The 64950-nt window shown below is 33.8% G+C and overlaps 1 protein-coding gene across 3 annotated transcripts; it reads right to left on the bottom strand.

Moving 5' to 3' along the window:
- Positions 1–22613: 22613 nt before the first annotated feature.
- On the bottom strand, positions 22614–50963 carry LOC143226580 (maltase A2-like). 3 transcript variants are annotated; one of them, XM_076457734.1, is made up of 11 exons: positions 50824–50963; positions 46160–46646; positions 40752–40931; positions 38779–38939; positions 38252–38377; positions 34505–34627; positions 32092–32207; positions 29140–29335; positions 25315–25488; positions 24840–24962; positions 22614–23903 (listed from the first exon to the last, which is right to left on the bottom strand). In XM_076457734.1, the coding sequence occupies exons 2-11, from the start codon at positions 46626–46628 to the stop codon at positions 23535–23537; spliced, it is 2037 nt and encodes a 678-aa protein (XP_076313849.1). In that variant the 5' UTR covers positions 46629–46646; positions 50824–50963; the 3' UTR covers positions 22614–23534. The 3 variants fall into 3 exon arrangements, with proteins under 3 accessions (XP_076313849.1, XP_076313852.1, XP_076313851.1); XM_076457737.1 differs by having other exon boundaries at positions 50697–50855; XM_076457736.1 differs by lacking the exon at positions 50824–50963 and adding an exon at positions 47064–47321.
- Between the last annotated feature and the right edge of the window lie 13987 nt (positions 50964–64950).

Raw genomic sequence — 64950 nt, 5'->3', positions numbered from 1 at the left:
TAGCAGGCCTTGAGCACATTCAAATGCACGTTTTAACTTTATAATTATCTTCTCCGAATGCGCAGAGTAATTTGTTTGCCTTGTCACGTTTCAGATGTACTCGGGTCAGTCTCCACTTCATTAATCTTGAGCAGAAGGAAAAGTAGTCCCCTCTTCATTAGATGTACTTTTCTTTATGACGTTTTTTTCTTCTGGTAATTTTACCTATAGTAAAATAGCTTAGAAAATTCCCTAAGAGATAATAAGGATTACCTTTAACAGGTTTTTCTATACTGTTGAAGATAAAAACTCTTACTACTCATGGTCAACTTCTAGCGAAACTCCCTTATAAAAAAAACAAAAACCACAAATTCACGACCTTCAGATCCCCTTAGCACTAGCATACAATGCATACCAAAGTGTGTTTTGTACACTATTCTGAGTTGCTGACCAATCAAAAATCGCTTCCTCCGCCTCTGTTAATTGAATTAAAAAGTTGAATGTAATAATATTTGTGTAAGAAAATCCTAAAATAAGCAAGACGTACATACATTTACATGAATAAGAAACCCAACTTTAGCCTCAAAACGTTGTTTCAGTTGTAGTGTGTGTTTTCGTTGTCTTTATCTTCCTATGTTTAGAGGTACTAATATTTTAATTAGTGTTCATTATTATTTATAGGTTCTTCGGAAGTCATTTGTTGTATGACATTTTTTAACAGGCATTGTGACGTAGAACCATAAAATACTTCATTCATGTTAATATTATTTTAATAGGTATCTATAATGTAAGAACTACTAATTAGGTTGAATTTATTATTCAAATTAGGTATTATTAAAAGATATGAAAGTAAATTCACATTACCTATAATGTTCAAAATTTGAACTCAAAAATCTAGTAAATTCGGTATATATCGAGAGGCGAGGATATATTATGACAATCAACAAAATATTGTCATCATTCAACAGGCTGGACTTAGCTTGAATTTTATCAAATAATTTAAACAAATCAGTCAAAAGAAAGAACAACAAGAACTGCTATAATTGCGATTATATTGATGAAGATAAAGTAGAACTTTGATGTACTTAAATTCCAACTATTCAAGATGAAGGCTACACAATTAAAAATCAAGTTGAAAGGAAATGTAAATATAACGAAAATATTAAAAGAGGGTCTAAAAGAAAGAGAAAACTAAACTAATGCTAAGAAAGAGAATAGATAAAAATTACAGTTGATCAGAAACTAGAAGAAGGGAGTTTAAGAGAATAAGTGAAAGAAAGAAATGTATGATTTAAATAAGAATTAAAGTTAACATTAAATGTGACTGAAGACAAGACTGATTAAGCTGTTAGGAATGTACAAAGGGATTATTACAAGATGGAAGATAGGGCAACGAACATCCAAGTTTGTTTTGTTTTTAATTTCGCGCAAAGCTAGACGAGGTTTATCTGCGCTAGCCATCCCTAACTTAGCAGTGTAAGGCTAGAGGGAAGACAGCTATTCATCACCACCCACCGCCAACCCTTGGGCTACTCTTTTACCAACGAATAGTGGGATTGACTGTCACATTATAAAGCCCCCATGGCTGAAAGGGCGAGCATGTTTTGTGCGACCGGGATTCGAATCCGCAACTCTCAGATTACGAGTCGAACGCCTTAACCCACCTGGCCGTGACGGGCCGAACATCCAAGAAGAGAAGGGTTGTAGTAACAAAATTAAAGCATTATAAAAATGTTGTATTGACAGAACTGAAGAAAAGAAAGAATCAATGAGATAAAGAACAACATCAATGACAGAAGAAAACATCTGGAAGACAAGTAATTAAATGCAGGATTTAAATTAGCCATGCTTCTTTCTGCATCAGCTCAAGACTTCCAACCTAAAATAGCTTTAAATATGAAATATGGAATAGTGGAATCTGTTTGATCTATATTTATTACTGCTAGTGTTGTCTCATCTGGTACTGCAGGACCTAAATGACTACACTAACCATAACACTACAAAACTCAATTCCAAAATTTAGCTGGTCAGTACAATGTCAGCCAGTTTAGAAACCATTGGACTACAATGAAAGCCATACCAGGCTAAATTTTATATAACTTGCATTACAAAATGAATGTGTGGAACAATGAAGAAGCCTTTATGTTGCTGCCCCATTAAAAAAGACAGCTTTGACAACAATAAGTAATCTTCTAGTTGAGAGCCTTAACAACTATCAAGCATAAACAGCTGCCTTATCTGATAGGTTTGTAACACCTCATCAGAAGGAAGTACCCAGAGTAAAATTTCAAGAGAGAGTACGAAAAAAGAACAGATATTATGTTAACTTGCAAAAGATTTAGAAATACTTGCCCAATTATCTTACCTAGACATTCTTCAGGAGTTGATGGGTTTGTTGGGCAGTGACCAATTTATAAATGTCGTAACAGACGAGAATATGAGAATTAAAATGAAGCACACTAGGTGTATATATTTTATGGAACTAGAACTCATTGAAGTCGCATATAAACAAAACAAAACACTATCTATAAGCCATGGAATCGTCAGATCGAGCAGTATTTGAAATATATACTTCAAAAGACGATAGACTAAGAGAACTAAAATAAGTTATACAATTAGGTACATAGAATGTTGGAAAATAACCATAAAACAACAGATATTTCACGTGTAACTTGTTTACCAGGAATTGCAGTCAAATTGCTTGTATAGTATATAAAAACTCTTCCCAGATAAACCAGAAAGATGGATCTTTTAAAGATGTGAGAAACCTGGCCACTATAGCCGAGAATGTGAGGAATTAGTATCTGTTAATACACCATAGAGACAATATCCCAAGGAAGAGTCCTCTAGCCCAAACAAATCAAAGCAAAAAAAAAAAGAGCTAGTAAAACACTGGAAAAATGAAGTAACTGAATTTAAAGCGTAAAATTCAGCTGAGAAAACTTCATCTGACCCAAAGAAGATAAAGTTTTCATTATTCAAAAAAATCAATCCAGGATTTATTGAAGTGAAGCCTTGCAGTATGTTGATGGAGACTGGTTCTACAGCTACGGTGGTTTGATCTGCTTTAGCATTGAAATCTGGGAAATTGATTCCAGATATGAATAAACAAGGTAAATTGGTGAAAAAAAAAAACTAAAAAAATATGAAAACACTTCTTTTGGCTTGGAAGCTCATAATTTGTAAATAACTGGTGTAAATCCCATGAACTATGCTATGAACCAAAAGGTCCATGCAAGAAACAGATGGGCAGCTACAGCATTACTGTGTTGGAGGACCAGCTGAGAGAGGTTCAGTGGATGTGCTTGGTATAACTATGATAATATATTTAATGAAATGACTTGAAACATATTCTGTCCCTTATCAAAAACAGAAATGTTTTACCAAGGAAACCCGTCAACAACTTTTTTCAAGGTATGGTGTGCCTATGAAACTTTATATCAGTCTTGTTTGCAGTAATATGTTAGATCCTTGGAATCAGAAAGGCCAGGTCAACAGTTCTTCATCCATTTTCTAATGGAATAGTGGCGAAATACAGCCATACACCAGCTTTAAACTTTATATGGATTAATATCGGATAAATGAAATCAAGAACTTCCACTGTTACTTATGAGTTATCAAACAATAGTACGTGGAGCTATCAGAACATACCATCATTACTGATGTTTGAGAGAGAGCCTAAAGTGCCAATGGACCTCCTGTACTCTTATTTTGAAAATATCCACTCGGGAGACTCTTACACAGAATATGCAGAAAGACTATGAAGCACCATCAACTTCCTATATGACTTAGTCCGAGAAAAGCTTAGGTCAACTTGTGATAACTTGCTAATAAGACTGAATAAATTCAAGACAACATAGCATAGCTGTACAATCTCGATTGCGAGAAAGAGCACACTCCAATATTAAGCATGTGCTAGCAAAAGCCATATGTTATACTAAAAACATTCAACGATGTGGTTTAAAAAGTCAAAGTAATCAGCGATCCTAGCCAAATGTCATACACCATGATCATCTTTGAAAGTACATCAGTGAAAGAATAACCAACTGGTTAACTCCATAGAAGAACTTGTTAGTAGAAACTCAAGATGGGGAGAAGCTTAGGATTTCTGTCGAAACTACTTCCAAAGAGTAATCAGAGATGGAACCATCCGTGGATTCACTTGATCACCTATTTAAAACGAACTCCTTCAGCGATAGGACAACATAGAGATAAAACGCTATCCGATCTGTACACCATGGGCCTTGAAAGAAAAAATGGTCAAAAGTATTCGTGAATGGACAATTTAATGTAGTGTTAGTTTTTGTATCGTGATTGTTTACGATACTTCACAGTTAAGAAAGATTTGTTTTTGTCTGTAGCTAAGCACAAAGCTACAAAATGAGTGTTGTATAAAACAGAAATTCATGTGAAATAACAACAGAAAATTCTCTCTTACTATAAACAAAAATCTTAGTTTATAAAATACTTGAACAAACTAAAAACGATAATCATATTTACTAAAGAATCATACAAGTATTACGTACGAAACTGAAATTCACAAGTTAACATAAACACGTTGTCATTCGTAATATCAACCCACGTAAGTAAGGTTGTCTTGTTTTAAACAACTAACATATTCACTTAAAACATGAATACCTAATTTTGTATTTAAAGAATAAAACTTGCAGGGAATATGTCTCAGCTTTACTTTATTTTAAACTGACACAATTTATGACAAATAATACTTTTAGCAAAGGTGATACTAAAATTACTTACAAAATAAAATAAATGTCAGTAAATAAGATTGGTACAATTGATAGCCTTAACTGTAGTTACGTATTTTAAACACTAAGCGTATTAAACTGTCATCTACTAAACAGTTTAGGAAATGTGTACAAAATATACACTATCATTATTACATCCTTGACAGTCAGTTTTTTTCTCAAGGTATAGTGTGCCTATGAAACTTCATATCAACCTTGTTTCCAGTAATATGTTAAATCCTTGGAATCAGAAAGGCCGGGTCAGGAGTTAAGCTAACGAGGCCTAAGCAACTTTCCGTTTAATAGAGTGGTGATGATGGTTTATTTGGAATGTTTGAATAACAGCCCCTTTGTATAAGTCAAGGTAAACAGTTTTATTAAAAAGCTTTGGTAAGAAAGAGCTCTTCTGATTTTTTTTAACGAGTACAACAACTATGGCCACTTTTAACATGGTTTGTGGATAAGTCGTTTATCAGAAACAAAGACGAGAAAACGCTTTTAATGACCGTTGTCATTTGTCAATGAAAATGTGATTATAAAAAGAAAACTCTTTAGTAAAAACAGGAATAAGCTGTTTCAGTTCAAAATAGTATAATCTTATATTTTCCTACGTGATTAACGACGTTAATTGTTCACTTAGGCTGATGAAACTGTCAATTTGTTTGATTATTTAATGAACTTGGATTTAAACAAAATAAGCTTCAACTACAAGAGAGTCTGTGAAATAATTATTTACGTCTATAAGTGACTGGACGTTTCTTAATTATCAGTACTCCTAAGTACAAAAAAGAGTAAAGATATCCAATGTGTCCAATATCTTATTACTTTTCATCATTTCCATAACTATAGCATCAACAACTACACAGCAGATAACAGATACTTTTGAATTAACTACTACAGTGAACATCTCGATAACTAGTAATCTTATAGCCAATCTAAATTAAGGCCATCTTTATTAAAAAGCCAAGAAAGATAACTAAGCCTATCCAACGTACTACATTTCAATCTATTTTTATAAATTTATTTTTAAAAATATTTTACGAATTCAAGAGGAGGATTTTAAAGTTTTAATTTACAAACAGTTAAAAAATCAAGTGAATCCAGTTGTTTTTCTAACTCACTCAAAGAATTACCAGGAAATATTTCGAGTAATTTTTCAACTAAAATTCAACGGGTAATCTACACGATTTCTCTATGCTGTACCTATAGGCCAGTAATCTTCGAGTCTGATATAAGACTAAAAGTTTTGATTTTATTTAACTGTTATTAAAACTTTTTTAACTTAATGGAAACACTAATATCATCAGCAACAGTTTTGAAAGAAAACTGCTTATATCAAGGAAGGAAGAGGAGACATCCCATAATAAAAATAGAGCAAAGTACATTTAGACTATTGTATAGATCTATGATTCACGTACAACTTCAAATCGTGCCCACTACTGTTTAACTTCGAGATTCAGAAACGACTTCATGTCCTTCCCGGCACTTTAAGTGGCTGGGATTCATATACGATTTCCTCTCCTGCCCGGTAATGCATAAGTCTAGGGTTCGTTTACAATTTCACGTCCTATTCGTTATTCTATAACTCTGGATACAACTTCCTGTGTATATTTTTTTATTATTTTGCCAATAACTCTGAAAAATACTATAGTTATTATAAGTGTGGTCGGTCACCGCTAATGTATATCAACTGGATCACGTTATTTTGAAACTCGACGAACTATTGCTTAGCTCACAGGTCTAAAAAAATTTCTACTTTCGATAAATTATTTACACACTCTTAGTAACTGTTGATATAGATCTTTCTAGAACTTAAAGTACCGCTCGGTGTGCCCACCCAGTAGCACAGCGGAAAGTCTGAAAATTTATAACGCTAAAAACATAACACTACTAATAATTAACTTTACTTTTAACAATAAAAAATGTTTCCAGACAGTGATATATTTACTACATTTCTCTTGCGGTTCATCCCAGTTTCTTTGAATCTACACCAAAGTATTTCTTTAATATATTACAAATACTTTATTTATTCGACCAGGTACAGCGTAGTTTATTTTCTGTTCATGTTTTTCTTTCTTTTTTTTTAATTTCGCGCAAAGCTACACGAGAGCTATCTGTGCTAGTCGTCCCTAATTTAGCAGTGTAAGACTAGAGGGAAGGCGACTAGTCAACACCACCCACCACCAACTCTTGGGCTACTCTTTTACCAACGAATAGTGGGATTTACTTTAATATTTAAGTTTATAACGCCCCCACGGCTGAAAAGGCGAATATGGTTGTTGCGACCGGGCTTCGAAACCGCGACGCTCAGATTACCAGACGCCTTAACCCATATGGCCATCCCTTCATGTTTTTTTAAGAGCCAGTCCATAAACTATTTCCTTTATTGTATTTTGAATAAGGTTAACTTCTGTGTAATAGAAGTATTTATATCGTCAGCATAAGATGATAGAATAAGTCTTTGATGATAACTGTAACTTCATATGGATATTAAGGAACTAATTTTATTTCTTAAATTATAAGCAAAAGATTCTATTAATAGCGTAAATAAAAATCCACTTATTGGATCTCCTTATCTTACACCTATCTTAAAAAAAATAGCTAAAGCTGAAACTGACCCACGAACTACATAAACTATAGTATTTTTATACATTGCGTCCAGTGTCTTTACAATATGCCCACTATAACCAAATTTTCCAAATTTCTTGTTTTAATAATTATAATTTATGCGTTAAAACGCTTTTCAAGACAGATAAACATATTTTTAGACACACGTCATGACCACTGGTGTTTTCTTTAATACATTTAACAGTATAATTACTGCATATGTTTCTTTATTTTGAATGACGCGCAAAGCTACACGACGGCTATCTATTCTAGCTGTTCATTTAGCAGTGAAAGACTAAAGCGATGTCATCTAGTCATCACTACCCATCGCCAACTCTTGGGTTACTTTTTTTATCAACAAGTAATTGGATTGACCGTCATGTTATAACGCCCGCACGACTAAAAGGGCGAAGGTGTTTGGTGAGACGTGGATTCGTAACTGCGACTCACAGATTGTTAGTCGAGCGCCCCCTAGCCGTACTTACTGTATTAAAATTCCTTTGGCGTTCTTCTTCATTATCAATTCATTTGATCCATTACGTGTGTGTGTGTGTGTGTGTGTATGTGTTTGACAACACCTGGCTGACTCAGTCACCGTAATTTTTAGTATGACAACTAGAAAGTGTCCGACAGTGAACATCGGCTATCTAGCCTTGTCCAAAAAAAGAGAATAAAAAATCGTCTGAAAGAGGGCGCATTTCTGTTTTTTATACGCTTTTTGCTCGCATTATTTTATGAAAAGGAAGGCCCCCATATTTCCCCTCTTTTACAAACTTTTGAGTTTGAATTTAAATATATATATATATTATACACTTAATCAGTTAGCTGAGTGGATTATTGCCTTCCACTTGACAGGGTATGCAATTAACATCTAATGAGGTCATTAGGGATTTCATAACAAAGTATTTGTTAGCTGTGTTTTGAATTTTGCGCAAAGCTATACAAGGGCTATCTGCACTAGCCGTCCCTAATTTAGCAGTGTAAGACGAGAGGGAAAGCAGTTAGTCATCACCACCCACCGCCAACTCTTGGGCTACACTTTTACCAACGAATAGTGGGAATGACCGTAACATTATAACGCCCCCACGGCTGAAAGGGCGACCACGTTTGGTGCGACCTGGATTCGAACCCGCGATCCTCGGATTACGAGTCGAATGTCTTAACACACTTGGCCATGCTGGGCTAGAATAACTTAAAGGGTTAGTTTGACAACTAGTTACATGGAATGAAGGACAAAAAAAAAAAGTCAACACACGTTCCAAGTGTCACTTACAAGGATATATTGCTGGTAAATACAGATACAAACATGCTAGGAAGTCGGCAAAAGGAAATTATTATGAATAAGGAAAACATGGCCATTACATCCAATATCATTGGGATGAACAGTTCTTAATACACGAATGAGAAAACATCCTAAAGTTGAAGCTTTAAGCCTAACAAGAGCAATGAAACAATAAAGAGCCGACCAAATAATGAAAAACATCAGTTGAAAATGCCCCAAACAGTATTTGTAATATCTTAATTAGATTGTTGCTTTCTAGAGAAACTCTTCATTATTTAATGATAATGTACTATTTATTTAGTAATGTGAGGCAGCTAGTGAACTAACCAATGAGCTAGTTAGCAGTGATGTTACGCAAGTTTACTTGTCAATTTGACATACATTAGTTTTGAATCTTCGACGGCTGTTTGGTGTGACAGGGATTTGAACAACCTACCTTTTGATTGCCAGTCTAGCGCTCCAACCACCTGTCCACACCAATAACAAAGGAAAGAAGAAAGAGGGGAACATTTTCTAATATTATTGTCATATAACTTTTTGCTTCCATAGCAGTTACTCTCACCTAAAATATTTAAAAAAGAACGCGTAATGATTTACCTTCAGTGTTGCTTACAAACGACAAATGCCTGTCTTTTGTTTTACGGGAGGTACAGTTTCCTTCCCTAAAGATTTTACACTTTTTACTCAATTACCTAAAATAATGTTAAAATAACGAAGATGTCGCTTCAAAAAAGTTTTAGTTTGTTTGTTTTGAAATTTCGCACAAAGCTACTCGAGGGCTATCTGTGCTAGCCGCCCCTAATTTAGCAGTGTAAGACTAGAGGGAAGGCAGCTAGTCATCACCACCCACCGTCAACTCTTGGGCTACTCTTTTACCAACGAATAGTGGGATTGACCGTCACATTATAACGCCCCCACAGCTGAAAGGGCGAGCATGTTTGGCGCGACGGGGATGCGAACCCCAGATTAGGAGTTGCACGCCTTAACACGCTTGGCCATGCCGGGCCATTCAAAAAAAGTAGACTTAGACTAAAAGTGTTTCATGCTTCTATGTGTTTTTGCTTGTAAACCAAATATTTAAACAGATACAATTCTTCGACCCTTTGAGATTTATTTCGCCCAAATTCCTGTGATGGGTCCAGCATAGATAGCCCATTTTTATAGCTTTGTGCTCAACATTAAATAAATAAATAAACACAGTTCTGTAACTTTTATGTTTACTTTTTTTTCTGTATTTTCTTTCATGGGATAATTTCCCCGAAATAGGACCGACGGCCGCCTGGAGGAGTCACCAATTTTAAATAGTCGCATCGCTATACGTGCTGCTGTCAATCACTAGACATTAAAATAGCGTTACATAAGGGATGCTTAACTTTGAATTTCATAAGCCGTCGTGACATCAGTGAAACGTTAATATGCCTTAAATCACAAGAAGAATTATGTAATCTGTAGGTTACAACACAGTATGACATATTACGTTGCTAAGCAAGAAATAAAAATTATTGTTAGTCTTAATTTTGCCTTTATTTACTCTTGAAGCTGTGCACCTGCAGAAGTACATCTACTATTTACCACCAGTAAACTGTACTCAGACAACAAAGCGATGTTTTTGTGCTTTTTTTTTGCAGTTGTTTCACGATCATGATATCGTATTTAGAATCAAGTAAATTTTATTTTTTCACGAGTTTCCATATCATCACCATTATAGGATAACATACAGTAAAATACACGTCCATACGTATGTATATAAAACATCGATATTATTCTATTTGAATCTGTATGATTTAGGTATAATTTAGTTTATGCACATACATGGTTCCTTCTTTGTATATTTACCTTGACTACATGAGATTTTGAAAGGTTTACAGTCCTTTGTAAAATTGTTTGTTTTGAATTTTGCACAAAACTACACCAGGGCTATCTGCGCTAGCCATTCCTAATTTAGCAGTGTAAAACTGGAGGAAAGGCAGCTAGTCATCACCACCCACCGCCTTTGCTCTTTCAAAAAACGAATAGAGGGATTGACTGTAACATTATAATGCTACCACGGCAGAAATAGCTAGCATTTGTATGCGACAGGGATTCGAACCCGCAACCCTCAGAGTAGGAGTTGAGTGCCTTAACCACTTGGCAGTGCCGGCTGATCCCTTTTGTAAGATTTTCAGACATTTCTCTCTACGATTCCTGTATAAAATACCAGTTACCCTATACAAGGAACTTGTTTGTTTGTTTTTGGAATTTCGCACAAAGCAACTCGAGGGCTATCTGTGCTAGCCGTCCCTAATTTAGCAGTGTAAGACTAAAGGGAAGGCAGCTAGTCATCACCACCCACCGCCAACTCTTGGGCTACTCTTTTACCAACGAATAGTGGGATTGACCGTCACATTATAACGCCCCCAAGGTTGGGGGGGGCGAGCATGTTTGGCGCGAACCCACGACCCTCGGATTACGAGTCGCACGCCTTACGCGCTAGGGCCCAGGGGTTCCCAACCTTTTGGCACTCGTGACCCCTTACCTAAAAGTTTGAAACCCATGTGACCCCCTACTTAGGGCTTACTATCAGCAGCTTAATTTTTCTTTTATTTTCTGTGAAGGAGAGGGAAAGAAACATCTAAAAAAATATTTAAAAATTCTGTAATTATTTATTAGCAAATTAAATCACATTGGTCCAACCTGAATTCACAAAAAGAACATATATTTCTTAAAATAATATTAACATAGGTTTGAACAGCTATCCAACCCAGCCAGTGAGATGCCTGATGTTGCATTTCAGCAGCAAGCTTTGAAATTCATGGCCGAGCGTTTGTTAGAGTCACTATCATGTCATTTCCAACATCCAATCTGTTACTATTCTTTGTTTTTATTATGACAAGAGTGGAAAATCCTGCCTCACACAAGTAGGTAGAAGCAAATGGAACAAGGACACGTAAAGCTATCATGCTGACTTTGGAGTATGACTGATACATAGCGCACCAGAACTGAGTCACTGATTTCACCTTGAAGAGATCACGAGCTGAAGAGTCGTTCCTTAGATCCAGAAATTCATCTTGGATATCATCTGGGATGCTGGATACATCAAGTTCAGTACAAAATGGGTTCCTTACCAGGGCCTCCTGTTCCTGTGATAGCTCAGGGAAGTAACGCTCGACTTCCTTTTCTAGAGACTGAAGATGTTCGGTAATCTCATCCTTGAGGAACTGATCCAGTTGGATCTGAGACTCATCCGTGACTCCACAAAGTTTTTGAAACATAGCGATGCTTCCAAGATTGGTTTTCCGACGCCAGTTCTGCAGTTTGGAAACAAAGGCCTGAAGACTATCTTGAAAAAGGAAAACATGTGTTTCCCTTTCTTGAAGCTTCAAATTGAGCTTGTTCAGCTGGTAAATAATGTCGGCTAGGTACGCAACCCTTTTATTCCATGCTTCGCCTTCGAAGTGAGCGACAAGATCTTTCCTTTCTTGAATCTCCAGGAATAGCTTTATTTCATCTTTCATTTCAAAGACACGATTAATAACGTTTCCTTTCGACAACAAACGTACTGCTGTGTAGAAGAGAAGGACTTCGTGGTCAGCATTCATGTCTTTGCATAGTTCTTTGAATAGGCGAGTGTTGAGTGCTTGAGTCTTCACATAATTTACAATTTTGATTACAGATTCAAGCACTTCCTGCAGAGAGGCAGGGAGAGTCTTACTGGCGAGAGCATATCGGTGAATCATGCAGTGGATGCCCTTTGCTTGAGGTGCTAGCTTCTTCACTCTCGACTGGAATCCTGATTTCGATCCCAGCATAGCCGGTGCCCCATCCGTACAAACCCCACACACGTTTTCCCATTGAAGATCTTCGTCTTGAAAAAAAGTTGAAACTTTTCCCATGACATCATCAGCTTTTGTTGTGATTTCAAGTGTACTGCAGAATAAGAATTCGTCTTTGTCACCTGAATTAATATATCTCACGAAGACAAGCAACTGAGAACATGAACTTACATCTGTTGACTCGTCGAGCTGAAAGGAGAACAAAGGGGAACCCTTGATTTCAGTCAAAACCTGTTCCTTCACATCCATAGACATTTTAGAAATGCGCCTCTGTATAGTATTATTTGACAGGGATACTTGCTGCATCTTCTTAGCACTGGCTTCTCCAAGAATAAGATTTACTGCTTTCATCATGCAGGGTTTAAGAAGTGTTTCTCCAATCGTGTGAGGCTTTTTTTGTTTAGCAATTTCGAATGCAATCTCATATGAAGCTTCCACTACGACTGCACTCTGCTGCTGAAACGACCCACTTCTATCGATTCTTTGGCTTTTAAGACACCGTTCATGCCGTTTGAAGAAATCCAAACCCTTCTTTGCGTGTTTGACTCCCCTGCCCAGGCTTTGCGACCCCCTTGGGGGTCGCGACCCACCGGTTGTGAACCCCTGGCGGCTAGGCCATGCCAGGCCTACAAGGAACTAAACATCTTTATCATTCATTGTCCTCAGTGAAATTTTTATGTATTCGAAAATATTTCTTTCCGCGTCTTCGACTTCCGTTCAAAAAATATGAATTACGAATTAAGTTTTAATTTACTTTTCAAACATGATGAGTTGTTCCTAAACTGTATATATAGAGGCACTAAACACATACAGAATTAGAAGAAACGTGTATAATAATCTTAAGTCAGGTCCCCTACACTTTTAACAAACTTCTTTGTCAGATTTAGAATTAAAGCACCATATTTATACAATGTTATATTAATGTTGTAATTTTACTAACTTAAGGTGCTAAAATTCGAGTTCAATAACCACAGTGGACAGAACGCAGATGACCCATCGTGTATCTTTGCACAACAACCAATTTTCATGTTATTGTTGCAAGAAGCGCCATCTGTTACAAAATAAAACAACGTGAAGCTGATAATTACCAGGAGAGTGTGAGTGTATGTTTTCATACAGCAAAGCCACATCGAGCTATCTGCTGAGTCCACCGAGGGAAATCGATCCCCAGATTTTAGCGTTGTAAATCCATAGACGCACCACTGTACTAGCGTACAACCCGGTAGAGTGAAACAACCTGAAAGCAAATGGCTGAAGACCATTGTATATTATATTAACGGAACTCTAATTCTAGACTTAAGCTAGCTTTACAACATACAGTAGTTAGTGGATGCAGAAGCCTTTCGGAAATGGTAGTGCCATCTATTCAAAAACCTACAGTAATTTACTTGAGTAAAAAAAATCATATTTAACAACTTGATAATCCTTCTGGTTAAAGCTTTCTTGAAATACCTTTGGTTAACTTCTTATGTTTGTTACTAAATAAATGGTTTCTTATGTTTTATTTAAAACAAAAAATTTCTTACAACCCTGTATACTGTACTTTTTTAACCAAGAGTTATGGCGTCGAAAAATAAATATGTGAACGAGGGTAAAGAAATTAAATAAAATTGAAAATATCTTATTTATTTACACGTCACGTTGCACAACGGAGTTTAGGAGTCAAGACAAAAAATAAGAATGAAGAGAAAACATGGGTAAAAAATACTCAGATGCCAAGTAGGCTTAGGTCAAGGTTAGCTCTTCATTATTAGAAGAGTGACGCAAAGAAAGTTGTAATCGTAAATCCATGTAAGTTTTAAGTTCATGAGATCTAACACAACGCAAATATAAGCATTTAAGTACAAATAAAACTGTGTTCCTCGTATCTAAAATGATAACGCGGATTTTTTTTTTTTAAGTTGTCAAACTTGTTAATACGTATACTTAAAATAAATAACTCTACTTGGTAAGCCTAAAACATAAAACTGTTTCTGTTCACTATTCATATTCGTCCCACTCTACGACCATTTTAACACTGAAGCTTGTTTGTTTGTTTTTGACTTTCGTACAAAGCTACTCGAGGGTTATCTGCAACAGCCATCCATAATTTAGCAGTGTAAAACTAGAGAAAAGACAGCTTAATCATCCTCACCCACCGCCAACTTTTGGGCTATTCTTTTACCAACGCATAGTGGGATTGACCATAACGGCTGAGAGGACGAACATGTTTGATGTGACGGGGATTCGAACTCGCGATCGTCATATCACGAATCAAACGGCAAAACCACCTGGCTAAACACTGAAACACCGTTAAATGCATACTTTCCTTGTAATCTCCATTTTTTTTTTTAAATATGTGCTTTTAATTCCTTCCTGGCTTGTTGAATCTGATTGATTTTTTGTTATTCGTGTCTCACGCCCATTTCTGTTTGTGGAAGATTTTAATTATTATAAAAAATACCGTTTAAAATGTACAAGCAATGAACTAGAAAACGGGCCGTTTACCTAAACGTTTTTGAACAACTGATTATTTTATACGTGCGTAAAAAAAAAAGTGAAGATACGCAAGACCGTAGGAGAGCGTTAGGCCATGGTTTGACCACTTTTTATGGCGCATGTATCTACAACTTATGTGTTAAAACTTGCTTCTTTTAATTCAGTGCATTGCTTTTTGTGTATGCATTATATATAGTTAAAATCCCTCACGGTTCAAGCTCATTTCATTAAATTTTCAAAACTTTTATGGGGGCATATCACCCAGACCTCTTATGGAACATCTACGTTTCCAAAATTCTGAATACATTTTGTGGTCAATAGGTCTTTAAACATTTTGATTCACAGCTGTAGCACCATAATATGTCACGTTCGACCCTAATAGAAAATGTATTTATAATAATTACTACTTACTGGTATGTGTGGGCGTGTGTGTTTGTTTTAACAAGAGAGTGTATGTCAGTTATTTCATTAAGTGATTACTGCATAATTCTATTTAAGTACATTATACATAATTAACTCTTATTTTTGTTTCAAACTTTTAAAAGAAAATACGGCATTCAGTATCTCAATTTCTGAGACATTGTCTGCGACTTTCGAAGAGGTAAATAAACTCGCACACCCTTTTACAAAATGAATATATAAATGTATCTCATTCAACTGTGAAATCTAATTTAACATACCAGTCCTTTTAGACCGTACTAGGCTGATCCGGGAAAATGTCTCACCCGAGCAAAATATTATAAAATACATTATGGGTTTCCTTAAGAGTTGATCACGAGTCTCCTGCACAGTATTGATATTACGGCCTCATCCTTTCTTAAACTTTCTACAGCCTTCGAAAATGGCGGATACTTGTAGCCACCCAATGCTCTCAAACAATTATTCCAAGCTTTGCAGAGCTGGCGCAGTCTCTGATTTCAAAAGTGTCTTAAAATAAACTTATCATTACTGTTAGATCAAAACTGACCGTTGTCAATTATTTTAAATCTTCATCTAATATTTTACTACAAAGTTTCTATACATTAGATAAAAATTAATATAATAATGAAATCTTATACACTTAAGTAGATCGATCTTTCATTTTGTTCTAAGCTGACTGGTACGGTCTAACCATTTGCTGCACATCTGATGCAGTATGGTATAATTGTATGCTAACCTATCAGATACTGAAAATACGCAGTGTTTTGTACGACATTGTAATTAACTTGTATAGATAACGATAATGTTTTTTCATTGATAATTACATTTTAGTGTCACGCAGTTTAATTAGCTTAAATAAATGTCTATCACAGACCTCAAATACGAGTTTCTTAGTTTTATGAACTTACAATTGACATGTATTTTGTATGCGTGTTTCGTGATAGACAGTCTCAAAGTTCTGAAATTCTAAATATTAGTAATAGGTAATTCATTCATTTAGCCTTAGGATGATTATTACTTGCGTGTAATTTATGAAACATTAAGTGTCCTACAACATTGTCTGAAAGAAGCTATGAACAGTTTAGAAGTGTATTCCATTCTTTTGGAACTATAGTTTTTGAAGTGTAGAAAATAACAACATCAGTATTTCCGTGTACTCCATATGTGGAAGACCATTTGGTAGCTTTTGTAAATCTTAAAAATTATTATCAAGATTGCATGTGTGTGAAGTAAAGTTAAACAGTATCAAACTTTGACAATTCGATGACTTTTCTGAACCTCTATATCTTTAACCAGGACAGTGTCTTTCAATGAGCCGGTCTTAGCAAGCTGCATTTTGATGACATCACTATTTCCAAAAGCTAACGTTAGATCGCGGGTTGTCACAAAAGCTGTCAATTCGCATGTTCTAGTTTGATATCATTAACAATAATAACTAGTTTTGATGTCTCGGTTGGTAGCTATAAAGCCTTGAAGGTATCCACTGTTTCATTAGCACAAGAAAAGACAGAAGGGAGATAGAGTTGAAGAAAATAATGTATGTCCTAATACAGACTCAGTACTTCAATGAGCTTACTCACGTAATGCCATATTTTCTGGCTCATTGCAATTTTATTACTATGGAAGATGGGTCCATACACACCATTTTTGCTAGACATGTTTAAGGGCAAGGGATCTGTTGGTTCCTCTCGGGTGTCCCATCCTCGTAGCCAAACTAAAACTATTAAATAAAAAAATTAAAGCTAGACCTTATCACTCATTTATAAAACTTTCACAACAATTACTCAAATTTATTGCCTCCACTATATCCAAAGGTAACCCATTCTATACACCAAACACTCAACTGAAAAATAAAACAAGTCTAAGCTGAAGATGGCTTCTATTTGCATTAATCTGTATTTATATCTCCTAGTTCTATAATTCTCGCTGCTAAGTATTACAAATGTTGATGTATCAACATTATCAATACCTTTTAAAATCTTAATTACTTCAATCAGATCCCCTTTAACTCTTATTTTTCAAAAGAAAAATATTAAGGACTTTAATTACTCTTATGACAAAAACTCCTCTATAGAGTTCCATTGTACTGAGCCTCCTCTGAACCCTTTCCAAAAATTCAATGTATTCCTAAAGTAAGGGGACAGACACAATACTCCAAATGTTGCCTAACCAGCGACCTATACAATGAAATTATAACCTCATTAGATTTGTATCAATATTTCTGCAGACACAGCCTAAAATTCTATTTGCCCTACCACAAGTACATTGCTTTGATGCCTTAAGAAACTACTCAACTATTAAACCTATATCCTTCTCTTCCACAGTGCTCTAATGGTTATTCCCATCAAAAGTTTACTTATAATTCAAAGTGAAACCCACGTACAATATCTTGCATTTATTGTAATTAAAAACCTTCTGCCATTTAACTGCCCAACTCACTAACTGATCTAAATCCTTTTATAAAACAGCAGCACCCTCTTCACAGCCAGCAACATACAAGACCATAATATCATCAGTAAATTGAAGTAATATATTGATACCTTCATCTATGTCATTAATGTAAATCAAGAATAGCAGTGGTCCTAAGACTGAGCCTCGAGGTACACTACTTGCAACATTAATCCAATCTAACTGAACTCCATTTATAACAACCCTCTGCTTTCTTCCATCCAGCCACTCTTCTATCCAGTTAGTTAACTTATCCCCCACACAAAGTTTTTTAAAAGCCACATGTGTCACTTTTTCAAATTCATTCCAAAAGTCCAGATACAAATTCACACCTCACATACACATGCATTAACATTTTCAAAAAATGTCAACAGGTTTGTAAGGCACGATTTTCCCTTATTGAAAACCATGATGACTATCAGATACAATTCTAAACTTTATTAAATGACTTTGCAATGTACACTTTATCAAACTTTCCAAAACTTTTCCCACAACTCATCTAAGACTAATAGACCTATATTACTGTGACAACTTCTATTACCTCCCTTGCATATAAGAGTAAGATACCTAATTTTCAAGCTGTTTTTCTTATAGCAAAGCCATATTGAGCTATCTGCTGTGTCTAAGGAGAATCAAATCCTTAATTTTAGTATTGTAAATCTGAAAACTTGCTGCATTCCCAGCAGGGAGTAACTTCCAATCTACTGGTACTTGCCTACTATTCAAGGCATCAACATTATCAATACAACCAAGTTGTCTTTCCTAAAGATATGCTATCCATCTATTATCATTATTCCTTATTTCCATTTACAGTAAAATGAAACCTAATACAGCATCTCTTGTTGCATCCCTTCAAAAGTTATTTATAAATTTGAAATTAAAATACTATTCCTCATTTCCATTTACAGCAAAATATGAAACCTAATACAGCAATAACTTGTACCTAAGTGCTGCCCAATTTTGACCCCCTCAACTACTTCCATCTCAGAAGTTAACAGTAAATATAAAATAGTATTATTTCTAGTAGATTCCTTGACCCATTGGTGAAGAAATCCATCTTGGACAGTTTCCAGAAATGTTTCTCCCTTGTGGTTTGACTCTAGCATTTCCCATTCAGTATGTCTGAAGTTAAAACCACCCATAATTATGACTTCAATAACAGCTGAAATCTTAATCACATAATGACATTTCTCACTAACTTGAGTTTAATCTGGTGGTCTCTTAACAAAATCTTACTAAGAGCTTTTTCCCCTCAATATCCACTAACAGATATCACTGGTTTACAAAGAAATTGAGGCAAGCACAAAAATAGCTGTTTTAACCTAATTTGGGGGTGCTGAATTCAGATGTGAAATCCGTTTTTACTCATCACCTCTAGTTTTTTAGATATGCATACTGTACATTTTGTACACATACTGTACATAAAGGCGTATATGCATTCAGGGTTAATTTCTAATATTGTGTGACTTATGTCTTCTTTTTTAGTTATTATGCAATAAATGTAAGTGATAGCATTACATTATATATATATATATATATATATATAGCTATATATCAAGACGGATTTTGGCAGTTAAGCGTAGCCAAAAACGTCTCAATCAACAGCCAGTAGTGCACTGGCAGTCAGCGTAGGAGGTTGGTGTCCCTCGACAATTGTGTTACACAATCTTTTGGGTATATATTTGTATTACAATTTCCAACGACGCACATAATTTTGCCTTACATATGATTTAATTTTACTTTGTTTTTTTCAGATTCTCCAATGGCTTCAAGCTCGTCAAAACACCGAGGATGCCTCAACAAGGCCAATTCTTTCTGCTACGTGTGTGGGGACTTCACGACAGTTGCACAGCGTCGAACCATCACTTCCCTCCTCAGAACTGCCTACTTTCATTATTTTGACTGTAAAATTGGTGATCAGGACAAATCTTGGGCTCCACATATCTGTTGTAAACCCTGCTACAATGGACTAACTGCTTGGTTTAATGGCAAGAAAGCGGCTTTCAACTTTGCAGTCCCGATGGTTTGGAGAGAGCCACGAAGTCATGCAGATGATTGTTATTTTTGTCTAACAAATATAACTGGTTTCAATGCATCTTCTAGAAAAAAGATCAAATATCCCAACCTTCCATCTGCTATGAGACCCGTTCCCCATTCAGATGATCTTCCTGTCCCAACACCTCCAGTAAATAAGGATCTTTCCTCATCAGATGAAGAAATGCCTCCAAGGGAAGATTCTGCCAAGTCAATCTCTTCCGAAGATATTGACTCTTCTTATTCAGGAACAAGTGGCAACGAGCCACACTGGATCACGCAAGAAGACCTGAATGACCTTGCTCGTGATTTGTATCTGTCAAAACAGCAGTCAGAGCTCTTGGCTTCTCGGCTTAAACAGTGGAACCTAGTCCAGGAAGATGTAAGGATCACCAGTTCCAGGAATCGGAACAAAGACCTTGCTTCATTTTTCGACATGGAAAACAAGTTGTGCTACTGCACAAATGTACCTGGCTTGTTCACTTTCCTTGGTTTGCCACATAATCCTTCAGACTGGCGTCTTTTCATAGACTCTTCCAAGCGAAGTCTCAAGGCTGTGCTTCTGCACAACGGGAATAAATATCCCAGCATTCCCACTCGCACTCTGTCCATCTAAAGGAGTCCTATGACAATATGGAGCTTCTTTTAGAAGCTGTTAAGTACAACCAGTACCAGTGGAGTCTGTGTGGGGACCTCAAGGTCATTGGTCTTCTTATGGGTATGCAAGCGGGCTTCACAAAGTACTGTTGCTTTCTCTGTCTCTGGAATAGTCGAGCTGTATCCCAGCATTACAAGCAGAAAGACTGGGGTCTAGAAGCACCTTAGTTCCTGGCAGAACACAGCGTCAAGGAGAATCCTCTGGTTGACATGAAGAAGGTGCTTCTTCCTCCTCTTCACATCAAGCTTGGTTTGATGAAGAATTTCGTGAAGGCCATGGACAAAAATGGTGCTGCCTTCCAACACTTGTCTACTGTGTTCCCAGGTCTCAGTGCTGCTAAGCTCAAAGAGGGCATTTTTGTCGGACCTCAAATCCGAGAAGTGCTGAAGGATACTGATTTTTAGGAGCTTCTTACCTTAAAGGAACTGAGAGCATGGGAAGCATTTAAGTCAGTCTGTAGTGGCTTCCTTGGCAACACACACGCACCAAATTAACAAGCCTGTATTGAGAAGTTGCTAAAGACTTATGAGGATATGGGATGCGAATGTCACTCAAAATTCATTTTCTCCATTCCCACCTCAACTTCTTCCCTCCAAACCTTGGAGCAGTGAGTGATGAGCACGGAGAAAGATTCCACCAAGACATTACAAAGATGGAGAGCAACTACCAAGGCAAGTGGAACCCCAGCATGATGGGAGACTTCTGCTGGATGCTCTTGCGTGACATCCCGGAGGCAAAATACACCAGATCATCTAAGAAAACACACTTCTAACTGTCTGCGGTACTATGAATTGTGTACATTGTGTCATCCAAGTATATTTATTCCGTCAATGTTCTTTATCTATCCTGTTTTATCTGTAATAAGCTGCTGCAACTGTTGAAATAAGCACGTATATACTCTGTATATACTAAAATGAGACTATTTAAAAGCCAGAAAACTAGAGGTGATAGAGCAAAACTGTTTATAAATTTGAATTCAGCACACCCAAATTAGTAAAAAACACCTATTCACATTCTTGCCTCAGACAAAAAATATTTTTTTGTAAACCAGTGTATTCAAATGGATTCAATTCCCTTCTTATTATCTTCAATATTCAACAGGATATAACTCACTTTCTATATAGAACCACTCCCCCCCCCTCTTTATTACTCTCTTCCTACTAAATAACCTATAACTATGCATTTCAAAGAAATTCGTTTTAAAAGTAATCTACATTTATCCACGTTTCAGTTATTCCAATTACATTAAATTCTATTCCTACCAATGCCCTAAAGTTTATTCTTATAGCTACTTTTATGCTGATTTCCTGTACCAAAAACTTTCCATTTAGTTTATCTCTGCCTTTACCACTGTCTAGTCCTAGTTTAAAACTTCCCTTACAGCTAAGTTAAGACTCTGTAAACATTCCAGACCCTTTCCTACTTAAATCATCCATTTACAAATGTTCCCTCCTCCCACTGAACAGATTCCAAAAGTCTAACCAGATAGTTTATTCATCACTCCATTTCAAGCTTTTTTGTCCCTACATGATGCCCCTGTTCCAAGCCCTCATTACATATAGTGACTACAGTTTGTCTAAAGTTACACACAAAACTACACAAAGGGTAGTCTGTATTCTGTCTGCCACAAATATCAAAACCCAGTTTTTGACAGTGTAAATCAAAGACATAAATACAACTGTGACCATGAGGGAATGCCTGTATAGAATGAGTTATGAACAACTAACACTTAAATACAACTACACTAATTTATTGCAAGCCCATGAGTGTTTATTAAAGGCCTCTTAATATATCAATAGATCCCCAAGAAACACATGGATGACAATTTAATGAGAAGAAACACAGAATACACTCAAGCTCCATGAAAATGTAGAAAAGGTATTTCCATGAAATTCAACAGATTCAACCTATGTGTGAAATAGAACTATTACCTAGTGTTAAAGGCAACAATTAATCATGCACTGTACAGGTCTTAAACACAGTAAGGATTTATTCAGATGTGCTTCATCTGGGTTCATATTCATGAACTAAAACATTTAGTGCAATGAGAAGTTTGCAAATTTTATATCGCAAAGATAACAGACACCATGACACACATGGGAGTTACTTTTTTTTGTCTTTTTTTAGGGAGAAGGGGTCCCTCTGAGGAGTAATGAGAAACTTTGTTTATTCAGCATATTTATATGCATTTACAAGTTTTTATTCATTTCACAATTTCACACTCCTCATTACACTTAATCATCAATTCTAATAAATGTCAGATTTGCCAGCAGCTTCACTTAAAATCTGCAGATACCTACCACATAGATAAATATACAAAAATATCACTATTGCAATAGCCTTCATGGATACTGGGCATAGTAATTCTCACTCAGATCAGACAGACCCAAGTGGTCTTGCCAACATCCCAAGTGCTGACACAGTGTGATCGGGGTCAACCTGTTGCCATCTACCAGTAATAATGTTAGCAGGTTGTTAAAGAGATTAGCTTTGTCTTGCAGAGTGTATGGGAGCATGGAGTGCACATACCTGCAAGTCTGTATCATGGCTTACACTGACCTCACAAATATTAAACCCATTAAATCTACTTGTAGGAACTAGCCTATTCTATTGACTGTAATGGCAAAACTTTAAAGGGTCCTGTCATCCCCAGACTTAGAATTTTTATCTCAAACCTAATAGATAAAACAGTCAGTTTATTTTAGTATAAGTTATCAAATAACTAGAAAAAAACTGTTTAACACATCTTTGCCTTTTCCACAATAGAAAATCAAACCCCACATTTTATCATTGCAAGTCCTGAACCCACTAACCCACAAAAGGCAGAGTTGGGGACATGAAGCAAAGGTAACAGATAATGAATGAACACAATTAACAAAATATTTTTTGTGCAATATTTATTTTCCATTATATTACTAGCTACTCGTAAAACAACAAAAAAAGAGCAAAAGCACTAGCACAAAAACAAAAAATAAAGACTTGAAGAACTAACAGCTAAATATGTAAGCAAATTCTCTATTTTTGAACATCTTTTGATCTATTTGTACAACATGTAATCCTAAACCAACCGGTTATTCAAATTTGGGAACAATGTTAAGAACAGCAGCATGCTTTGGGCCTAAAGGTACACTGTTTAGTTGAATTTTAGTGTGGCCAGAACTTGTAAGTGCACCAGACTTCACGTTACCACTGTGAAGCTCCACTTCCGCTGTGTCTGGGAGATGCTTGTTCGTACCTTTGAAATTCACAGTGGTGGAGTTATCTCCCATGTTCATCACCACCAGGTACCCAGGAACTCCTTTCTTTACTCGAATCATCGAGAAAATATTATCTGTTATAACTGGAAACTCCATGAGTCCAAACTTTATAGCCTTTTCTCCTCGAAGTTTATTAAGTTTTGTGAAAATTTTCAGATGAGAGTAATCCTCCTTCTCTTCCTCCTGGAACATTTTTGTGTACGTTTACAAATTTATTATAGCCTCCACCATTTCAAATACTAAAGACTGATGTACTTACTAGATAACTGATAAATAAACCAAATTACTTCCAAATTAAACTCTCTACCTCTCTACACTTTAAAAAATTGTTTTGTTTAGAACATTGTACAAAATTACACAAGAGCTGTGTCAGACATTCCTAATTTAGCAATGAAAGACAAAAGGGAAAGTGGTAAGTCCAGACCCTCAATTCTTGGGACTACTGTTTTACCAACAAACAGTAGTACTGACCTTTGTATCATATCATCTCTCATAGCTAAAAGAACATGTTTGGAAAGACTAGAATTCAAGCCTGAGTTAAGCTCTAGCCATTTGGCCAAGATATTTTAAATACACAGGCTGTAAAAATGTTTACAAGAAAGAAAACTAAGAAAACGATAAACAAGTTATTTTTAACTTAACACCTCTACCTTCCTGTTCCGAGGCTATTTTTGAAATTCTGAAAAGCAAAGCTCAACCTGTGATCATTAATTAATTGAAACTTGTAGAATTTCAGCCTTAGGTCCAGTTGCTTTAAAAACATTGTTTTGGTTCTTTAAACAAGCATTACTCACTCCCAATGGTTTGTATTCCTAATAAAATCTGCCAAAATTTTTACAGAAATTATTTCAATTTTTAATCACCATTTATGAGAAACTACTGAACTTTTACAACAGCATTTGTTTTACTACAATTCTTATAAACTAACACATGAATGGAGCATAAATTAATTGAAATTAACTGTATTTTAACCAAAACTACTGAAGACTTCATATTTTCTTCAAGAAAAGAACTGCACTAAAAAGCTCTAAAAGTCAACATATTTAGACTAAATCCAAAAGAAACAATGCCCCCGCTATATATATAAAGTGGTTTATTATGCAATAAATGAAGGCTTACCTCAACATTCACAGATGTATAATTGAGACCCATAGGTAATGAAGTAGATGAGGTATTGGTAAAACCAGCAAATGGTTCTTTTGACCATTGCATTGGACTGGGACCAACCTTTCGTGTACCACTCTACAAGGAGAAGACAGAAGAGACAAAATATTAATTCTAACACCCGATTTCTATAAAAACGAAAAGTTTTCTTCCATATATTGTATTAGAGATCTTTAATAAAAATAATACTGCATATACGTAATAAAATACACTTACATGTAAATATAGAATACAAACTCTACAGTCTTCTTTATATATTAGATTTACAACTGTGTACCTAAATAAATTTAGCTTTTACAGGACATAGCTGGTTTTCTTATTCATCTTTTATAGCACAGAGTGAAAAACAGGCAAAACTATAGATGCTTCACTGTTTCTGACACAAATTATTTTACACAACAACCAATGCATGTCATCTTTGAAACTGCACCTTTTTGGTTGTTTTAGAGAAGTCTGCAAATCTGTCTGGTGAATCTGCCATGCCCAACTCATCCCCAAAGAAAGTTATAGGAGTCCCTTTGGCTAGCATAGTCACCATGTGGATACCATCTAACAGATCATGTCCAATTCTACTGGCCAAACGTGGCGAGTCCAAAGTCCCCAGCTGTCAAGCAGACAAAATAATTTAATACAATATCTTCATAAAAATTAAGTTTGCCAGTGATTTTATGTCTTCATAATATGAAAAGTGAAAAGGAATAATTTGTGAAATTTAAAAAAATTATCCAAAAAGTACAGAAATTAACTTTTGTCACTTATGGAAACTGAACAGTACGCCAATGTTACAATTTTAAGTTTTACTTTAATAAAACATACAAGTTGTTTGTTTCTTTATTTTTTCTCACAGAAGTTTTCACTTATCATTAACTATTTATAAACATGAAATATCTAGACAAAATAATAATTCTTAATTAGAGCCAAAGGAATAAGCCACAGCAAATTACATAAAACAAGGAAAAGAATATTTTCTTAAACAAAGCCTAGTGACAATGTAGTTGAATATGCTGCAGTAACAATGTCTAAATTTCCTCAAAAGAAGAACAGGAAAAACATCTATATACTCTAGTGCAGGGGTTCCCAACCTTCTGGCACTCGCAACATGAAAATGTAATTGATGAAATAAAATTAATGTTATCCCAAGCTACTTCTAACAAGGCTACGCAACTCCCCTGCCAAGGCTTCGCAACCCCCCTTGGGGGTCGCCACCCACCGGTTGGGAACCCCTGCTCTATTGTGTCTGAAACAAAAGAAGTTCAGTCTGTTCTGATTAACTGAATGTGGATGTTCACGAAAGTTGGTCTATTGAACTGGTCCCCCCAGACCAGAGAAATAATGATGATTACAATTTAATATTTTTGTCATCTTTCAAAATTTATAGTGCACACTGGAGAGATTTGCAATATCTGATAAAAGTTAAGAAAAACAATCCTTATGCTCCAAATAAATATATATATTTATTTAAAGCAGCGTTTCACTTTTACATCTTCAGAGTTAACACGTGTATCTTCACAAAATAAAACAGACCATTAGCAACATTATATGTGGGGTGTGTTAATAAAGTATTTGTACTTAAGTATTTTCAAGTTGATGAAATCAGTCCAACTCAGACAAGACAGAGTGCAAGGTGATGTTCATGTGACAAATCAAAATAATTTTTCAGCTATAACATTTACATACTATATTTGCATAACCTCTAAAACCTCCTAAATCTATATATAAAAAATGATGTTTCTGGTATGTTTTCTACTCCAAAACAAACTGTTGGAATATCAGTAATGAAGATTAAATATGAAAGAATGATAACTGATGATTACATAATTTGTCACTGCCAGCTTTTGACCACATTTTAAATTTGAAATATGCCACTATGAGTTAATACCACTACCATGCAGCATTAGTCATACTTGGCTCTCAAAAAATACAAAAATGTGTGCCTGTTCCTCATTATCATTGGACATGGATCATTTTTAGTAGGATAATGAGGAATAATATTCCATGTCCACCAAGTTTCATCAAAATCCATTCATTTTTGATTGAGTTACAGAGCAAGCACATTACAAAAAATCAGTCCATGTTAACAGAGAGGGACTTTTTGGATTTTTCTGACCTTAACCTTTCACAAAACTAATCACTTCCGAGTTGGATCACAATCCCAATGTATACCAACTACTGTCCAAATCCATTCAGCCATTTGAGAAATCTTGCTGAAAATACACAGAGATAGGAGTGAAAATGACACCTCTGTCCACCTTTAGTATCAAACATAATAACTTCAAACTTGGAGTTCTGAAAGGATACCTTTGGCATTTTTAAAAGGTCATCATAAAAGAAAGGACAAACATTTTATTTTTAGTACTTTGACTACCACCCACAAACACAAGTTAATAGTGAATACATGTTCTATCACTGCAACTTCACTAGTGCATTCAATTGCACCTCTAAAGGGCTCTACAACTTTCAAAAAATACAGAAATTTAAGCATGTGTCATTACAGCTCTCAGAGTATAGTGACCTAAGTGCAAAGATTAACATTTGTAGAAATTTACAAATTTAGGCATGTATTGGGACAAAAAATTCAAAATTCCCTGTAACATGTTTTACTGGATAGCAGGCCTAATCCACAATTAATGATATTTTTAACATTTCACTTGTGGATTATTCCATTAACCACACATTTTGCAACATAGTGATTTTAGCTCCTAAGTATGCCTTCCTCCCTACACACACACAATTTGTACAACTAACTGTCTCACACGAAGGGATAAATGCCAACTGATGATTCATTTCTTATCTCCCAGTTTCTTTATCATTAGTATTATTCACTTTTTGTAGATCTCACTATAGCTTAGTTTTATATTTGTTCAGTTTTCCTTTGTTCAATCTGTTTTATTACCAGTCTCTCTTCAGGTGTTCAAATGTTTTTAACAGGTTTCCATATTCCAAACACAACTTGGTATTGTAAATAATCCATCTCTCTTCAGGTACTAGAAAGTTCAGCTGTCTTGTGAACAATTCTTCTTTTCACTCATTTGAAAATTAAAAACTATTTATTTGTTATAAATGTATCAATTCAAAATTCTGGCAGATTTTTAAACACCAAATATGTCACTCCTAGACCTTGATATCATTTTAACATGTCCCTCATGAACCAAGGTGTGTCTTTATGTTGTAATTTGTTGAACATTAAGAGAAATTTAAAATCTAAACTCCCAAAAGAGGATGGTCTTGGATGCATCTTTTTGAGACAACTCCAAGACAAGTTTTTGTTAAATGATAAAATTTTGTGTAAAATACAGCATCCTGATGTCTCCATACTAGACAGAACTAAGGCAATCCCAATGGGAGTAAATTCAGTATATATCAATAAAGCCACATTCTCACCATTATTAATTACACTGTTGTCAACTATTTATGATTCTGTTACTACAATTTATGTTTATCCTTCAACTGAGATACAACTTCACCTGTGATTCAATAAGGAAAGTTGAAGCATCATAATAGTCAGGAGTGGGATGAGCAGACAGGAATACTTTAAAAGTAGCTACAAGCATAATATTGTATTTAACTTGCTGCATAATGTCTATCCAGATTGTTCTAAACAGCTTCTGAATACCTCTGTGTGTTACTTAAAGACTTCCATGCTTCATGTTCCTGGCTGTTAAACTTGTGATGCACAGACAGATGTTACTCCCCTTACCACTTCAAATCAATTTTTGCTACAAATAGTGCAAAAAATACCTTCCTTTTAGCCAGAAAAGTGTCCAAGAAAATGTCAGTTCAAATTAAAAAAGACCAGATTAGATAGTCCCCCCCCCAATAAAAATGTCCCCCACAGGCTCATGAGAGGGCTTGTTAAATTTTAACTACATAATTCTATGCTAATGGCAGATTTTACCAGTAAACTTTCAAGGGGTAGAAAAATAAAGACCAATTTCTTCAAACATCTATACAATATAGCAATAAATAACCTCAAATTGTAATACACTCCTTGCTGACTGCTATAATGTAGTGCTACAACTACTGAAGGACAAAACTTCTTTGATGAAGCATCATCTTTGTTTTTCACCTCCAAAAATAATAGTGTAAAAACTAACATAAAAAACTGGCAATCAGATAAGATATCTTGGACATTATCTTCTTCCAGGATCACTACAGAAGGCAATGATAAAGATTAATAAATTATCAACTTGAAATCTTAATTCACTGAAAAAGTATAATTTCTCCAAATTACTTAATGTCTTTCATATAGACTTACCACCCAGTTTGGCCACACCGCTGATGACAATAGTTCCATCCAAGAAGATATAGCACTGTAGAGGTCTTCTGCTGTGGATTCTTCATTCAACTTCAGTAATTCATAGTTACATGGAATGTCAGCAAGAGGTTCAGATGAGGTTCCGTAATACAACTTTGTAGTGTTTAAGTCATCTCTGACATCCAATATCATGACCCTGTTGTATGGAGGAAAAAACTGTCACTGGCAAAGAGTGAGATGAATATTAATTTATTATAAAGAGATTACAAAAATTATTCAGTAAATGCATACGTGGCCTAGTGATCTTCAGGATGCATTTAGAATCTCTGTCACCAAGCATGCTTGTCCTTTACAGTTTCTGTTATGGCCAACCATTCAAGGGTAATACTTTCTAACTAATACAAAATACCCAAGCATATAACCTCAAATATAGGCAAAACAAGCAAAGTTTTCTAAACATATGCTTGTTTGTTTTGTAGATAATTTTGATCTTGTTTTTATGTTAAATCGTTAAAAGTAAATTAGATTCAGAATTTGAGATTGTCTGTTTAATCACACTTTCCAAACCTTCATATGTATTGACCTGTTCAGTGTCATAAATGAGATAACTCATCCAAGCCGATTGGTAACACAGTGCCACGGACGAGTTAATTCATTCTCAATAATACCCAACTTCAATGCTAGATATCAGCACCATACATGCATTTGACTTACTTACCAATTGTTTCACTTTCAATCCAAAATGGCATCACAAAAAAAAAGTTACAAAATGAAAAAGCATTAGAGTTGTATTTTGAACTTGGTTCAGAGTTTGAAGATAGCAGTGGCGATTCAGAAGATTCGAATTTTGAAGATGCTTTGAAAAATATGGAAATACAAGGCTCAGATGATAGTGAAGATGATGATAACTGGCCATCAACCAGCACTGGTAAACGGGCGATAACACCAGGGAGTAAACATAAAATTGTAAGTTGTGGTAAGTACAGTTCCAAGAAAAAGTGCCCTAATGACAATGATTGGAATGCTGAATCCTCTGCTGCTTCAGTTATAAACCCCTTCTCAGGAAATCATGGTGTCCAGTATGACAATTGGAGCCAAGGCTCAAAGCCCTTTCACTGTTTTCAAAAGTTCTTCCCTCCTACGATTGTCAACCATATTGTAACAGAAACCAATAAATATGCAAAAACTATGATAGCCTGCACTGATTTGAAGGAACATTCCAGAGTAAAATCATGGAATCCAACTAATGAGAAGGAAATTTATGAATTTATGGGTCTGATAATGCTAACAGGCATAGAAACAAAACCAACTATTTCCATGTACTTCAATACTGACCCTGTGCTTGCCACACCCATTTTTGGTCAGTGCATGTCAAAAAACTGGTTTCTTTTGCTGCTATCAATGCTACACTTTGCTGACAATACCCAGGAATATATTGTTGACCAATGACAGCACAAGATACAGCCCAATATTACCCATTTACGAGAAAAATTTAGAACCTCATACGTACCAAACAAACATGTTTGTATCAATGAACCTTTGATACTATGGAAGGGTCGACTGGGATTTCGACAGTACATTCCATCTTAAAGAGTTAGGTTTGGAGTCAAAAGTTATGAGCTATATGAAAGTGTAACAGGCTATGTTTGGGACTTTTTCATCTACACTGGTGCTACTACACAGTACAGCACTAAAGAGGGCAGACAGGGCAAATGTGCTGTACGCACATTGATGGAACCATTGTTTAGACAAAATTAAAAGCTCTTTTTGGATCATTTTTTTTACAAGTCCCACTTTAGCAAAGTCATTGCTTGATTGTGACACCTATTTGTGTGGGACAGTAATAAAAAAATTGAATTGGAATGACAAAATGTTTCACAAATATCCAAAGGGGAGAAATGGAAGTGGCACAAAAAGACAGCATTGGTGTTTTTCACTGGAAGGATAAGAGACATTTTCATGTTGAGTACAATACATGACAATGCCATGCAAAACACTGGAAAGATCAACCGTGCTACTGGTGCAGCTATTGTAAAACCAAAATGTATCATTGATTACAATCGTTATATGGGAGGGGTTGACTTGTATGACAGCGTGTTGCATGCTTATCCGAGTATGTGCAAGGCTGTCAAGTGGTACAAAAAATATTTTTTCACATGATGGATATAGCAGTGTACAATGCTTTGGTAGTTTACAAATCACTGGGAAACAACCTGTCTCTCCTGGAGTTTAGACTCTGTGTCATCCATACCCTGATTGAAGATTACCACACCCAGCATCCAAAATCCACCAGAGGCCAGCCTTCCATGGAAAACCCCCTCACCTCAAAGAACATCACTTCCCAGCATTTATTCCCCAAACAGATAAGAAAAAGTACCCCACTAGAAAGTGTAGTGTGCTCTGACAAATTTACGAGGAGGGAAAGCAGATATGAATGTGCTGATTGCAAAGTGGCTCATGTGTTTTCCCCTGCTTCAAAACACTTCACACAAAAGTGAATTATTAAATATGTCATGTATTTCAATACCCCAAAATGACATTCTGTGCATTAATGTTTCATGTTTTGTACATATTTCTTCATTTTGTGTACTACTATGGCTTAGAGAAAAAATAGTATTTGTTGCTTATTTCCTTGGTTTTAAAAATTACTCAATTTTGCTGAAAAAACCCGGCATCGGAGCTGCCGTAGCAGCTGAAATACTTGGCAGTCAACAGGTTAATCATTATTGGTTATAAAGAATGTTACTGTGATTGTACATACTTAGCAGTACATTTCAGTACCTTTCACAAGTTCCTCACTACAAACAATTTAATAAATACAACTATAAAACATCTAAGTACTGCCTTAATTTAAATTACGCTGGCAACAAACCTCATTAAATATTTACATGTTTTTATTGTTCAAATCCTGCCCACTTCCCTATCATATGTACAAAACAAAATCAGATATACCTGTAGGAACTAGTAGCATCACTAAAATTTGATAAAACTTCCTTCCACTCCTTCAGAATGTCAAAAGTTTCTGGCAGTCCTTTAGTATATTTGTGGTCTAAGGAGCTATAATCATCCTGTAGTAAAACAAATGGCCACAACTTAAACACAAACAGAAAAATTACTGAAAGTACTTTACAATTTTAATAGTTAGCAAGTTTCTTGGGAGACTACAATATTCTCCTGTCAAATGTTAATATAATACCACAAATAAAACTGACATCTAAAAAATGTATAATATACATAGAAAATTTTAAAATTAATAACTACTGCTAGTTTGTTTTTTAAGTCCTGTACTATTCGTAAAGCAGTTGCAAAAATACCACAACTTTAACTGCCAACACAATATTTACATTGTGTTTTACATATTTCAAGAAATTTGAAATTCAGTTACAAAATTAATGAGACAGAAGTTTTAAACAGTCTCCAAGTGTTAAGAAATTAGTCTTCTTTATTAAAATAAATATGAAAATACATTTCAAGTTTTCTAGTTTTATATTAACCCTACTCATGATCACTTCAACCCTTTCCAGACAAGTAGTATCTCATTTGTTTTAAATTACGTACAAAACAAACTTACTAAAGTGTTCAGGTTTATAATATTTTGATATAAAATTGTAGTCAAATATGCTGTTTTAGAGAAATAAAAATTCAAATTGCCAACTCTAACCCAAAATGTAATCTTTATATTAAAAGAAGAAACATTTAACCTTCTTATCTGTACATGAAACAGTTGTCAGTATTAGAAACATGAACATCTGTAGCATTTCTACATGCTTTCTATTCATTTTTAGCTCAAATGTTTTGAAAAAAGGGAATTTTTGAAGTTTGTGGTTACAAAAACTCTTAAATTCTACTAACTACACTTTCTTTTACAATACCCAAGCTTTTAAAGCTAACAATATCATAAGTATATCATTTAAAAACAAAGATTATTCTTCTCTCTCAGTCTATCTGCAATAAAGCTCACTTTTTAGATACAGTGTATCAGCTCACAGAACAGGTTCCAAGTTTTTTTCAAGTACAAACTAAGTTCATAGCTTCATCTCTTGACTGAATTGAGACCTAATAATTTTGGACTAAGGAGGTCAGACCATTATAACTAATATACCTGACCATACCCAAGATCTCATAGGTTAATCCACTCTAAACTTGCCTAAAATAATTTCAATTTGAGAATAGGCTAGTAAAGAATCTGATAAGTAATAAAACTGAATCAGGTACCAGGCTTTGGTACTGCTGGTGCCCAAAAATATAATTAATAAAAGGAAAAAAAAAAAGATTTTTTAGATTAATTTACTCAAATCTTGCCTAAAATAATTTTAAGTGTAGTGACTATTAAGGGTTCCCACTTTCTTTTAATAACTTGTAAGTTTCAAAAGTTTTGGTTTTGTCAGAAACCTTTCTTGATCACATACCTTAAAATAATCCATTTCATGATTTTATATTTCTCATATGCTACATAAAGGCACTTCAAATTTTACTGGTTCCCATACTTTTTGTCAGGTTAAAGTAATTACTTCAGCTGTTGTATTTCAACTTTCTAAAAACTCACACTTTGGTTTTTATTTTGTTTTGAATTTTGTGCAAAGCTACACAAGGGCAATCTGCACTAGCCATCCCTAACTTAACAGGGTAAGTCTAGAGGGAAGGCAGCTAGTCATCACCATCCACCACCAACTCTTGAGCTACTCTTTTACCAATGAATAGTGGGATTGATCATCATGTTGTAATACCCCCACGACTGAAAAGGTGTGTTTGGTATGACAAGGATTGAAAACCACAACCTTCAGATTACAAGTCGAGTGCCTTAACCACCTGGCCACACCAGGCCAAAAACTCACGCTGGTAAAGTTACATCGTGAAGTCTTCTAACAAGCATTATTTTGTTGCGAGATCAGAAACAAGTGTTCATAATGTTTAAAACAGGGGTAACGTTTATAAATAAGAAACAGTAAGGTAAATAGTATCTATCTATACTTAATTTCAAAAGGCACTCTACTGCAAAACTTTTTCAAAAAAACAGTTCACAACACTAAGAATTGTAATTATAGTAACTTGTAAGTATATAAAGCTGGGATTTCAAAGCAGTGGCATGATACACAGCTACATCATGTAGTAATTATCATTTAATTATAAATTGTAAATCTACCCAAAAATATCAATTATACATTTATATCTGAAGTACCAGTATTTCAGATGTAGCATTTTGTAAATGAAAATTTAGAAACAGCTGGAAAGAGTTAGTCAAAGTTATGTTCTGTATAAAGAAAATATTCATTTTCTAATACGTTTTTTTTATTTATATATATAAAATACTCAATGATAAGACAAAAGTTAAGTATCTGAGTGGGTCTCAGGGTTAAATACTTACAGGTCCTGCATCAGCATCTCCAGACAGTGGTTCATCCTTTAACATTTTATCTTCAAACAGGTAGCTGACATCATTTATTCTGAAACCATCCACTCCTTTATTTAGCCAGAACATCAAGATATCCTGTAAAGGGCATTAAAAAATCATGTAAAACAAACAAAAGTTAAAATTCTCCATGTAAGCTCCATGTTAAAGGTATTTCCAAAATCATCAAAAACACCCTTAGAATTCTAGTCATAACTGGGTAAATAAAACCACAAAACAGTAAAATCCACAAAGTTAACTAAACCTGTTAAGATCTGTATAGTGGAGAAGCTGAACAAATCAAATGCAAGAGAATAAAACATGATGCCAAAAGGCTGTTACATCCAAATAAAAAAGTGCCCTACCTGAACATCACTAACATACTAACTAGGCCACCAATAGGGATAAAACAACACTACAAATGACTGGAGAATCGACAAGTTAAAAGCAATGGTCTTTTTTTCCAACTGACTTTAACCAAAGTTTGGAAACCCTTCCTCTACAAATGAAAAGTAGCCACAAAACCTCAGATCAGATCATAAGCATGCAAGTCAACAGCTCAGTCTACTCAGTAACATAGAAGTCAATAAACAAAGCATATACAACCCTTTTCTACAATGAACAACAGCTGCAGTTCATAATAACTTCAAGTCCAGTTAACTGTATCACAACAAGTCAGAGATCAAAAGCCATGTTATTGCATTTGTTGACATCCATTCAACAATTTATTGAATTACTATTTTATGAATTTATATCAATAAGTTTGGTATCAAATTGTAAATTATAATTCAAATTTTAGTGCATTATTAATTTCTTAATTTAAAAGTAAATATTAAAAGAACACAAATATTGATTTTTGTGTGTCACATATGTTGAATCCAGCAAAGGTTCATATAAGATGTTTGTGATGTCTAAATACTAAATCTATAGTCTAAAGAATTAGTAACTCAAACTACTGATATTGGCAAGCTATGATATAAATTAACCTCATATCTTTTTTTTGTTGAAATATGGCTAGTACAAGAACTTAAACAATATCCCTATCACCACTTTCCATTTTTGGAAACAGTGATATTCTATGGTATCAATACAGTTTTTATGATTTTCTTTGTTACTTCAACTATGTGTACAAAACTGAAAACATTTACTTCATTTCACATCTACGTGCAAATTTGAAAAGGCTTAGCAACCTACAGCAAGCAAGCACAAAGACTGTCATAACAAGATACAACTGTTTTCTACGCTTATTTACTGTATGTTTTCAGAAAATTAAATTTAAGAACTTCTTTGGAAATAGTTTTGGTTTGTTTGTTTTGAATTTCAGGCAAAGCTACACAAGAGCTATCTGCACTAGCCGTTCCTAATTTAGCAGTGTAAGACTAGAGGGAAGGCAGCTTGTCATCACCACCCACTGCCAACTCTTGGGCTACTCTTTTACCAACAAATAGTAGGATTGACCATCACATTATAATGCCCTCACAGCTAAAATGGCAAGTATGTTTTGTGCAACAGGGATTCAAACCCACAACCCTCAGATTACGAGTCAAATGCCTAACCCACCTGACTATGCCGGGCCTTGTAAACAGTAATAATCTAGATACAATTGAATGTGACTGTTTTACCAAATACTAGACCATAATAAAATTATTAAATAAATTAAACTTACTTAAATTTGCTGCCTCCACAACATCTGAAGGCAACCTATTTCAGAAGCCAACCATCCTGTTAGATAAAACTGAAGATGTCTGAACTCCATTTATATTAACATTTTGGCTTCTTCTACCTAGCCTCACTTCTATCCATTTGTTAATTTATTTCCCACACCTAATTTTGTTTTTGTTACAACACTTGTGTACCTTGTCAATTTTTTTCTGAAAATGCAGATCCATCAAATCTACACCCTTACCCTCATCTACATAAACAGTAACCTTTTCAAAGAATACTGATATATTTTTAATGCAATATTTTTCCTCAAAGAAATCAAGTTAAGAAAGTTTAGAATTTTATTGGATAGTCAAGTGGTTTTGCAAAGTCTTATCACTTTCCAAAATGTTTCACATAACCAGAATAATACTACTTGGCCAATAACTACTGGGATAATTATTATAACCTTCATTGAAAAGAGAAGTGGTATCAGCTAGCTTTCAGCCTTCTGGTACCTGTCCACTATTCAAGACTTACAGAAGAAAATTAGAGCAAATGTCTGTTGCATCCAATCATGAACCTTCTTCAAAACTATTGGAGAAATGTCATCTGGCTCAAAAGCCTTATTGTTCTTTGAACTTCCCAACTGTTTATTAACATGCTCATAATTAACTGTCATCTTTTTGAATCTTGTTTACATCTATGAACTCTTCAAAATGTAGAATATTGCTAAATCCTTATGTGAAAGGCTCAGTATAACATACACTAATTCTACTACACATTTGCACATTAAACATCTGCACTATAAAACTTTTGACACAGCATGTGAACCTTCACAAAATTTGGTGGATATTTAGTTAAGACTGAGTATTTTGTATACAAAAAATCAGATTTTTAATGAAATAATTTTACTAAAATGTAATTGGTGTACCCATACCCTGAACAGAAAATATTTAAATTCGTAATTAATGAAAGGTTATCTTAGGACATAAAAGTTGTTTCCTTTATATATAATTAATAAAACAACAACAAAATACCCATAGAAACAGAAAAACAAAATATGAAACTGTTAATTTGAATGCATCTCCTCATGAATCCAACAAACCTCATGCCAAATTTGAAGATTCATCAATGGGGTAAAATAGTGGTAAAAAAACCTCGAAAAAACACAAAAAAACTGTAAAATGCAAAACTTAAAATCTATATGTATTTCCTGATAGGCCTAAAAAATCTCCTTACCAATACTGATCTATCCACACCCTACAAAGCATTTACATGAACATACAACAGACAGTACTACTATACTTATATAGATGGCAACAGCACATTAATCTGCATGTGATGTATTCGTGACATCACATCTGCACCATGGGAATGGAGAAAAATAGTTCTCCAGGACATGAAACTGAAGCAAAATGAAAAAATCATGACTCCTATTGCATATCTACATGCACAGGATAAAAATTTTTGCAAATTTGGGGATTGCACATTGCATAATAAGTTTTTTTCCAATATCATTAGAGCAAGTGTATGATTTTTACTTATAAAAATAGTCTGTTCCATTACTAATCTGACTGAAGTGATTTCATGCTACAATTAGAAATCTCTTCATTTCAAAAATCAAATATTATTTTGCATAATCTACAAAACTCCTTAAATATATTTAAACATCTATATTCAGTAAGACTATTTTGTCATTTTCTATACTTCAACTGTGTATCTTGTGCTTTAAGTGAAGACTACAAATATTTTGTACATAAAAAATCAGATTTTTAATGAAATTTTTACTAAAGTACTGACACCAATATTTTGGTGAAAAACAAACTTTCAACAGTTATTCATGAACAAGTATTCATGAACAGTTATTTAAACAAGTATGAACAAAGTAAATGATACTGCCTGATGCTGAGTGATAAATGTTTAAGGCAAGAAACAACTTCCTCACAACACTCATGTATTTTGATGACAACATATACATCACTAAGGATATATTGCTGGTTACACTTTGTTTTCAAAAATTTTCTAGTCTGTATAAATTATTTTGCTGCTTTTAAGTCTCTGATATGGTATATAACTTACTACAAGCTCCTCTTTCACCATTTCATTTCTGAGATTCAGATCAGGCTGTGAAACTTTGAACTGGTGCAAGTAGTACTGTTTTCGGACAGAGCTCCACTCCCAGGCAGACCCACCACCAACACTTTTCTAGAGAGAAACAAAATTAGTATTTACTAGGAAGAGCTTTTTCTGTATGGTATATACAGTTATTAAAAACTAATAATTCTTCTGTAAATTAACTCATTACAATACCATAAAAATGAATACACATCTCAACAAAACTAGTACTTAAGTCACTCTGGATGTTTCTACCACTAAACAAAAAGTAAAAATAATTATTCAGCAAGTATTCTATAGCTGGTAAAGAGATCAGAATTACAAATACTTTTGATAAAAGTCAAAAAGGGTTCAGTTAAGTTAAGCCAATAGAAAAGTTATTTAACATTCATCTGTATATAGTAAAAATCAGTTTTAATATTAAGAGATTTTTTAAGTAAGAGAAATGATAGAACAAATTACAATTTATTTATACATATATTCAAACTTACCCAATTGTTGGGTTCTTTCCTGCCTTCCCCAGGTGAAGAGGACTTGGGGTCAGCCCACACATAGTAGTCTGTGTAAGGATCAACTCTTTTCTCACTCTGCTGAAACCACCAATGATTTTTACTGGAGTGGTTTGGTACAAAATCTAAGATAATCTTCATATCTAGATATTAAAGAAATATTTAGGTAAGTAAAACAGGTCACGGTTGGAAAAACCCATTCAGTAAAAATAGTTTCACTGTGATACAGATGCCTAATGAAAAATGTATAAACTCAGTAAAAGATGACTAATAAAAGTCACAGAACTGTAAAAGTCCCCTGCTGAATGCTGCTGGGACAGCCATAAGTCAACAGATTTACAACACTAAACTCAGAGGTTTGATTCCCTTCAGTGGACACAACAGATAGTCTGAAGTTGCACTGCTGTAATGCAAATTTTATGCACCATAATTCATGGAGTCAATATCCAGTACTATAATTTACAAGATGGATGTTGATGAATATATCCACATCTTATGGAAAGAAAATACATGTTTAGTGACAGACAAGCAGACAATATCTGTGAAATTTAAATAGGAAAATGGAAATAATCGTACCAAGAGAATATGATAACAATTTATGCTTCTCCTTAGTTTTTACCCACAATGCACTAAGAACATTTGTTCTGGTTTAATGTTTTTGACAATGGATGCAATCAGATGTTAATGAAGCAATTGCACACAATACAGCTACTGAATTACTCAAATAAAGAGGGATTACACCAAACAAAAACTAATAAAATTACAATTATGTGTAATATCAAAAATAGCCCTCTGTTAAAGTGAATAATGCTGAATAGAGAATATAATTAGCTTTGCAATAATATACAAGTTCACACTCATTATGCTAACACCAGATAATTACCTGACGTGGAACCACAATCTAGAAGTGTAAATATTGTACACACAGAAGCGAAACTTTTTACATATTACACCTTCATGCAATATACAGAATACATCTGGTAAGAAATACTGATTTCATGAGGATTAAAACAATATACAAGGTCATATGCCTAAATACTTGGCCTCTTCATTTAGATACGGGATGAACATTGTTTGGTTTTTCTTAACCTATAGATAACAGTAATTATTTGAATGCGCACACTTTACATGTTACACCAGTACTTTTCACTGAACAACTGCAAGTAAACAACTCCATTATTACACTACTCTTATTTGTTTTCTTAAAAAAATACATTTAAGTTTTTTTTGTTCGTCACTGCAATTCTAAATAAACACATACTTTATTTGAAGCATTACACAATGCAAATACGGATAAATACATTAAAAAAAACTGAATCCTGCGAGTGTTATCAAGTTAAAACCTACATCTCTAATATTACTCTAAATTTAGTCATAAACAAATTGAGCTCATTCACACAAGTTAAGATATCTTAAGTTTACAGTATTTAATTTGTGAATTACACATACAAATTATGCAAGTTATTCATAAATGCCAATTTATAAAATCTTTCTTGAAGGTCAATATAAAATTAAGTTGTTCCCATGTGAACAGATTTTTAAATCATTAGACCATTATTAATTGCCAAGTTACTATACAACTATTCATCAAAATCATTCCAGTAATACATATTCACAGGACCTTGAACAAGAACAAACATTTGATTTACAAGTTACACATCAATCAGAATTTATTCAATCTGCACATTCCACCTGCAGGTTACAAACCCATCCTCACACATCTGACAGTCAATTAATGTTAACTGGCTTTGTAGAAATCCAGTAAAAGCATTCATTAAAGCAACATTATATTCACCTAAACAACAAGGTTTTAAATCAGGCCAGGTGATGCATTTAAGAACCTATATTCCATTAATAAAAATAACATCTCACAATCCTTTAAGCACATATAGAATTTTTATGCATCTTTAATAACAATGATAAACACTAATACTAAATAATGTAAATAACCATACCTTTGTCTTTCATTTTGTTTAATAAATCCTCAAAATCTTCCATAACACCACAGTCAGTGTTAATGTCTGTATGGTTGGTTATGTCATAGCCTTCAACTTCTGATCCAGAAGGATAAATCGGATTCAATGCAAGAGCTTTCACGCCAAGAGAATCAAAGTAATCCAGTTTTGAAGTCAAACCTGAAAAAACATTAATTTGTGTGTTAAGATTTAAACTAAATATTTATTAAACAAAACCACCTTAGTTTGTGCATTTCCATGGTGAATACAATTTTACATTCATTTACTGTGTATCTATAAAACTGCTGCATTTTTTACAAATATTAAACTTGAATGAGCTGCTCTTTAAAAATACTAAACACTTCAATACTACTGGTTAGATTTTCCAGATAACTGGAATGAGATAAATGTAGGCTTTAGTCAAGAACAGTAATGGTAATGCTTTGCATACAGTGGGATGTTCAAAGTGGGCATGTCATGACCTTTTAACAGTTACATTTAAAATGTAAATATCTTTTCTGCCATGAAAATAGGCTTGGAGTTTATAATTCAAAATTTTATATTGTCAAAAGAAAACATTAAAATATTCTTAATTCTGACTTGGGTCACATGACATCTTTTCTCTGATTCTCCCTTCCATTCTGAGGCTTTAAAAAAGCCAACCAATCAGAAACTCAAACTATTTATATTTAAAGTACAAGTTTCCACCATCTTGAATTAACAAGATACGTGTTTATCATATCTACTATTCAGGCTCCTTCCAATGAGTCATAGCTTTGAAATAATTTACTGATAACAGTCCTATAAATAATATAACCAACAGAAAGAATTTTGTTCTCTGTATACAAGGTTTTGATAAAGAATCTTTCATTTTGATGTAAAGTTATACACCATGCACCTCAACAGTTTATGTGCGATCATTATTTCTGAATACCAAGAGGCTAACAAAATGTTCTGAACTTATTCATAGCTTAGTTAGAAAGTCAGTTTTATGATATTCTATACTCTGTACACGATAAAGTTTTGTATTCTAAATTTCAGATTCAAAACAAACATTTAAAGTATTGTGGACCACCACCAAACTAGGTCTGCATGTTGACAGCAAAATGATTAAACTCCAAATGTAACAGGCTTCTTATATTTTATGTTCAACTTTTAAAATTAATATAAGAAATCAGAAACTTAAGTTAGATAAGAAAACAAATGTGAAAAATATAGATATTAGTCAACATTATAGCATGCAATATACATGAGACACGTAATTCATTTCGGTTGTGCTTGTAATTTGATCACGTGTTTACACAAACATGTTCAGCACTGATAAATGGTTTTCCAGACACTGAAAGATAAATGCAGTTGTAAATAAATAAAACTTAATGAATACAGATTTGAAATCATCTGTTACAATAGGCATTCATTCTAGAAAGAAAACAAAATGGTAATTTAGATTTATTTGAGGGTTTTCATCTCATAGAACTGATTTCACTGTAATCAATTTTACGGTAAAAGAAATAAAATTTTAATGAAAAGATTTTTATTCACTTACAAGATTCTAGAGATTCAAATGAAAAGAGTTATTTTTATTCTTAATATGAAAACCACCTAGCACTCAGACCAGTAAGAGCCTGAAATTAGATTGACTTAATATAGTCACAGGCAAACCTTTAATAAAAATATTTTATTTAAGTGTAATATTTTGTAGTTAATATATCTGTAATGTTTACTTAAAGCCTATAAAGTTTCACAAAGATACACTTACTATATTCAAAATTATACCAAACATTGTGTATCTCAGAACAGCTGGTATAGGTAATAACACTTACTAACAAAGCAGAGAACAATTTTTCAACCTTCTCAGTCATCTTCAGATTAACAAAGAGAGTTTGAAACTGACCATTGCTATGCACACCTTAGGGATAAGAGAGTAAACAGGTACAGAACTGTAGGGGGCATTGCAAACTCTCTCTTTGTTAAGCTGACCTAAGAAGGTTGAAAAATTGTTCTCTGCCTTATTAGTAAAAGTGTTAATACCCATACCAGCCATCCTGAGGTACATTTTTACTTCAAGTGGGTTTTGTGTCATCACAAATTACTATACCAAACATTGCTCTTTGTAAATTCACAGAAACTGATTGGCTCAAATCCTGAATGCCATTCACACACAACTAAGGTTAATAATTACCTTTCTTTACTCAATGCAAAAACTTCGGTAAGCCATCTACTAAAAGTTATAAATAGACTAAATTACTTAGCAAACGAGCAAGTAACATTTTTAAACAAGCAAGATATAAAATGAAAAAAAAACAGTAGAATACAATAAATATTCATTCTTGTACACAGTTCAAAACTAAGCACAAGAAAAACAAAAAAACCCAGTTGCATGCAAGGTTTTGAAAATTTCAATTAAATATCATTGCATAAACTGTTTTATAAATTAACAAATTATGTTATATGTTACAAAACAGATAATCCAAACATACTTTGTGCATGAAAACACATGGGAGACTCATCCAATTTGCAATCCTAATAATGACAACAGAAAAGATTTGGTAAGTAAAGTGTTTAAGATTGTAAAGAAAATTGATGGTGTTGATGCATCAAGTTTTTTCATATTAAACAGTGAAAACAGTAGGACTAAGGGACACAAGTATATTGTGGAGACAGTAAATTTGAGTTTTAGAAAGCTTGATAACTATATATATGGTAAGGGCCAACTTTAAGATTTTGTTTTTTAATTAATTTATTAATCGTTTTAGTTTACAGGATGAAACAGCCAATATGAATCAACAAGTCTCATGTTGTCCCAAAATATTGTTATACAATTATACAGAGTTGGATTAATATGCCAGCTACTATTTGAATTATTTGACAGTAATTTGACGTGCTTTGTCACATGTAGCAGAGATTAGAAGTCAAGGGTTGTGAATAGTTTTGTACAAGTTTCTCAGAAGTTACTAACAAAGTGGTTATTAACCTAGAATTGAGGAATGCATAAAAACTGTTTGAAGTCAGTTGTAAAATACAATTCCTATAATATCAATTAAAACAACTGAAACACTGAACTCCACACTTCTAATAGCAAGTTTTTATATTGCCATTTTTGTAAATAAAATGGAAAAAAGTCGACAGCAAAATTAAGGGCGTTTTTATTATCTGGTTTTGCAATTATATGGAAAAATATAAGACAAGTAAGGTGCAGTTATTTAAAAATAATTTCAATAAAGATTAGGCAATATGTTTTCTTTAGAGTAATTACAATAAATTCAGAACTACGGGATGCACAGTAAAATAAATCTGTTCTTCAACTCAAAATATTGTATTTCTAAACTTAGATTTCCAAAGGGAAAACTTAGATAAATTATCCTATCTGCAAATAGAAATTGAAAACAAAAATATATGAGCAAGATGAAATTTGTTTTTACTGTTCTATTCTCTGTGTAAGGCAACTATTCCAAAGTGTTACAAATTAACTCTTCCACAGAGAGTCAGTCAGTGTGACCAGCCTTGTAACCACATAATAACAAGGTTCCATACTAACATGTTTCATGTAACCATGAAATTTGGCGAGGTTTCAGTAAATATTAAAAGTATTTTGTACATGAAATACTAGCCTTTTTTTAAGTAAGCACTTGTACTAAAATTATGTCCATAAATATTTATATGGAATAAAATTGTTGGCTGCTCCAACATCAGAGTGATTTTGTTGATAAGGTTAAAATTACCTTCCTTCATCAACAAATTTTTAAGTTTCATTTGCATAGCCTCTAAAACCTAAAATGAAGATCAAACTTTTGTTTTCTTCAGTGAAACTTCATATTCTATCTTTCATTTTCTCAGTCAACTTGATGAACCTTCTAACCACCATAGTAGGTTTGAAATAAATCTAAATTATCCATTTGTTCTTTCTAGAGTGGCTGCAAATTATAACAGAAAACTACAACTGTTTGTCCTAAATATCTCAAGACTTAAGAGTTTTCATCTGTTTATGTTCATTGTTTTATTCCCCTTAGAACTATGTCTAACTAATAATCCCACCACATAAGTAGTAAATTACAAGTTACCATACTGAATTATGTAACACACAAGCTGATCAGGAGTACACCTCCAGCATAATCTATTTCTTTTTTACATTACCTTATCTCACCTAACAAGCATCTGATTTTTATATTTTACTCATTTCTTAATGACAAAAAACAAACAACAAGAAATATAATTACCTGCATTTTTTGGGTTTTTTTTAACTGTCCATGAATGCCAAGCCTTCATTTATTCTTTGAGATTAATGCTATTAGTTTACTAAACTTTTATATAAGTAAATAATGCACTTAAGAACACACAAGCACAAAACAAACAATATTCTATAAATATCATAATCTACCTGAAATTCTAACTGTGTGGCAACAATTAAAAAAAAAAAAAATTAACTAAATTTGCACATAACAAGTATTGTGTTAAGTCTTAGGCTCTTTATCTTGGGAAAGACAATGAAAGGAGGATTCAAAGGAGTGACACCTAGAGGAACAGGTTTAAATCTGAAATTACTTTATCTCAAAATGTAGGGCTCAAAGGAATCTGACAAATGTTTAAGATTTCAAAAGAATTGAGTGTTGACTAATCATCCTTCTTCCAACTTAATGGTGAGAAAAGTAGGAGTTAGGTCACAATTATAAATTCTGACAGGGTAGAAGTTATCTGCAAACTTTTACTTTTTTTTCAGACAGCGATTGGGTTTTGGAATGGATTGCCTTCAAATGTGGTGGGTTCATTAACTAGAAGGTAATGTTTTATAAATAATAACTGAATGATAAGAGCTGGCTTTGGATTGTTGTCCCCTGCCCCTAAGTTTAATTTGGTAGAAAGGACAGCCTAAAATAAACCAACAGTTCTTTTGACATCCTTAAATTTTATCTTCATGGTGTTTCTGTATAAAATAAGCATAGCACTTCTTTGTAAATTAACAAGGAGAAAATCTCACATGCCATACAACTAAATTTTCAAAATTAGAGTCTAAAAGATTGGTTGGTTGGTTTAGTGTTTTATGGTACAAAGGAGCTGAGTCTAAAAAAAAGATTATTTTACTACATTTGAATACCAACTGCTGGCCTCTTCAAAACAGATCTCACTACTTCAGGGTTAAGAATATATATACATATACTGTGTGAAACTAAAAAAATAAAATGCCCTGATGATTAAAACATTTTTGAATTACAGACTTTGATATAATTTTAAAAACAAAAGAATTGTTATAAAATATCCAATGAAATTAATGTGTTTTATATGGTGAATCAAGGTTGTTAAAAATCTATCATAACAGCAATTAAACTTATTAAATAATGCAGCAAAAACAAGAACAGTGGCCACAATGTAACACAACATAAAAGAAGGAAACAGATAAACCACAGTGTTACCTTTAAGGTCTCCAACTCCATCAGCATTGGAGTCTTTGAAAGACTTCACATGCACCTGATAGATGCTACTCTTCTGCCACCATTCCCTCTGGGGAGGAGGAGCACAGCGTGGAGCCAAAATGATGATGATAACTGCTCCAACTAACATAGCCACCCACAGAACCCAGAAAAGGACGAAGAGCAGCATTCGGAGACGAATCCAAAATGGATCATTTGCATACTTCATCAATTCATCTTTACCCATCCCAACAAAATTCTGGACATTTTCTATGTCAACCTTGGCTTCACCATTCTCATCAGCATGAAACTTCTCTGGACTAAATTTTACTTTAGTAGGGTCATCAGATGTTAAACGTTCCTTGACGGCAGCTTCTTCATCAATTTCAGGCTCAACAACAGGATTAGGTTCATCCTTAACCTCGACACTGCTTTCACTCACTGTAGCTCCCTTGTAATTTTCATTCTCCATGGTTGGCTGCTAGAAAATCTGAAAATAAACAAATAATAATCTTCAAAGCACATGCAACAACAATTTCAATGGTAATTTTTAATGTAAAACACTTTACTACTGGTAATTTTCAGATTAAGAACAGTAATTAAACTTAATCAGCCATTTTTAATTTAATGCAAGTTCCCTCCTCCCTTTTTAGTGGCTTTTATACGTTCATGGTTCAAGGTGAAAAGTAACCTCCACAACAAATGCAGTTACTACTAACATTGCCTCCCTCAATAAAAAAAAAAAAAAAAAAAAAGTTGCTTCTAACAGTATGGATAACTTAAATAGAGTGATAAACTTGTCCAATAAATGAAAATAAACCTACAAGCACAATCATCCACTTTTCATAATTAAATTGAAATTGCAATATTATGATAACATACAAACACTCAAAATGTTCACAATTACCATTATGTGTGCGTTATAGTCCTTACAAAATTGGGTTAAAATATGCTACAGAAGTGATGTTCTTAACATCTCTAAGAGAGGTTGCTGTGTTAACTCCCATATGTATGTAAAGTAATTAGCAAACAGTTAAATAACCACGAGGTCTGTCGGGTAATCAAGGTTGTCCCAGCAATTTAAAAAGAAATTCTCAGAACTCATAGGAACATCTTTCAGTAGTATAAATAGTGAACTTGTTCACACTACAGATCACATTTCAATGAGCTCATATGATCACAAGAATTTCTTTTTTTTAATACATTTACAAACATGGTAGCTAATGTAAACTTACTACATACCACATGCTATCAGAAATTAAAAGAAACCTTCAAGTAGCACAGATACAAGCTAATTACTACATCAGAGTAAAACTAACTATTCCAAGAAATGTTTTATGTTTACCATACTATCAGTAAAAGTTCCTTCTAGAAACGATGTCAAATACTACTAGTCATGAAAACAATCTACGAACCACATCTAAGACTATACTGAGGCTAACATTTGAACAAGGACCCACATACATGAAAACTTCACTTCAGACTTTACCAAAAACATCAGTCCCTTCTATACAGAAAAATCTGTTATATTACACATTTCAAATACAACTGAATTTACCAGATACGACACTATTTAATAACCAAAGTAATAATCTACAGATTTTGTGACTTAAAACTCCATCTACCAAAACCAACACATTTTATTTCTCACTTATATAGCCACCCAAAACATTTACATGTTCATAAATTTAGTTACTTATAAGAAACTAACAAGCTATTATAGAGGTGATGCAAATATCATCCCTGACATCTTGTTTGCATTCTTTTTCAAGGACTAATATAACCCATCCATAAACTTCTGTTTTTGAAAAGGTTTTTTCTTCACTCGTTTAATTCTCTAATACAATGTTTCAATAGAAGAAGGTTGTATTTACAGCTAAGTTTTTAATACAATGAGGTTTCTAGTGTAATATTTATATAATATTCACTGTAGTTCCTATTTCACCCTGTACTTAATATTTTCAAAGGCACACCAGCTCTGTTAAGAAAGTTAACTTTATGTGGTAATGATAACATAATTTAAATTATAATTATAATTATTTTAAATTAATACTATTAATAATACTTATAAAAGTAGATACTCCATTTAAAAATATAAACTCAGTGAAATTGGCTGACACCATTGTTTTATCATGCAAGAAGTAAAAAAAACAACAAACTTTTTACAATGATATTCAGACATTCTCAGAACACACGACTCAATCATTACACAGTTATTGTTATAAAAGGAAAGAGTGTACAGTTCTGTAAAACTGATAATCTACTGAGTAAATATCCAAAACAATACTTTGATAAGTAATCCGAGCCATCCCTAAATAAACAGTGGTACTGATTGCCTGATAAAAAAAAAATGGATTCTGTGTAAGGCTCATGTCTTGAGGTGTTTCTTACTTGGTTATACATACATACTCTATATATAATATTCACAAATACAAATATTGAAAAAATAACTTTAGTGCATACAACTTATTCAATAAACTATAATTTATTTCAAAGGATCATTTGTCTGTGCTATTAACATTTTTACATACAAATGAGACATATCAAATATAACTAAATAACAAGAGATTAAAGACACTGGTGATTAAAGCTTCTGGCTATAATTGATGATTAAATTAAAGCTTATTGTGTCTCACTGTACTTGAAATAAAATAACCAGGTTGATTACCTGGATATTCTATTATTAGAACACTCACTACATTAAATGTTAGAGAACTTGCTTTTGAAAAAAAAACAAAAAAACTGATTTTTACTGTATACTTCCATCAAACATATTTCTCACATAGAAAGAAACTATATGTAATTATTTCCTAGAATATGGTTGTGACAAGCTAGTTCTTATATACAAAAATGATATTCAGTTTTACAACAGAAGATAGAGTGATTTCACAATTTTTTCTCTTTCTTTTCAACTACATATCATATAGTACATATTCTACTGCACTATAATTTGTCTCATAAAACTGTCCAAGTTTTTCAATCAATCAATAACATGAGAGATTAAGATATAGTGTATCACACTTTACAACAGCTGATAAAAAGCATGCTATCTTCACCACTTTATAAATTGATTTTGAGATGACAAAAGTATTATTATTAAGTATCAAATGAACAGCAAAAATAGATATTACATAATTAAACTGTTTACTTCACATAATTAGAATGAAACTTCAAAATGCATGTTAGAGGAGAACTGAATCAAGGTATTTTGGGGACATTATACTGACACGTAGTCAAGTTCCAGGAAGAGATTGTTGCCACAAGATAAACCGAGAAGAAACAAAAACCTATGATAATAAAAGTCATGAATATATGAGTACTACATTTACTTTCAATTATTAATCTCTTAGAAGGACATCTGAAAATAACTTTAAAATAATTCCTTTTATTTCCTAAATGTTTTTATTTAAGATATTTTATTTATCCAAAGGAATTATCGATACGTTTAGTTTGATGATATCCATGTTCTGGGCAGTGTTAGCTACAAGAATTAATTTAGATTCTTTTGGAAGATGATTGAATAAACAAGATGGGTTTTGATTATAATAAATACTAAGTAATACATTTGAGATATTATAATTTGAATTATAATCTCAATGGGAATAACTTCATATATTTTACTTCCATAGCACTAAGTCTTCTAATTAATCAGTCTCTTAAACAATCTAAGCAGTCTGCTGTTGGTAATGGGACAAGCAGAACTTGTAACTACAGAAATACCAAACAAAGTACGAAAAAGGTTATAATGTCATTGTGTAAGTCAATGGTATAGTAAGACCACATTTGCAGTATTGTGTTTAACCTTGGGTAGCTTACCTTATGAAGTTCACTGAAACTGTTTTCTCACAGCAAAGGAAGTTAGAAGGATTCTGATTAAAGTGTTTAAGGTTGCTAGTGGAATTGACAATTATCTCTTTTCATATTTAAAGGAGAATGATGAGTCGGACTTGGGGAAAAAACAAATCTCAACCAACATTACAAGCTATCTACAGGTAAGACAGCTGCATTTTTCTAACAGAGTGGTTGGCAATTATAATGGGCTACCTTCAGATGTGGTAGATATTGTTAATTTATGGAAATTTAAGGAAAAGCTTGTTAAATATTTGAATAATAAGACTAAATATGAATGTTTTATTTTTATTTTCAAATGAATTGGGCATCCTAGATAGTCCCTTAAGTTACATACATATTCACACACACACAATATTTAAATAAAAGCCAAAAATACACAAAAAAATTTAATATTCAAACTTTTAAGTTTAAGAAGTTATACCAAAATTAACAATGTTACAGACTACAACTTTACACGAAAAGCAAATATTATGCTCAAATTAAAAAGCAAAGTGTTATTATTATTAATGAGTTTAAGGACTGCTCATAAACGCAGTCTATTAAATGTTACAGAACTTAAAAACATTTTAGACCACGCCAAGTAGCGGTATTACATTACAATCTACAAATACCCAATGTGCTATTTGAAATAGTACAATAACCCCACAATATGGAATTATCATCCCTTTTATGATAATAACCTACTTACTAATTTTATTTTTTACGTAATGTAACAACAAATCAAATCAGATCAGATTATGTATAGAAACTAAGTCAAACTTTTGTCTACAAAATATGTTGATAACCCAAGTGATTTTATCTTCTAAAACCTCTACCTATAAATTCGAATATAATCCACTAGAAGTCCTATAAAGAGATAACTTTCCTTCCTCCTCCAGACCCGTTAAAATATTCAATGAACCCCGTAGTATATGATGCAACTATATATATATATGACACGCAAGAGATCAATTTGTGTCACCTACGGAAAGCAGAATGGATAAATACGGTTTGGTTAAATGTATAAACGTAAAATTATAATTATTCTGTATTAGGATTAAGTTTTACACCATGAATTTAGCAAACTATGTCCGTTATAAGATGCTTAAAATTCACTTACCATAAATCAAATACAGGATTTGTATAAACGTTATTATGACAAAGATAATTTGTCTTAGTTGGTTCAAGAGTTTGGGTGGTGAATATTTTCTCAAAATTACACAGATAGCCCCTGCGAAATTCCAAAACAAACAAACAAACGAATATTTTCTCAAAATACAGATACCTAATGTAATAAGATTAAATGTTATAATATAATATAATATAATATAGGCCTGGCATGGCCAAGCGCATAAGGTGTGCGACTCGTAATCCGAGGGTCGCGGGTTCGCGCCTGCGTCGCGCCAAATATGCTCGCCCTCCCAGCCGTGGGGGCGTTATAAAGTTAGGATCAATCCCACTATTCATTGGTAAAAGAGTAGTCCAAGAGTTGGCGGTGGGTGGTGATGACTAGCTGTCTTACACTACTAAAAACAACCTACTCACTTAAATACCTGTTGAAGAATCGCAAGCGATTGCGGCCCTATGTTCCTTGATGGAATCTAATGGTGATAACTAACTAATATAATATAATATCTAATTTGTCAAAAAATTTGAAATACTTTTTTTTTAATAATTATAAAATGACATGACTTTGTCACATGTATATCATTACAAGCTAGAAATAATATATTCTACCAAAACGTGTCAGAAAATTTTTTAACTCCAGACTTTTCAATGCTATTAAACTTTATTTTTAAGAAGCTGATCGTTTGTTATGTTCTTCACTTTATATTTCCAAACAATCAAAGTTTATCAACACCATTGAAGTTGGACCTACTAGATACTATTGGTGTGGATTAGAAATCTGTGTAAAATAATCATTGCTAGCGTTCTGATTCACACATAATGAAAGTTCGTTTATAATCTGTACTCTAAATTCATGAAGTTTTGTTAATTTTAATTGAAGCATGCTTTGTATTTCCATTAAATGTTCTATATAAAGAAATCATAAAGTGGTAAGTGTTGCTATTTTAAACAACAGAGTAACTGGTAAAAAAATAAGTCATTTATTTATCGCATTTAGTTGTAGTAAAATGATTAGGTTAATAGCTCTGAGAAAGAAATGAAAAAATGCTTATATGCCATTAGTTACATACAGTAAGCAAGAAACAAGCTCTTGATATATATTTGTGAAAATATCTCCAGATAGGTAAGATTATAGATTTCTATAACTGTTATGGTTAAACACAACTATTTACCTTGTTCTTTTAACTTTAAACTTTGGTGAAACAAATTAATTTATAAAGCTAAACATGAAGTTATTGTTTAGTTGTTATTAAGAGATTTGTATAACAGTTCTTCTCAGGTGATTGGATATTATACAATATTTACTAGCAGAAATGAAAAAAAACAGAACAAGTAAATTAGTGATATTAATAAGAGTTTCACATACAAACGCCAGAAAATGTAAAAAATACGTTGTGCAAATTAAATTCAGAAGTGAAATTAATCTACTAATACTTGACTTGTTCAAATAACGGATAAATTATGATAGTATATGCAATAAACATTGACAAACCTGATACAATATCTTATAATAGTTGTCCCTTTAAAAAGCTTCATTTCCAATTTTAGGACATGTAATTAAATCTAAACTATAATATTGATGAAACAAATCACATGTTGAGACATTCTACAATGAGGTCATCATGTTAGTGATATATTCATGTATAGCAACATCATCTTCCTTAGCAGCCCTAGCCATGAAAACAAAACTATAAACAGTAAGATAAGTATGCTAGTAGCACTATCCAGCTCTAGAAACAGCAAAAGCATGTCATGTAAATTAAATGTACTTTCAAAAACTGTAAACATAAATTGAGAAAAGTATGCTGTCCTATGGGACTGCAGTGACAATGTCTGCCTGTAGAAACACCATCCAGCTTTGTAAAACAAATATAATATAATTAGATATATAAATTATATATATATATATAAATGACAACTATAAACTTAAGATGAGATAAGTTAAAAAATGTTTGCAGTCCTATCGGACTATAGTAATACTCTTTGCCTGTAGAATCTAATAACAGCATCAAAAACATGTAATATAATTATATATATAAATTAAAATGATAAACGTAAGTTGAGACAAGTTGAAATCTATATGCTAGAAACACTATACTATACTACATAAAAACACTGTCAACTTTTGTAAGATACATGCAATTTAACTTACTTATGTAAAAACTATGAAGTTGATAAGACCAAGAGATAACAATAATATATTTAATGTTTTACTTACAAATGTTGATTTTAAGGCTTTGGTTGTTACTATAAAAATGGTAGTTTGAAATACCTTGATTTACATCACTCTCTGGTGGTTTGATTTACACAATCGTGGTACTATGACATCATCGTCCTCTGATAACTATTACATAACAGTCAGTTCTCGGATGCATATATTACAATATAATTATTTAACCCTCAAACAGTATCCTTTGATCTTCACTCTCTTCCCCCCCTCTCCCTCCTCCCACACATACAGAAGCAGCATTCTTGGGGTGTCAAAGTATCTTGATAACTACTCCTAAAGATGATACTATACCAACAATAAAAGTTAAGGAGTTAATAGCGCTAAGTAAACCAGATGATAGAGCAAAAACGGCTAGATGGAACATTAGAAGACAGTTTGGTCTTGTAGCTAATACAGATTCAAATTTTAACAAAAGAAAGGTTGTACTGTGCACTTGTGGTCGGGTATTTTACTGTGTGGGGGAGGATACTTAACGAAGCCATTCCAAGCACAAATGGAGTGTGCTGGATACATAACTATTCATATAAATAACAACATGTTAGATAAAAGCTAGGTTACTAACTGATATAAGAACACATGTGAGATTATTTTAACGTTTTTTTTATGTGTGTTAATCACAGTAAACATGACAAGTTCATGTCAAATTTATATAATGACAGACATTTTGTGAAAATCTATGTTGATCATCATGGAAGTACCATGAAAGAAGAAGTTACGTCTCTCTCCTCTTTAGGGACAGCAGTAAGTTTAGGGACTTAAAAATGAAAATCATGAGTCTGGTTCCCCACAGTGGACACAGTAGATAGCCTAACGTGGCTTCTTGACGACGAGAAACCCACTTGAAATTAAAAAAAAAAATCTCAAAACGGCTGGTATAGATATTAACACTTTTACTGATAAGGAGAGAACAACGTTTCGACCTTCCTAGGTCATCTTCAGCTTCTTAACCTATGAAGGTCGAAACGTTGTTCTCTCTTTATCAGCAAAAGTGTTAATACCCATACCAGCCGTTCTGAGATACATTACTAACGAGACTTTGTTCTAAAATAAATAAGCCATAATAAGCATCTTTATACCAGCATCAGATCTGCTTCTTTCCCTTTTTTCAAAAAAACATTATAAAAATATTTTACTGGAAGAACAAATAGTATCAGTAAACGAAAGCAAAGCACCTTATAAATAAATGAAACATCATGTAAATACTGATACAGATAAACATTGTTATTTTTTAACGTTATAGAGCGGCTATTAAAATCATTTAGTAATTCAGTGGACCAACACTTGTTGATTTTTATATACGTTTGTTGCTATGATGAACACGTGCAAAATGGTAATGACCATCTTCCCCGTTTCTATGTTTTCCTCATTATAGAATAAATTATTGCATGTTCTCTCTTAATACCGCTTATATCGTTATTATCCGTATTTTATTTATTATTTAACAACAGTTCATGGTAGCTTCGATACTCGTATTTTAAAATCTTAATCACTACAGTTCCGTAAGGTGTTTCACATAATCTTAACGTCACCTGTAATTTCTGATTATGAGTATTTGTGTGTTTCAGAAGGCTCATATAAATTTATAACTAGTTTTTCTACATTACGCGTATTTCACACTAATAATGTCATATGACTGAACAACCTTTGGATGTTAACCTGCAATCATACCCCGTATTAAGGCATTGGCTTATCGGACTGAAGCCCAGGGCCTCACACTAATAAGGGAGCCACAAACTATGACTAAAAATGTATTACACGTAAAGGTCCTATCTCGAGGGGGCCTCTATAAATTGAAAAACCTAGGGCCAATAAAACCATTAATCCGGCCTTGCCTATAATCAAAGGCCCCTCATGGTCAGGTGATTAAGGCACTCGACTCGTAATATGAGTGAGGGTCGCGGATTCGAACCCCGTCACACCAAACATGCTCGTCCTTTCAGTAGTGGGGGCATTATAATGTCACGGTCAATCCCACTATTCGTTGGTAAAAGAGTAGCTCAAGAGTTGGTGGTGGGTGGTAATGACTAGCTGCCTTCCCTCTGGTCTTAAACTGCTAAATTTAGGACATCTAGTGCAGATAGTCCTTGAGTTGCTTTGCACAAAATTGAAAATAAACCAAAACGTGTAATCAATGCTAGTATAGAATGTTTATAATGGAAGTAAAAAGTTTCTATCTTGCCTTTAACAACACGGTTTTTAAAAGTGTGTTGATAAGATTAAGTACGTTTCTGTTGTTGTTGTTGTTGCAATTAAATAAAAATAACTTATTAAAATGTATTTTGCGGTTTCATTCATATATTGAAATAAGGCACGCCAAAATTTTTAAGCATGAAAAGTGATTGAGCTAATTCAGCACAAATCATCTTAAGGGATGGAAAAACTGATAAGCTATTCACTGATCCAGTGGAGTCGATCGTCCACTTGTCAAAACGGGCACACACGTTTTGTTGCGTGTCTAAATAAAGATTGAACACATTTAAAGGACAATGAAAACAATCAGTCTATTTCTCACGCATCGTAGAATTCAGTCAAATAATCAGCTACACAACACTCTCCTTCTTATGTAATAGAATTTGCTGTCATTGCGAGTTTACCTATCCGATACTTGTCAGGAAATTGGTTTTATGTTAGAAAACCCAAATATATTAAATTTGTGTTAAATAAATAAAATGGAAATAAAATTTAGCTAATCGCGTATAATCGTCTTTAATTTTAAACTGATACACCAGAGGGAAGGCAGCTAGCTAGTCTACAGCACCTAACACTAACTATTGTGATATTCGCATCTGACCGAATAGTGTTTGACTGTCACTATTATATCACATTCTAAAGGTCCAGCATGGCCAGGTGGTTAAGGCACTCGACTCTTAATCTGAGAGTCGCGGGTTCGCATCCCTGTCGCGCCAAACATGCTCGCCCTTGCAGCCGTGGGGGCGTTATAATGTGACGGTCAATCCCACTATTCGTTGGTAAAAGAGTTGGCAGTGGGTGGTGATGACTAGCTGCCTTCCCTCTAGTCTTAAACTGCTAAATTAGGGACGGCTAGCACAGATAGCCCTCGAGTAGCTTTGTGCGAAATTCCAAAACAAACAAACAAAAGCTTTCTTAGCACACGTTAAACTATGATAAGTTATTTTATCCAGTCAAGGAAATTATCTACAGTTCATGAACTGTTGCGGAAAAGCTAAGTTTGCCACATTATTTCGAACAGATTCAGAATGTTTAAACTAAAGTCTTAAAAATAATAATAATAATACATTTTAAGTGTGAAAAATAAGATGAAGAAAAGTATGATGTAGCATTTGCATATTAGAAATATTCGTCGCATTATTTCTGTTTAAAAATATTTTTTACAAATAATACTGTACAAAACAGATCAATTAACAGTGGATTATGATTTGCCTCCTGACAAAAGATCTTGGGTTTTATACCAGTTACCATATCAGGCTACCGATCGTCCCCCTAAATCCAAAACTGCATATTCAAATATTATTCTAGCATATATGTAGATGAAACAAAGTAACTTGCTAATCAAATAGCAACGAGCATGTTGTAATCAAATAACTAAACATGGGAGGACTTTAATATAACACCAGTCGAAATTTCTTGACAAGTAGGACATGTTGATAAACCTGTACATAATATTGATTGATCGGCTGGAAAACCGATAGATGGCAGCACTAACGTTTGTTTGTTTGTTTGTTTGTTTAATTTCGCACAAAGCTACTCGAGGGCTATCTGTGCTAGCCGACCCTCAGATTACGAGTCGCACGCCTTAACACGCTTGGCCATGCCGGGCCATAGCACTAACGTACTAATTCTGGAAAAAATAATCATATAGACTTAGCTGAATAACTAATCTTCCAGAATGCTGGACCTCGCATGGCCAGGTAGTTAAGGCACCCGACTCGTGATCTGAGAGTTGCAGATTTGAATCTCCGTCACACCAAACCTGCTCGCCCTTTCAGCCGTGGGAGCGTTGTAACGTTCGGTTAATCCCACTATTCGTTGATAAAAGAGTAGCCCAAGAGTTGATGGTGGGTGGTGATGACTAGCTGCCCTCCCTTTAGTCTTACACTGCTAAATTAGGGACGGCTAGTGCAGGCAGCCATGGAGTAACTTTGCGTGAAATTCCAAACAAACACTATGCATTGTAATAACCGTTATTGTTATTTTCTATAATGATGCTGAATTTTACAATCCCCGAAACGTTCGTAAGTAAATAGAATGGTGTCAACATAACTAATTATGGCAGACTTTGCAATACCTGAGTCTACCATAACTCGGAATAGACTTAACTGTAATCTCAGTTAGATTGAAACCAGTTCCCAAAAGAAACTTTTTTAAGTTAGATACCTAACCGAAAGCAAATTAAGCTATAAACTTCCCTGGCGAAGTTACAAGGACGAAACATTGAAAATAAAACAAAAGTAACAACTCTTCTACAGTCCAAATCGTTTCTATCCGTAATCCCAGACCTTTATAACATTTTATGACACTGTTTTGTTAATCCATTTTGGGACTTAGTGTGATTCTTATATTTTAATTATATATATTTTATTTGTTCAAAACATAAATCTTTGCAATGGGTTACTTGTGACCTGTACATTGTCCGTGTCGAAACTCGGTGTTTAGCGTTATAAGCTTTCAGATTTACCGCTGGGCCAAAAGAAGGCTAGTAATATGTATAATTAACAATGTACTTATATTTTTTAATGCGCATCTTGTAATTCACTTACTTCTCGAACAAAATTACTGTTAATAAAAGTCCCGTAACCTTATTTCATAAATAATTAAGATGATAAATATATACGACAGGTGAAATAGAGTATGTGTTTTCAATTTACTCTTGAGAATGGTGTTGTGAAGATTTGTTTCATTTGTTTTTTTCTCCAAAGTGAATCGGTTATGACTGAATTATAATCACAAATTTTACTTTTCAAAATATATTTTTATTCGAATATATTCTCGAATGTTCTTTTTTTTTCCTTCTTCTATATTTCTATGTATTTTATACACTTTGGTACCGTTCCTGTTCAACCTGATGTAACAAGTTCGTACATGTGTATTAATATTTTTTAAGCATATAAAGGCATGAAGATTAACCTTGAGATACCGTTTTCTGTATTTCGATATAGACTTCATTGGAGGTAGATGTTTACTTGATTGGCTGAAACTGTGGCTACGACACACTAAAATACTTAATTTGCAGATTTGTGGGATATCTACACGACTTGCTTACATCGTTCCGGACTTGAACTTTCGACACAAACAGTCAGAGCACGTGGAAAGAGCTATCTCGACCAGAATTCCACGTTTGTGTTAATAAACTTTTTTTTTGTTTAAAATTACATTTGTCGTTGCTTGATATTCTTGACTATCAGTGTTCAATGTATTTTTCGTTTGAAAGTCTTAAGCTTTTGTTTCATGTAACTTTGACTTTTCTGCTTTTTATCAGAATTTCTGAACAGCACAAAGCTTCCATTCTCCTAAAAACTGATTAGATAGTCTATCAAATCCAAAAAAGAAAACACTATTATTTCAACCATAATTAACTAAGAAACTAGAACACTTAAAATGTACAATTAATTTTCAGCTATGATTGGCAGTCACTAATAATTTAAAGAATATTTGTCTCTTCTTTTCTTTTTTTTTTTTTTTAATTGGTTAAAGCTTATTTATTTTCATGTTCCAAATAACAGTGTCGCTCAGAAAATGTCAAGAAATTTTAATAATAATTCAGGTGGAAAAAAATTTATTAGACTTCAACTTTAATAATTGTGTAGGTCAAATAATAGTATGAAATTGAATTTTGTTATTTTTGTTAAATATTACCGAAAAATAATAATCATGCAGGATGAAAGATTTCTACAAAATTAATAATTGTACGATTATCTGGAACATGAGAGTATGGCCGCATATTGTTACGAGGAGATTCTATCTGTATGATATCGATGTTGGGATTAATCAGGTTTTAAAAATAGTGCATAAATAAGTACGTACTAAGAATTAACTTACTGTTGTTTTTAGGTAAAGGTACCATTAGGTTGTATGTTACTAAAGGAAAAAGGGTATCGTATTTCGGATGTTAGGCCTAATCCTGATGTCTCGTGACAAGTAAAATAACACTTCACCGTATTAGGAAGGGCATCCACGCCATGACGAATGTAGTTGAGTTTATTGTTTCTATTATTTAAGTGCTGCACAGGAGTTATTGATTTATATATTATTTAAATTATCAGTTAGTTACGTGTAACTATAGATGTCGTTTGCGTACGTCATAGTTTGCCACATAAAAAATAAAAACGTCTACATTATTAGAAGTAGTTCGTGGATAAGTGGAGAATATTTAGTAGGGTGCAGTAATTGCCTGTATTGGGTTTCATGTGAGAAATGTGAGCTTCACTGTGACTCTTGGAAAGATACACAACACTACAATTGCAGAACGAATTCGAATACCCGTCACACCAAACATGCTCGTCCTTTCAACTGTGGAGACGTTATAATGTGACGTTATAACTATTCACTGGTAAAAAAGTAGCCCAATAATTGGCGATAGGTGGTGATGACTAGCTGCCTTCCCTCTAGTCTTACACTGTTAAATTAGGGACGGCTAGCGCTGATAGCCCTCATGTAGCTTTGCGCGAAAAATAAAAACGCAAAAAAATAAACTGGATGGGTTACACTTAAAGAGGTTAGGCGTTAGGACACTGAAAAAGCTCTAAATATATTCATTACAGATAATTTAAACTAAGCTTGCCCAAAATATAAGGAGTTTCGAAATATGATATGTAAAGAACAACATTATTAAATAACAGTTTTACAGATAAGTCTTTCAAATTTAATGCGGTAGGTTTGAGAATAAACTTGCCCATCAATATCGAATCTCGAGTTTTAGCTTTAAACCTTTATACTAACCTCTGAACCATCGAGAAGAAAGAATTTCATAAACGAAATTGGATATGTTAACCCTTAATAACTTGAATGATTTATTTTACGTTTATTTAATCTCGCATTATTGTATGATTCATATAAATATAACGCAGATGGCTCCCGAGTAGCTTTGCGCAAAATTTGAAGCAAACCAAACCGTAAAAATACTTAATACAAGTGATGGTTTTCTCACATACATGCTAGCGCAAACACCATGAAACTAGTCTCAACAGTCTCAATATCCCTATAACTAGAGTCAATATCTGCAGAGAATCATTAAGTACCATGCTTCCGTGTCACAACAGTTCACTCAGTTCATCCAGAAAAAGAGTGCTTTAAAACAATAGGGAATCCTCAATAGCGTGGCATTTGAAATTCGTTTAGACAGGATTAGACTAAATCAGTCTGTGAAACACCTTTTTTTTTTCTCCATAATAATGAGAAAGCCCACTTGTAGAGAAATATATATATGTAAAAACGGCTGACGATGACCGAAGAAGGTCGAAACATTGTTCGCTCCTCTACATAAAATTTTCTCAACTCATATCAGCCGTTTTTACATATATACTTTTTTCTTTTCTGTTTTATAAGCTAAATGTTTGTGCTCCAGCAATACCAAACGTGGGGCGCGCGCGTATACCTGATTCAATTTTAGTACTTATGAGGATCTCTACCAGCTTACCCTCAAATTGAAATTCCTTTAGGCAAGATTAAAGTTAATTAACCTGTGAGACCTTGTGCGTGGTCAAATACAACTATGGAAAAGGTTTGGCGTCCTGAGTCCTAAACTATAATTAGATCTCAAATCGGTTAAGAGATGACGGGATTATGAGCTAAACGCTTATACCTGAGAAAAACAAACAAACTCGAAGCCGTTCTATGAGCTGCTATGGTGCTATTAATTGAAGAGGGAATTTTCAATAACTGGAGCTGTAATTAAATCTCACGTTGGTCAAGAGATGGAGTCATGAGTTAATAGTTTGTACTTGAAAAAAAGAAACTTAAAGCCATTATGCCGCGACTAAAAATTATAATTAAATAAAACAAGAAAAAACTATTATTGCTTCAAGTACGGCACGAAACTGGAACCCGTATAGAGCAATAAAGTAACATAATTTTTATTATCAGTTTTTGGTTCTCGATTTCCACTGAAAATAACCAGACTTAAAACACAACTATCCTAGAAGACAAAATACACGACATCTGTGTTGTTCTATGTCAAAACGATTGCTTCGTGATTTAAACACAGTAATAACAAAACACCAAGAGGACATTATAAACTGAAAAACAAATAATGCACTATTTTTCCACACGAGAGACTATGATCATCTTGTGAACCAGAAAGCAGCCAAAATGATATATAAATTCGATTACTACATAAGAAGAACTGTTCAAAGCTGTTTGATAAATATATTCACCGAACTTTAACACCTCTGAAGTTCAGTTTACGTTGAACCGTTTCCTAACCACGTTGCATGAGAATGTCACAATCAACTATTAAGTAAGTTGCATGAACAAATTTCTTCTCGAAAGAATGTGTAGAAATGAAAAGGACAAATGAAAGTGTCTAAGATAATTCAGGCAGACTATTCATGATTAATTTAGTTGAAATGGACAGCATCTCCTATGTTCATGGTGACACTTAAGGAGAAAGCCATGGAGGACAGATATACAAAATTAACTCAGATGAAAAGGATGATATTTCATTTAGTCTTCAGGTTATATAGCGCCACCCTTTACTTATATGTAGGTATTTAGGTTTCACGAACCAGGGACGCTCAGAAATAAGAGATTTCTTCCTGTCTCTCTTTCTCGTGGCTTAAGATATATGATCGCAATACTTCATGACAAAAAAACAAAATCTGTTGAATTGTTGCCCTCTAACTCCGTTCATATAATAGCCACACAAAAAGCCGGAAAAGCCCAAACGGCCACTCAATATTCTTGCTTCTTCAGGAACTTCGTGGTTTTCTTTGCTCCAAGTAAATTCCAACCTAACTTTAAAATACTAATTTGTTTGTTTTCACTTGTTATTTTGTTATATTTTACTGGTTAGCTTGCACCAATCAATCAATCAGTCGTGGTTGATATTTTGGTTTTAAACAAGGGCTGCTTTGAAAGTCAAGGAGATTGGTGTTTCAATTAATTTTACAAATTGTGTCGATAGCGAATTTTGAGTGGTAGAATTTTGTGCTGTGAGATTGCTAATTCTATAAATGGAAATCGTTCTTTAACTCTTTTCAACTTACTGGCTTTATCGAGATATATTACGGTACGCTATTCTTACTGTTTTAAGCTGCATTGACTCTATTGACTTGTACAAATATTTTGACTTGTCATTTCATTATTGTACTTTATTATGGGTGAAATATAAACTTCACAGATAAATGTTATGGATTAGGCTTTGCATCCTTTACCCCAGCCACCTATTACCCGAAAATAGTTTATTATTTTACTCGGAAAATCGTATATTCTAGGTTAGTGTTTTTATCGAATATTATTCACAAAAATGTAACAAATCTGGAAAACTTGGTTTGTGTGTCATGTGGTTTAAACTGAACCTCATTTATTATTTAGGGTCGGCATAGTCAGATGGTTAAAGCGCTTGACTCGTAATCCGAGAGTTACGGGTTCGAATCCCAGTCATACCAAACATGCCCGTCCTTTCAGTTGTTGAAGCGTTAAATAGTGACGGTCAATCCCACTATTCGTTGATAAAAGAGTTGTTGATGGGTAGTGATGACTAGCTGCCTTCCCTCTAGTCTTACAGTGCTAAATTAGGGACAGCTAGCATAGATAGCCCTCGTGTAGCTTTGCGCGAAATTCAAACCCTTTATTATTTTGTTATTTGTTTTACGAGCTTTGTAGAATACCGTAGTTTTTTCTGTAGGTTTAATGTTGCACGCAAAGAGTTATGCCTTGTTGTCACATGGTCTAAAGGTTTCAAGGCTTTTAGTGCTACACGCCAAATACGTGCTTCTAATGGCCTAGACCTTGTGTTACGTTTGCTTATATACGGTAAAGTTGCCGAGGTTGTGTTGTTTTTCTCGTTTTTGCTGTGCAACTTGACAAGAAGTTGAAAATAAGCGGATTAGCACAACTGGGATATTATACTTAGATAATTTTAAGCCTTTGTGCCATAATGAATCAAACGATCTTTTGACACCTAGAAAAACTGCTTCTGTCGTATGATCATAGTTAAATCCTTGACGAACTTCTGAAAGTCTGACAAAGTAATTCGAGTAATTTGGTGATGATTTCGCCACGCGTTTTAGATATCTGTCAGTAAATTGTTAAGACTGTAAGGTGAAATAAAAATCTTGCTTTTGTTATTTTCTCCAGGAGCTTACCTACGCAGATGTGAAGACTTATTGGTGTTACGCAGGGGCGTAGATTTTTTACACCCGATGGGGGAAGGGATGATTTTTGCAACCACTTATGTGAACTGTTTAACTTGCAAATTGGTAATCTCTGATTACGTGAACCTAAAAGCTGTAAACATGCAGTCACAGAGTAATCTTGTTGCCACGATACTTGCATGTATACTTAGGCCTACTGACTGATACTTACGAACTATCGCTCAGATCGAAAAGCTTAGAAGCACGCCAATATTAAAGATGTACATTTCGGCTACTGAAAAAGCCTACATTTAGGCCCAGGGACGTAGATCCTAGGGGCAATGGAGGGTATACATCCCCCCTTCATTTTAGGTGGGGATATGGTGCATACAATCATCCCTCCCTACAGTTTGATCTGCTGAATTGTTTTATTGCATCAGAGGCCTACAAATTGTGTTTGTTCTTGTGATTCTCGTGTTCTTACCAACACAGGAGATGCTAGTGAGAAATGTTGACAACGCTAATGCTTGAACACAAATGACTAAATTTCTTTACGTGTTTACCGATTAACGCTTCGTTTCAGTATGGTCTTAAACTTTTGACCAGCTAATATTTAGGCTAATTTCACAGTGTTCACATTTTTTTCCTATTAAATGCTAAAAAAGTTTTTATTTTCATTTCCCTTTTCTTATTTTCATTTTTCTGAGCTCTACTCAAATAAGTGGTTGAGCCTAACAACGCAAAATGTATATTTTTTCTTTATGTTCATTGGCCTTAAGATTTTGGCCAGCAGTGTATTACGATTTAAAATAACCGGAAATTTCAATTTCAGTTTAGAAATTAATTGAATATTGATATGTATTAACTTGATAATAATTTATAACAAGATTGATCCCATTATTCAATTAAAGTAGTCAATACTAGTTACTTTCCCTCTAACCAATCAGTTGGAAATTAGACACAACTAGTTTTGTGCGAATATTTATAACAAAAGATCCAGCGGCAGTACCACTGTAAACTGTGTGCGACGTATTAAGAGTTAGAGTCAACATAATATATTTTTGGCTCCAAATGTCTTGTGGTGGCCGGTACCAGTAAATGGTCACTCTACATCTAGGTTACCACTTGATGATTGAGATCGTTTAGCCTATGTAGGCATAAGGTGACCTCTAGGTTGAATGTTAATATTAAAAACCAAAATAAAGGACAACTGAATAGCGTAGTATAAGGATATGGAGATTAACCATGATCAGCTTAGGGTATTTTATTGTTGTTAATTGTTACTTTCATTGGTGTTATTTAGAATATTTAACTCTAGTAGTTTTCTTCTGTTT

This window comes from Tachypleus tridentatus, chromosome 9 (assembly GCF_004210375.1).
Source record: "Tachypleus tridentatus isolate NWPU-2018 chromosome 9, ASM421037v1, whole genome shotgun sequence".
Classification (NCBI taxonomy): Eukaryota; Metazoa; Arthropoda; class Merostomata; order Xiphosura; family Limulidae; genus Tachypleus; species Tachypleus tridentatus.
This window is presented reverse-complemented; position numbering and strand designations above follow the sequence as displayed.

Excerpts from the sequence above, each read along its gene's own strand:
- LOC143226580 (XM_076457734.1), bottom strand. The coding sequence starts at position 46,628 with ATGGAGAATGAAAATTACAAGGGAGCTACAGTGAGTGAAAGCAGTGTC. Across the intron at positions 34,628-38,251 it reads TGGTGAAAGAGGAGCTTGTA|GATATCTTGATGTTCTGGCT; the intron begins GTAAGTTATATA and ends TGCCCTTTACAG. Across the intron at positions 29,336-32,091 it reads GATGCTACTAGTTCCTACAG|GGTCATGATATTGGATGTCA; the intron begins GTATATCTGATT and ends TCCATACAACAG.